Here is a 71,637-nt window from a genome sequence, read left to right on the forward strand (position 1 = left end):
CTGTCACGTAAGAAATTTGGTGTCTTGAAACATGGCCACTGGAGCTCATCATATGCCGTGGGAGAATGAGTGACAGGAGAATCCAGCTAGCAAACACCATTTTCAGTAAGTTTTCCTTGGTTGAAGTTTCTGGCTGGGGCAGTGAACCAAAGAGTATCTCCTCATTGGAAGCAATCAGGGCTCGAAGTAGAGATGATATCTTTTATTAGACCTAAAAGATTTTGGCACAAAAATAATTTTTTCATTTGCAAGCTTTCAGCATCAGGCACTGGAGAAAAGATTGTAAAAGATCTCCTGGGTAAAGCTTTGCCCCCAGGCGTTCCTATAAATAGGAATGATACTTCCCACTTGCTGTTGCTGACCCCGTCTGATCATTCCCTTTGCTCTCACATTGCCTCAGTCACCCACATAGACAGTAGGGCAGAGCAATTGGTTAAAACTCACTGGCCTTAAATATGTGAGGATAGGCAGACATTGGCTGAGGAGACAATGTGTGTCTTTGAATAAAATCTGCAAAGAATTGCGTACCCTGGCACTTTTTGGATTAATTTGAACTCTCTTTTTGGATTCATTTCAACTCTGAGACCAGAGAAGCTCCAGGACCCGCTGCAAAGTGTTTCTTGGACTCAGGAGGTGGGTGATGGGTTATTGCATTGTATTTGAGTCCTTTTGGTGAGGCTGAGACTTCGGCAGAAGCCTATTACATCCAAGAGGTGTCCAGCTGCAGTGATCTTATTATATAGGGAACCAGATTCCCTCCAGTGCAAACTCCTGTCCTTTCTTTCTCTCTCTCTCTCTCTCTCTCAGTCTGTTGATGAAACCCATCTATGGCATGTGAAGCTGTTGCAAAATCTTTCGAACAACTTAATGTTACAGCCGTAGCTCTAAATAAGAGAAGCAGCTCTGAAGTCCTGTCTTAGAGGGACCACCGCAAAGTACCTTTGGAGCACGACAGGGAGCAAGGGACTGCTGGCTCCCCTGCAGCTGGGGCAGGCGTGTATTGTGGGGGATGAAGCTGTGCTGCATTCCCTTGGCATTGACTTTGGTCCCTGAGGATTTCACCTTCTTTTTCCCTGAACAGAGCCAGGGAGGTGATGGTTGTGACTGGGAGGTGGGGTGCACTTTGGGGTTATAAGGCTGGTCCCTATTTCAGATTGGCAGTTGCCCAAAGATGAGACCAGACAGTGATTCCCTTCCAAGAGCCCAAGCTACCGACCAGAAGAATTCAGGCCTACACTAAACAGATGGAGAAGCAGCAGAAAAAAGAGATAGAAAACACAAGGCTAAAAAACAGCCAGGAGAGACTCACAGCAGCAAGAGATAGCAAGGAACACCAAGCATGAGATGGGAGAGCATGCACAGATGCACACACTGTCCTGCGGTGGAAAACTGCTCCAGGGGAGAGAGAACCAGTGTGCAAGACTTTCCAACCAGCATCAACAGAAATGAAGGAGAGCCCCTAGCAACCCATGGACTGGACCTGGGAAAACTAGCTGGCCAGATGAGTTTAACATCACTGTTTTAGAGCACAGGATCCTTGCAAGGACTTTGTTGACGAAAAACTTTCTTTTGTTTTGTTCCAGCCATAAAATCAAATGTAAAGGCAAAAAGAGGGAATCCAGCCACAGAAAACCTAGACATTCAAAGGAAAATCTCCAACACCCTGTTCTCAAGCGGTGTACAGGGAAAATCAGACGTGTTTTGATTCCTGATCCTGCGCAGGAGCTCAGGAAATGGGTTTTCAGGACAAAGCATCACTTTTCCGAAGTCATGGGGAAGGATTTAAATAAACTATTGATCAGATGGCAAGGCACAGTGTCTTTCAGGAAAATATTTTTTCTCCTTTTGCGGGGACAGGCATGGGAAAGATGGGAAGAGGAGGCACAGGAAACGGAGGAATATCCCTTCCCCCTGCCCTGCTGTCTTTTTTTTTTTACGCAGAAAGAAATAAAGATGCATGTGTACACTTGAAAAGAAAAATGGATATCCGAGGCAGCCTGGTTGGAAACCCCAGGTACAGGGCCTGACACAGGTTGCTTTACGTCACATGCTCCTTTATGTTACGTGCCATCTTGTCACCAGGGAGACTTGTGATGTGAGAGGGAAAAGGGCAGCCTTGAGTATTTCTTCCCATACCTCTGCTGGTATCCCCCGAGAGCGAGTGGTTAGTTTGACTAGGTTTCCCAGGTGTTGTTTATTGTTGTCCCTCTATTTCTAGGATTAGTGATTAGGATTTATATTGTTAGCAGCTTAGTTGGTAGGTTAATATTAGTTAGTTTATATAGTTTGTAGCTTAATATTATATAGTAAGTAGAGTTATCTTAGAATTCGTAGGAATTAGTTTTTGAGAAGTTATTAATATCCCCTAGTGATAAGATACCCCCTAGTTTATAAGGACTGATTTCGAGAAAAAAAACCAAGAATGGAGAGAAGACCAGGATCCCGCCCAATGTGTGTAAGTGGCTTGCTAGGGCTTCTCCTTCGTTTCTCTTGCTCTCGGTTGGGAAGTCTTGCACGCTGGATCTGTCTCTCACCTGCGGCTTTCCAATGCAGGACATTGTCTGGTTTCTCCCTTCTCATGTGCTCGGGGTTCCTTGCAACCTCTTACTATGCAATTTGTGAGTCCCTTCTGACTGTCTTCTGGAGTGTTGCTGTCTTCCTTTTTCCTGCTGCTTCTCCATGTGTTTAGTATAGACCCCTATGGTCCTGGTCTGTAGTTTGGGCTTTTGAAATGGAATCACATTTAAATCTCATGTTTGGGCTTCTGCCAACCTGCAGGAGTGACTGCCTGTCTTGCAGAGGCGTGATGAGAAATGTAGTGCCCTGAGCAAGGTGTTGTTGAGGGCTGGAGAGTGCAACACGTGCCCAAGGTTGGTGCCATCTGGCCGTCCTCTAGACATGCTAATGCTGGTTCATTCCTATCAGATCTGACCAAACAGTTTTGCACGGCTCCTTCACCCGGTCTTCTGCAAAACCATGTGGGATTTCTGAACAATAGGGACGCAAATAATTATATAAACGTTGCCTCCCGTGTCCTCATCCTCACCCTCACCTTTTCCCTTCAGTTCCTGCTGCTGAAGATTTCAGTAGCTTCAGGGCCTACAATATTACCTCTCAAAGCACCTGGCCACAGAACGAGCAGAGCTTTCCCGTGGGGAGCAGGGATGATAATAGTCTTTGGCAGGACCTAGGACTTCAGGACCATGGTGTTCCCCACTAAATAGGAAAAGTGCTCCTACATCTTTCCCATAAACTGCAAAAGAGTGGGTCATCCCCACCCGGGGATACTGGGCCCCAGAGTGCCTTCTGCCAATCCTCTCTTCCCTACCTCCAGCTCCCAGAGCTCCAGGTCGTGGGCAGCCAGCAAAAGAAGTTAATCCCACTAACCCCTCCTGAAAGCCTGAGGACCCCTCCTGCCAGGTCCAAGACCAGCTCCCCCCTGCAATGCCGGGCAAGGGCAATGGACAGACGTTTGGCACCCGGCAGCACCAACCAGGTGAGTGTGGCATGACCTGAGCATTTCCAGCCATGTGCCCATGGTCTGCTTGTGGAGATAGGGAAACCAAGGCACAGGCTGCATGAGAGTCTTTGGCAGAGCCATGGATGGTGCCTGAGAGCCCTGGCTGGCCTGTCTGTGGGGATGTGTCCTGTGGGGTCGCTTACTGCTGTCTGCATTGACTCCTCCTTTGTTCCCTCCTGCTTCCCATTGAGCCTCCAGTTCTGGTTTGAGAAGGAGCAGCAGGCGGAGCAGTATTTTCTGGACTGGGAGCAGGAGTGGGAGGAGGAGGAGGAGGAGCGGCCCCTACTGTTGGGGCCGAGGGTTGGGTAAGAGGAGGAGGAAGGTGAAGGGCTTGTTCATAATCCCATGTGGAAGTTCCTTGGACATTAATGCCTGCCTACATGGAGCCAGGAAGGGCGTCATTGGGGCTGGCTCTGACAGCAGGGAGCTGAACAGCTTTGTGCCTTGAGTCCTCTCCCTGCCAGGTACTCTCTCACACACACCTCCTCTATGGCCTCTGACACATCTTCCTTCAAACCAGTCATCCCTCTTACAGATCCCCTGGAGCCCCCCAGTACCCTCCACCCCAAGCAGCTTCCCCAGGGACGGTCTTGTCTGGGACTGAGGCTCCGCTTGGACCCGACAGGATGAGCTGTTTGGGTCCGTCAGGGTGCGGGTGACAAAGCTGTGCAGGACAGGGAGGTGGCTCTGTGCTATTGTGCTGGGAGACCACAGCCTTTCTGCACAGCTTAAAAATGCCTGAAACAGCTGTGGGATGTGGGAGCATCCCCAGCACTGGCAGGGACGGACAGCTGAAGTCAGGCAGCGTCCTGCTCAGCCCAGACCACCTCAGGTAGCAGCCAGCATGGGCACCACAGAGACCACAAATGAGATATTTGTGCCCAGACCCCAGGCAGCCTCAGCGTTTTCCTAACATTTTCCCTGTTCTTCCCTTTTTTTGCAGGGACAAGAGTTGGAGGGACCCACAGTCCCATGCCAGGCCTTCACTATTCCCCAGGCCGAAATTACCTCCCATATAGTTGGACCCCAAATTTTAATAAAGAATTTAAAAATTAGTTGGACTCAGGATGTCCTTGGTGACCTTGGTTGGTACAACATGGAAAGGAGGACACAGGGGTGCAAACGGGTACAACGGATATCAGGAGGGGTCGGGCGAAGGAGGACATGCTGCAGCCTCATGAGATCCCAACACACCCTTGAGAAAAGGTTGGGACAGATCTGTTTGTGTTCAGGGACAGAAACAATATGGTCCCAACACAGGAGCACCCAGTTGGGGCGGTGGACTCCCAGAGGAGACTGGAAGTGGACGATGCATCAGGAACTTGAATCACGTTCCTTCTCCTCCTCATTGTGTTAATGGCAAGGCTGGAGCCAAGATCCCCACCTGGGACAAAACCAGAGTTACCTTTGCTGGGTGCCGGAAGAGAAGGACTGTGTCAAGTGTCAGGAGTTAACAGCTCAACTGTAGAGGGAAGCTGGGGCTGTTCCTCCCTCTCCCCAGCAGCCCTGCACTGCCCAGAGCTGTCCTGGATTGCAGCAAGTTGCATAGGAGGGGTTGAAAGCAAGAGGAAAAAGGCCATAATCCTCAAAGTGAAGCTCTGGGTTCATGTCACTCCTTTCTTTGGCTAGGGAGGGGAAAGGATAATGTGGCAGTATGATAAAGCATGGTTGGGCAGTGCCACGACTATGCAACGCCAACGGGAAGCTCGGTGTGGAGAGCATGGGAGCATAGGAAATGCCATGCTCTGTGTCCTGGCCCTTCCCTGACTGCGACAGAGCAGATGGGCTTGGTGCCCATCCCTCCCTCCTCAAGCTCCTGTCTGTCTACAGCTGGAGGGATGAATAGCATCAATTGTTGCCCCATTACCCGACAAGAGCCTCCAGGAGCAGGTCATTCATCTCTGTGCTCTGAGGCCTGGACGTTTCTCATACAGTTGCTGATCTGCGAGCAGCAGGCGTATGCTCACCAGGGAATAGACTGAGACCCCATCTCCCCTCCCCAGGTCATTCTGTGTCCACTTCCAGGCATGCCTCGTGTGGAGGATGTTGCAGGTCACTTCTTGCCTTCACCAAACTAAGCAGGGGCCTAAGTGATATGCCCAGATCACTGCCCCAGAGCTCACCAGGCAGCCTCCCCCAGGGAGAGAACTTCTCTGCAACGTAACACAAGCTGAACATTTCTCTCATTACATGCGTAGCTCCAGAGTTTCAATGAAAAGGGCGACATCAGGGGGAACTAAGTCAAAGGTTTGAAATCAAACAACCCTGGGGCATGCAGGGTGCTCGGTTGCCCTACGGGATGCAGCTGGCACTCTGTCTGAGTCCTTCCCCAGCAACTGGAATAGGAGTGAGAACAAGAAGGAGCCACATCCTGGTACAAAATGCTTCTGATGTTGAACTGGGAAAAGAAGAAAACACCGGCCCCTTGGTGTATGACTTCTTTGCTTCAGTGTTACGGTGAGTGATGATAACTGTTGACTTTAATTCACTACCTCCATTGACAGCTTAATAAAGGCAGAGAAAAAGCTGCGGAGACTCATAATTGTCTCTGAGTGGAAATCTAGGTCCCCAGGGCAATCTAGATCCTCACCAGCCCTAACTGCAAGATCCATTGACCCACCAGGTGCTATTAAGATCGGGTGGGGGGGGGGGGAGGTCTACTAAGATCAGAGGCTGGAGACAGACATGGGATGCTGGAACCATGTACTTAGGCCTCAACCCGAGGCCACAGGTATGAGGCAGACTCCCCACAATATATTTTTTTAACAAGTAAGACATCAAGGTGTGGCAGAAGAGTGTGAGACAGTTGGGGCGGTGTATAGACACAGTTAGTGCCTCACAAATGGCCTGTGGGCTGCAGTTTGGGAACATCAGCATTAGCCAAGCGCAGTTTCTCCTCAGTGTATCTGGACATCTGCAGCTCCAGTGCCTCCAGCTGCAGCTGTGGATGCCTAACAGCTGTGGGGCCGGTCTGGCAGTTCTGCTCCAGAGCCAGAAAAGGAGAGAAGTGAAGTCACACAGCTAAATTAGGCCACCCTCCTAAATGACCCTTCTAAGGACTCTACCCTCGTCACAGGGAAGATTGTCCCAGGTGTTTGCTCCCTGGGACCTGTCACGTTGGCCCAGCACAGTCAGGTTTATCTCTGATTCTGGACAGGATTTCAATGAAAACCATGTCCCCAGAGTCTGCACACCAGTCTTCTCTGTGCTCAGAGGCCAGGACTTTCCCCATGTGGTTGCTGATCTTGAAGTAGCAGGCATATGTTCACCAGGGCCGATGCTGAGACCCCATGTCCCCATCTCCATTCCACGCTGGCCTCCAGGCATGCCCCATGTGCAAGACATTTCTGGTCACTGCTGGCTTTACCCAAACGGTAAGCCGGACTTGGAAGTGAAATGCCCAGATCACAGCCCCAGAGTCCACTAGACAGACAGCCCTCAGGGATACATCTTCCCTTGAGTGTACAACCAGCTCAGCATTTCTCTTGTCGTGGGTAATTCCAGAGTTTAAAAGAAAATGGTTACATCATGGGGAAGGTCAAAGGTTTAAAATCAAACATGCCTGGGCCATGCCGGGTGCGTGGTTGCCGGGGGGGGGGATGCAGCTGGGAACTGGTGTCCAAGCCCTGCTTTAACAAGGGAAATAGGAGTGGGAATGAGAAGGGGCCAAATCCTGGTGCAAAGTGCTTCCAATCTCATACCGGGGAGAGACAAGGAAGAAGTCCCATTCTGGGGAGGGAAAGCAAGGGCTGGAAGCAAGCTTGGCCAGGGTGGGCTCCCCTCTTGGATTTAAATCTCTGTTGGACTGGCTCCCCTTGGGATTGTGCTTGGTGAGGAGAGAGGGCCAAAGGTAGCACCACCATTTCCCACCTCCCACTTCCTCCTGCATCACACATCTTGCAAAGGGAAAATAGAGTGATGGATGGTGGCTACATTGTCTCTCTGGGCTCTGGAGCAGCGCAAAAGCAGTGACTCCGGCAAGAGTCTGCGCTGATCCTCTGATGAGTGCAGACAGCTCATTCCACGTATCAAGTAAAGCCAGAGGGTTGGCAATGCACCACTGCCCCCTCCGTCCTGTGCCGAGTAAAATGACTTTCATGCCATGCCCTGGCATGCATCCAAGGATTACTAAACTCTGGCGTAGGCCATCCTTGCCAAAATGAAGCTTTTTATGTGTCCTCTAGGTAGATCACCCCGCAAAAACGGGACTGCTTTTCTATTGTGACCACATTGTTTCTATCACTGAACACAAACAGGTCTGACGCAACCTTTCCTTAAGGGTCTATTGAGAGACCTGGACCCAGCGGGAGCAGTTTGATGGCTTCCAGGTGGTGTTAGTGCTATTGGCTGCTCTTCCTGTGGCCACGTGCCTGGAGCTGCGGGAATGGGAGGAAGAGAAGAGATGACTGAGAGAAGGCGCTCTGGGGCCCAGGCTCCCCAGGCAGAGATGACTTACTTCTTTGCAGTCTATGGGGAACCTGTCAGAGGATGGGGTCCCCAAGGATGGCCGTGATGAACCTAAGGCCCCCCAACTGTGCCAGTTCAGCTCGATGGGCACCCCTTTCTCATCCGCCACGTCTTGTTGGTACTAATTTTGAATAGGGAAGCTGCCCCAAAGTTTGTTTGGACATGGTCCTGATGGACCCCTCTGAATCCTGGGGTTCGCATACCCGTTTTGGGTCCCGTTTCAACATGGATGTCTCGGGACACCCTCAGCCTTATGGGCTAGATGCATGGCTCCAAACCATCACTTTACCATGCCCCAAGCCTCGCAGATCGTATTCCTACAGCGTCCCTCCGAGGCCTTGGTTTCACTTGGCCTCGGATTGTCACTGGGCTCTCCGCAGCCCTGTCTCTCTCTGCGCCCCTCGGCGCTGGGCTCTCCGCAGCCCTGTCTCTCTCTGCGCCCCTCGGCGCTGGGCTCTCCGCAGCCCTCTTTTCTCACTGCGCCCCTCGGCGCTGGGCTCTCCGCAGCCCTCTTTTCTCACTGCGCCCCTCGGCGCTGGGCTCTCCGCAGCCCTGTCTCCCCCTGCGCCCATCGGCGCTGGGCTCTCCGCAGCCCTGTCTCCCCCTGCGCCCATCGGCGCTGGGCTCTCCGCAGCCCTGTCTCTCTCTGCGCCCCTTAGCGCTGGGCTCTCCGCAGCCCTGTCTCTCCCTGCGCCCCTCGGCGCTGGGCTCTCCACAGCCCTGTCTCTCTCTGTGCTCCTCGGCGCTGGGCTCTCCTCAGCCCTGTCTCTCCCTGCGCCCCTCGGCGCTGGGCTGTCCGCAGCCCTCTTTTCTCACTGCGCCCACACTGGCACTGCAATCCCCACACTGTCGTGGGCCCCCAGCGAGGCCTCCTCCTTCCCCAATAGCCTCAGCCCAATCCACCGGCATTACGAACAGAAATAAAAAAGGCAAGCCCCTAGGCTACAACATAACTCGAGCAGCACAGGGATTGCTCTGTCCCTTCAAAAGCGCCCTCTTCCCCAGCACTACAGGCCTTGGAAGCCGGGGTACGTGGGGAGCTCCTAAAGTCCCTTAATGTCCCCAGAAGCGGAACGGGCAGTCAGGCCCCTTCTCTTAGCTCCCTCTAGGAGAGCTCCTTCCCCCTTGGCTGCTGGTAGACAACTGCCTCCCTGCTCCCAGCCCTGGGGTTTATATATGTCCCAGGCCCCGCCTCTTCTGGTCAGCTGACCGCCAGTGGGTGGGGGCTAACTCCCTCGTTCCTGCTGCCATGGCAACTTGCAGCGGGGGGCGGGTTGCTGCCTGGGTGCGAGGGCTCTCTCCCTAGCAGTTTCAGCCCGTAAAGAAGCAGACTCCTTAGTGCCCTGCGACACAACCAGCAGGGGAGCTTTCCCTATGTAGCTGCGAGCCCCAAGGTCCAGCACCCGTGGATCCTGTCAGGAACTGGCATAGTCCCTGCTCCTCAAGGCAAACCTCTGCTCATGCTATGGCTGGGTACGTGGAGACGGACTATAGAGGTGTGAAGCTACTGACACCTGAAATCAGCAGCAGGACCTGAAGTGAGAGGGAAAGGGTGAACACAAGGAGAGTTCACATGTATATAGTTACTTGGGCCTGTATCATTCAGCAATGCCATCTGGTATTGCAGAAATAGGGGGAGCCTCGTAAATGTATTTGGTGTGACCTGATAGGAATGAATCAGCAATAGCATAGCTACAGCAGGGCCAGAGGGTGAGAGGTCAGGAATTATTTCAGGGTTGCAAGTGCCCAAAAAATGAGATCAGACAGTGAATCCACTCCGAAAGGGCAAGCTACGGACTGGGAGGTCAGAGGTCTACACTAAACAGCTTGAGAAGCAGCAGGAAAAAGAAACAGACAACACGATAGTCCAAAGAGACTCACATATTAAACACCAAGAGGTTGCAAGAAACGCCATGTTCTCTCAAACATGCACAAACCCAGACAATCAGAAATCTGCTCCAGGTGAAAGAGAGCTCGTCTGAAAGCCTTTGCGACCAAGAGCAGCAGAAAGGAAGGAGAAGGCCGAGCAAGCCACTTCCATGCACTTGCTGGGATCCTTGTCATCACTCCATTCTTGCTCTATTCCTAACACTACCCGTATCAACTAGAGGATACTCTATCACTGGGGGACACTAAGAATTTTCTGAAAAACTAATTCCTATCAATCCTAAAGTCCTAACTAACATTAACAATATAAATCCTTACCACTAATACTACAGTAATAAAATCAAACTGGGAACTCTAGGAAACCTTATCACTTTTCACTCTCTGAGTCGATACCAACTGAGGTATCAGGAAAAAATACTTGACAATGCCTTTTTCTCTCCCACCAGTCTCCACAGCGATGTGATGGCACAACAGGGCATGGGGCACTAACCAGCCTGTGTCAGGCCCTGTACCGGGGACTTTCAACCAGACTGCCATGGCTTTCCTTTCTTTCTTCACACAGTTCACATGCATCTGAAATTCTTCCTATGTAGATTTAAAAAGAGGGTGGGGTGGGATTTTTCTTGGTTTCCTGCCCTGCCTCCTGCCTTCTTCCCTACCTCCCATCCCAAAAAAGGAAAAATAATTATCTCCCTGCAAAACATTTCTCCTTGGGTCTGAGCAACAATGTACTTAAACCCTTTCCCAGCTTGAGAGCTACCTAGAAGTTAGAAGCTGAAAGGGATCTCATGAGATCAAACAGGTCCATCCACCTGCTGTTAGGTGGGAAAGACTGCTGGACTGAGACAACCCCAGCAAGGTGTGCATCCAGTTGTCTTTTGAAGATGTTTATGTGCTGTCCTGGGGTTGGGGATTATGGGGTGCAGGCACCTATGGGGCAGAGCCCGGGCACAGTCAGCCAGCACCCTGGTCTTTGGCTGTTCCCCTGCAGGTGCGTACGCTGCGGTGAGTCCAGTGCGCGCTGGGTTTACCCAGGGGCTATGGTATCCAGTGCTCTCCCGAACAGCATCCAGTGGCTTCCCCTCCAGCAGCTGGTGCCCTGGGTCAGTAGGGCTAGTGTCTGGTCTTGGCACCACTGCTGACAGCTCTGGATCTGTCTGGGGCTGAGCAGTGGGCCTGGGACCAGTTTGGAGAGGGTCAGGTGGCGCAGGACCCAAGATACGGGCCAGACCAAGGGCTCCTGATTCCTGGAGGCAGCACAGGACATCCACCTAGGTGCATGGGGGCACCTGCTTCTAGGAGCAGGCAGTTGCCAGGGGGCAAGTGGGGCTAGGGTCAGGGTCTGGACACTGGGTAGCATGAGGGCCACCACTAGGGTCTGGACAGTATTTGGCACCCAGTGGTTGTCTGTGGCCTGCACTGCCCTGGGCAGGCCCACAGTTTGCTCCTGTAAGGCTTCCCGTCACTAGTACTCCAGAGCCAGGAGCTGCACCCAGACTGCCCAGTCTGCCCAATCCCACATGTCCTCACGCCAGTCCTGTGCACCCTTGGAGGCAACATCCTCCACCTGCCAGTTCTGTGCGTCTATAAGCCGGTTCTCCAATGCCATCACCAGCCAGTCCTGAAGGATGATACAGTCCTGGGTCTACCTTTGGTGGAGCCAGTGCATCCTCAGGGCCATGGCTCTCAACATCTGTGACCCTGAGGCCACACTCTGGCTGGCAAATGTGGCCTCTCCCATGCACAAGCAGCTGCAGGTCCTGCAGAGACATGAGTAGGAAGCTGTTTGTGAGACTTTGCAACATAGCTGAGATAAGGTACGAGGAGCTGTGCACGACCTGACCTCAGATCAGGGGTTAAGTGCACATGGATCCTCATGTAAATGTGGCTCTGTAGACTGTGGTTATGAGTTTTCCTTATCTTGTGAGAAGTTACAGTTTCAAATCCAAAACCAGCCCAAGCTTTGTATGGCTCATTGGTCTATGGCAGTGATTCCCAACCCTTTTTTTTCTGCACCCTGCTGCTGAGAGCAGAGCGTGGCAGTGGTGGTCATGACAGCTCAGGGGCACAGACAGGGGCGGGGAGGCTTGTGGCATGTGGCACAGCTCCTGTTTTGTGGACAGCACCACCAGCATTGCCCCTGCAACCTTCATTTGGGTGATGACCTGGGCTTGGGAAGCACTCATTTTGGGTATGATTCATGCTTTGGGTGTGAGAGGTCCTGGGTCCAAATCCTGGATGCATTTAACATTTTAGAATAAGAGAGTCTTGGCTGGATAGCGTGCATGACTAGAGTAGTATTACCGATGGCTACAAAGCCTCAAGAGAAGGCTGAGGGAGCCTGGTGACTGTCTATAAACTCACTAGGGGGGGCTAGAAGGGTTTGAGGGAGACCTTTTTTTCCCCTAGCGCCCCCCCAGGATAACAAGGAATAATGGCCACAAGTTGTTGGAGAGAAGGTTTAGTTTAGACATCCGTAAGAACTACTTCACAGTCAGGGCGGCCAGGATCTGGAACCAACTTCCAAGGGAAGTGGTGCTGGCTCCTACCCTGGGGGTCTTTAAGAAGAGGGTTGATGCCTACCTGGCTGGGGTCATTTGAACCCAGTTTTCTTCCTGCCCAGGCAGGGGGTCGGACTTGAAAATGTACAAGGTCCCTTCCGACCCAACTTCTATGAATCTATGAAACTCTTGAGGAAGGGCAGGCAGGGGAAGGAGGAGGGGGAGTTGCACTTTATGTAAAAGAGCCATATGATTGCTCAGCGCTCCAGGATGAAGCTGAGAGAAGCCGATTGAGAGTCTCTGGGTTAGCTTCAGAGGGGAAAGCAACACGTGTGATGTGATAGAGGGGTGCTACAGACCACCAGACCAGGAGGAAGTGGGGATGAGGCTTTTTCCAAACACCTAGCAGAAGTTTCCCCAACACAGGCCCTGGCTCTCATGGGGGACTTCAGTCATGCTGACATCTGTTGGGAGGGCAACACAGCCGTGCCCGGGAGATCCAGGAAGATTTTGGAAAGCATTGAGGACAACTTCCTGGTGCAAATGCTGGAGCAGCCAGCAAGAGGCCATGCTCTCCCTGCTGTACAGAAAAATGAGGAAGTATGGCAAAGGAATGGGTTTTTCTCCACCCCGCCCCCACCCAGAGACAGGCATTTTCACTCCTTCACAAAAACAAGAAGGCAGGCAGGCAGACAGGGTAACATGCCGTTTTATTGCACCTGAGTGATTGGTAAGACGCACACACACGAGTGTTAAGAAACTCTCCCTTTGGTAGAAACTCAGCCTGGATGGAGAGAGGACACCGTGCACCTGGAGTCCCCGAGACAAGACAGTGTCCGTGGGTGGGTCGGGGGTCCCCATGGAAACTGTACTATGCTCGGACAGCTGGGAGATGATGGGAACTGCAGTCCTGTCACACAGAGGAGGGCATCAGCATGCCGGTGCCTCTACCCATCATGAAAACCTCCAAGGATGGCACTTCCACCACCAATCTGAGTAACCTCTTCCAGTGTTTTCCTACCCTCCTCCTGAGAAAATTCTTCCTGATACCTGACCTGTATTTCCCTTACTGCAACGTGAGACCATTGCTCCTTGTTCTGTCATCTCCCACCACTGAGAACAGCCCAGCTACAGACTCTTTCCAACCCCCTTTCAGGTAGTTGAAGGCTGCTATTAAGTCCCTTTCAGTCTCCGTATCTGAAAACTAAATATGACCAAACCATGTAAACCTTTTTGCCTCCATTATTTTTAAAATAATAAAACAACAAAATGGCTCCAGTTAAGTTGGCATTCTTTTACTGTAAGACAACACGATTTCTATAATAACGTAAATCAGTTTAAAAAAAAAAACAAAACTTTCAGGCACGAATTCCCTGGGTGGAGTCTGATAGTGGTAAACATCATCCTGACCTGTTGCGGTTCATCTGAGTTCGTTGCAACTGAAAAATTGCTGTGTATTTTGTACATTATCCCAAAATGTAAAAGCTAAGTGAAAGCTAAGAGCTGGCACTTTCCGAGGTGTGCCTTGAGTCTAACGAGGGGGACCTTGAGTCTAAGACAGTTTGAGAGCCATGGATCTAGGGTAGAAGTTTGAAAAAGCAGAAATAAAAAGTAGGTGCCTTTCACTGAGGATTGAGTGCTTGGTTCCTCTTAGTGCTTTGAAAAATCTCTCTGTAAATGCTACCATTTCACACAGCACCTGGGGCAGCATTTAAACAAGGCCTCATCTACACAGAAGGAATAGTTAAGTCAGGCAAAAAAAATCTCCTAACCTCCCCCAAGTTACTCACGTAAATTTGTAGCAGGGACAAAGCCTGAGAGCCAAAGTAGAAAAATTCTCACTTTCAGGACAAGATATGGCAGAACAAATTCCCTAGATTAAAAACAAGTAAAAGCTTCTTCCTGAATCTTGCTCTGTTCTTTATGGTTCCTAAGAAGAAAGAAAAGTGGACACCACGTCACTCTGAGCTGTCTGTAATTACCAGATCCTTTGGTAATTTTCTGCAGGGAAAAAAATCTTAGAGACCCAGAAATGAAAGACTTTTAAAGGCATTCAACTGTGTTGGTAAAACTTTTCTCTGTGCCAAGACCCACGCACTACCCAAGGAGAGACCCCTCGTACCCAGGGGCAGGGCCAGTGTGGTGCAGAGGAGCATTTCTGCCTCCCCTTCCACAGTGACGTTCATGTGCCAGCAGCTCTATTTCCCTGCAGCCCCAGATGCCCGGTGAGAGCCGGCAGTGCTGAGGAAGTGAGGGAGACTGGACCGAAGGGAAGCAACTCTGTGGAGGGAGCTGCCGGGGGAGAGACCTGGAAGGGAACACCGACTGCCGCAAGCTGTTTCTTACAATGGAGTCACCTAGGAAATGTTCCCCAAAACCAGCCAGCACTTTTGTCAACTTTGACACCATCTACTACCAAGTCCTGTCAATTTTTCTGGAGGACTCTTCATTTCCCAACCAGCTGTCTTAGGGCTCCCAAGACATCCCTGTTCCTCAGGCTGTAGATGAGTGGATTCAGCACTGGGGTGACAATGGTACAAAATACAGAGGACATCTTGTCTTGTTCAGGTGAGCGAGAGGCGTTGGGTCTCATGTACATGACGATGGCAGCCCCATTAGACATGCCCACCACAGTCAGGTGCGAGGAGCAAGTGGCCAGAGCTTTCTGCTGTCCTTTGGTTGACTTCATCCTCAGTACGGTAGAGAGGATGTGAGTGTAGGACGCTAGTATGATGGAAGAAGGGATGAGGAGCAGCACACTGCTAGTCACATACAGCAGAGTCTCGTACTGGGAGGTGTCAGAGCAGGACAGTTTCAGCAGGGATTGGATTTTACAAGCGAATTGGTCGATATATTTGGAACCACAGTAGGGCAGGTGCACGGTGTGAACTGAATGGTTCAAGGCATCTGCAGCTGCCCCAATCCAGACCCCAGCTGCCAGCCCCAGGCAGACTCTCCTGCTCAGCAGGACGGGGTATTGCAAGGGTTTGCAAATAGCTACATACCTATCATAAGCCATGACTGCCAGAAGGAGAGCTGCTGCTCCACCCATCATCAGTGAGAGGAAAATCTGAGCCCCACAGCCAGCTGGAGAAATGGGGTTTCCTGGGGTCAGGAAGCCTGCTGACATTTTGGGGACTTCAATCAGGGTCTGACAGATGTCCATGAAGGCCAGTTGACTGAGGAAGAAGTACATGGGGGTGTGAAGGGAGGAATCCACCTGGATTAGTACTAGGAGGAGAGTATTCCCAGGCACGGCAGAAACCAAGGCAAGCAAAATGATGGCAAGGACGAAAGTGTGAGCTTTGGTGTGGTGCAGGAGTCCCAGAAGAACAAATTCTGTTGGTGAACTTGTATTGTGTGTCTCCATTGCCTCTTCTATGTGGCTGGGCCTGAAGCAGTGGGGAAGAACAAGGCTTTTTTGGATATTCACACACTTTCTACTGGGTAACGCTAATGGGACCTGCGGCAGTCTCTGGGTTGCCCCTCCCGTGAAAGAAATCCCAGACATGATGGCTGATAAAATAAACTGGCTCATTTCCTTGGAAAGAGGGGAGGAGTCTACCTGGATTAGAACGAGGAGGAGAGTATTCCCAGACACGGCGGTAACCAAGTCAAGCCAAATCAGGGCGAGGAATAAGGTGTGTATATTGCTGTGGTGCAGAAGTCCCAGCAGAATAAATTGCACTGGTGAGGTTGAATTTTGTGTCTCCATTTCCTCTTCACGTGGCTGGGCCTGAAGCGCTGGGGAAGAACAAGGCTTTGTGGAATATACACATACTTTCTACCAGGTAACTGTAATGGGAGGCAGTCATTGGGTTTTTTGTCTTGTGAAAGAAATGCCAGAAACGATGATTGATAATAAAAACTGCCTTAGGCTTGTCAATTGTGTTTATTTATTCAAGAGATTTTGTAAGTAACATGTAATTTTAATGATCCCACCCTTTTGCCTATCAAGCTGCAAGCCTTTCTATAGGTGGATTTGCAGTGGTTTAATCATTGGTATGTCTGTGTTACAGGTGTTGGATCAGCTTCAGAGTTGTGTGGAGATACTATAGCCAGGTTTTATTCATTTTACAGAGGTACTAGTTGCAGCCTTACTACGACAGCGTTGGACACAGAACATGCTGTGTAAATGGCCATGATTCAGGATGTATAATTGCTTGCTCTGCTTCAGCTGCTACTAGTAGCCAAACTCCCTGTTTGGAGTTAATCAGACATCAGTCTGATTAAATTGAATGGGAAAATAAACAATCTATAAACCCAAGGAATAGCCTTAAAGGCCAGATACTTCCAGAATGATTAAGAGGCCCAGGTTAATAATGTTCCTGTTTCAGAAAAGACAATAATGGCATTAATTGTTATCATAACTGTCACTAAAAGTAGGAGGTGTAAGTTGACAGGACATGAGATGCCAAATGCACCGTAGATAAGTTCTACTGCACATTAGTGCATCACAGCAATTAGTCATTTTAAAGCACTGTAGTATTAGTCTACTGTGCATTAGCATCACTAAAAAGGTGTGTATTGGTATAACAGTACAGTAATGCTGGATGCTGTGATCTGTTAGGGCTGTGCAAAACGGCACCATTCTGTTTCAATTTTCATGTCGAGATTTTGACAAAACAGTGTTTTGTTTAAATTTAATTTCTATTTGAAGTGCTGTTCTGTTTCATTTCGTCGAAACAGTGACACTGTTCATAGGGCTGGAGAGGGGAACTCAGCTCAGCTGGCCTGAGTTGTTTTCCCCAGCCCCATCATAGCCTGGCTGAGCCACACGGGGCTGCATAGCTGTTGGGAGCGCAGCCCCGGTTCTTCCCTGTCTTCCACCAGCTGGCTGTTGGCTGCCTTGAAACTCAAAACATTTCAACTAGCCATGATTCAGGATGTATAATTGCTTGCTCTGCTTCAGCTGCTACGAGTAGCCAAACTCCCTGTTTACACATCAGTCTGATTAAAGTGAATGGGAAAGGACACAATCTATAAACCCAAGGAATAGTCTTAAAGGCAAGATACTTCTAGAATGATTAAGAGGCCCAGTTTAATAATTTTCCTATTTCAGAAAAGACAATAATGGCATTAGTTGTTATCATAACTGTCACTAAAATTAGGAGGTGTAATTTGACAGGACATGAGATGCCAAACGCACCGTAGATAAGTTCTACTGCACGTTAGTGCATCACAGCACTTAGTCATTTTAAAGCACTGTAGTATTAGTCTACTGTGCATTAGCATCACTAAAAAGGTGTGTATTGGTATAACAGTACAGTAATGCTGGATGCTGTGATCTGTTAGGGCTGTGCAAAACAGCACCATTCTGTTTCAACTTGCGTGTCGGATTTTGACAAAACAGCGTTTTGTTTAAATTTCATTTGTATTTGAAGCGCTGTTCCGTTTCATTTCGTTGAAACAGTGACACTCTTCATAGTGCCGGGGAGGGAAACTCAGCTCAGCTGGGCTGAGGTGCATTCCCCAGCCCCATCATAGCCTGGCTGAGCCACACGGGGCTGCATAGCTGCTGGGAGTGCAGCCCCGGTTCTCCCCTGTCTTCCACCACCTGGCTGCTGGCTGCTTTGAAACTAGAAACGTTTCAAAACTTTCAAAACATTTCAACTAGCCTTGTTTTGTTTTGCGACTGTTTTGAAACCCTTTGTTTCATTTCATTTTGATTTCACTGTTTCAAGCTCGAAATGAGTTGAAACTGTTCAAATGAAACAGCCAGTGAAATTATGCACAGTTCTAGTATCTGTTATTGCAGGCACTAACATTAATGTGTCATAACTATGGCGCATCAATGCACGTGTGAATGCTCCCAGTCTGCTTCAAGCTAATGGAAAACTAGGCAGGCTATGATTTCATGAAATGCCCTTAAAGACCCAATATATCCACAATGATTAAGAGGCCCAGGTGAATCATTCTTCTATCTTAGCAGAGGCAACGATAGCATTAATTATTATCACCACTATCACTAGAAGGAGGAGGTGTAGCTTAAGAGGACAGCTCTAGCACTGCATGTGGGGATGTGAAGAAACTTCTATTTCCCCAGCACCTCACCATTTGTTAAATAAGTTGTAAGATCCCAATTGTGCTCCCACATCCTTTCTGCTGCTCAGCACTTCCAGTGGGACAACTGGCATTTTCAGGAACATACAGTGAAAACATCTGCACACTGAAGTCTACCAGTGTCCAGAGCCATGAGTGGAGAATTGAATTGAATTTTTTTTAAAGAACATTTGGTTCTATTTTAATCATTTAAATAATTTATAGTCACTTTACTTTTAAAATGAATATACATAAAATCATAGGAAACAGAGAATAATATCAAATATAAGGCTATAGACCGAGAAAGAAAAATAAAATATGTGACTGAAGCAGGTTAAAGATGCTAAGGTATTTTCATGAAATAAAATGTAAAATTTGGATATGTTTTTTGTGTTTTTTCATTTTGCTACATCTTTCTGAAAAATATCTTTATTGTATTAAAATGCTATTGAATCATTATTATTACAAAATAATAGTTCCATAACATTTTTTTTTAAATGTTAATTAAAATTTCAAGTAACGGGAATGACTTTTCATGGGGGGGAAACATATTTCATTGCCAGTTTCTTCACAATTTAATATGCAGAAAGTTTCTAGTAACTGACCACGTGACAGTGCAAAATACCCTGTGAAAGGTCTCATTGGAGTGCTACCAGCACAATGCCAACAGAAACTGTGTCCAGAGAAGGAGGAACGTAAAGTATTGGAAACACAGAGAAACTGCCTCTTCTCACTCCATAAAGAATCGTGCAATCACACTGGCTTCTCTGTAACCGCAGGAGGAGGGTGGCTGGCTCTGCTGCGTACAACCGCCTGCCAGCCAAGCAAACCACCTCTTCAGTGTCTGCTGTCCCTGAAAGAGCCCTGGGGGAGATATGGAGACATTGACCTCAATAGCCAAATGCAGAAATGAGGCTTGGGAAAGGGAATTAAGACTGGCAGGCAAAATGTTTGAACTGCTATTTACTCTCTGAAGCTAAATACCTCTGCAGCTGCATGGAGGCACAGAAAGTCAACAAAGATTTGGCTCATAAGCAGGAAAGGTAGAAAAGAGGTGAGGTCTTGGAAGAGTGGGACCCTCATTTCTCCATTGTTGGAGCAGGGATCCCAGGCTGGTTGTGGGACACGGTGTTGTGGGGGACGTTAAACAAACCACCCCTTCTTCTGGATAGGCTTCAAAGACATTAGGAATGAAAATGCATTCAGTGATAGTATGAATGGAAATATAGAAAAATTATAATGACAAAAGTTGCATTCATCTCAATCTGTCCAGGATGTCATATACGTCTGAATTCCTGGAGACACAGAGATGAACAGGGATTTTGTAACTGACTTACTAGAGCCAGGATTTTACCCTTTGAAAATAAGAATTTCCTCTTCAATTCATCTGAAATGCATCAATGTATGTAGACATGCTAACAGGAAGAATCTGCCCTCATTATCATTGCAAGGACACCATAATCAGTTATATTATCTGCCTCTTTTCCACATCATTATTATCATATAGTAACATGTGTTAGATTAAAAAAATCAAAGTGAAATAACATACCTTTTCTTAGTACTACTTGCAGGTGAAATTATAAGTAGTAATTAAATTTATGTTTAGCTGTAATTAAATATAGTAGCTGAAATGTATGTTGAGAAACATTTATGTGACTCATCCTCTCTGATTATTATATGCAGAACTTAAAGTACCAGAAAGGTTTCATGTGTAATTCAGAAACACCTATATTTCAATGCCTTAATGTGTGTAAAATAATTACTTACCTTTATTTGCTGTATCTCATTCTTCAGTCATTCTAAAAATGAGAGATGTTTGATGTCCAGCAAAAAAATATTCTCCTCTATTTATAAAGAACCTCTCAAAACAAAAACCTTGCAGGTATACTCTCCTGTATTCTGTTATCTTTGTTAAATGCTTTGTTTTTCCCATCCCACTGACTTACGGGCATCTACAGGAAATAAATAGTTATCAGCTCAAAAGAAGTTGCAATAGTATATGAATGAGCACCCCATATAACATCCTTTTTGGCCAACATTACTTAAAAAATAATACTTTATAAAGGAATTAAAAATTTTAAAATGACATTTTTTTAGTGAGAGGGCATGGTATTTTTGTAACACAGGACACTGTTTTAAAAGTCATTCAGGCATTAATTCCATTGAACTTCCAAAAGTAAAAGGATATAATGATGATTCATGACTTTAGTTTGAAAAAAACTAATGGTATTCGGTCATCGAAAAAAAAATGGCCTCGATAAGATTTTAGTACAAAACATCTGAAATCTGTATTTAACAAAAACTTTTCTGTTGACCAAGGGACAATATAGCTCTGACTGTCACACTTGGTTCTGGAGCTACTTGAATAAATTGCCTAGTAGAGAGGGAGGAGAACTTATTTAAAGAAATGCAGTCTTTAAAAAAGCCAGGTCAAAATTAGAGCCATTACATCACTCTACAGGAATAAATGTAAAATCTCAGGACAGAAACACTTCCCCAGGCTTTGGGGAATCTTGTCCCAAGTCCTTAATTAAGTTGCAATTTCTCTTCAGTTACTTGACAACTCTGCAATCTTCTCTTTGGGGGAATTTCTTGGCATCCTCTGCCTCAGGCAGGTGAGGGCACAGAAACAAAACATTTCAGAAATGACCAAAGAAAACACATTTTAGTTTTCCTTAATTGAAGTTTTAAACTTTTATTTTCATTTTCTGTGTTGGAAATGCCAAATTTTAATATTTTCAATCCGAAACAGAACGTGAAGCTTCTCACAATGTTTGATGGTCTTGTGCAGTAGGGCTCAACCTTTGTAGACTCAAGCCAGCCGTCACTGGACTCAAGGCCCCCTCCGTAACTGTTGTGAATTGAGTGGCAGTCAATTAACTAAAATAAAAATACCTTACAGTCCTGAGTTACTTGCAGAGAGGCCAGGCAGTGGGGTTGTGAGGCCATGGCTAAGCCTGCACTTATGTGCTTTTCTCTTCACACGTCACTTATCTCGTCCTACTTCGCAGAACCCTTCAAAGGATCTGCCATCACTCCAGGGTGGCACAACAGCATTCTGGTGGACGGGGATTTCTGGGTTCAGACATTTAGTACTTTTCTGGTCATTTAAGTGGTCAGTTTTTGGTTCAACTACATGGCATTTTGGGGTAGTTCAATGCCCAGGGGAATTCTCATCCTGGATACATAGCCTTGTGCACAGGAATAACTAAGCATGACTAGGGAGCAAGGGATCTTGGCTGTAGCCGTATTGGTCTAAGCACAAAGACATAATATCGCTTTGGGTGGAGGCAATATCTTTTATTAGATTAACTGAAGAGTTGCAAAAAAGTTGTTCTTTGCATGCTTTCTGACACACATGTCCTTCTGCAGAGAAAAAGAAATGAAAATGGTGAGAGAAATTCAAGATGGTCAGAAATCTCTCAGGTAGGAAAAAGCTGTCTTTGGAGAACTGTTCTGTGAGAATGCAAATGGGTACGAGTTGCAGGGATAAAAAGCAGGCTGGTTACCTGGACTTCTCGGATGGCAGACAGGCTGTGGGAGGCCTGAAACCTTGTGTTCATTAGTAGCCTGGGCTGCTGTATTTGACCTCCCACAGCCTGTCTGTCATCCGAAATGTAGTTTCCATTTCAAACAGCAACATTTCAAATGGCAAAATGGTTTCCCTATCGTTGTGCTTAGATCAATATGGCTACAGCCAAGATCCCTGAAACATGGAAGATATTGCATTTTGCTACTTGAAATGGAAACTTCACAGTGTGAAGAAGAAAGAAGCCACCCCTGACACAATGATCTGGAGAGATTTTAAATCACTATCACTTTTTAAAAGGTTTCTTTCTACAATGGGAAGACTACACTTGCTAGATGTCTGCAGCACCTGATACCATAGGCATATCCAATTTTTGGCAGACTCCCAATTGCTTCCATAGATTTCATAGACATTTGGGCTGGAAGGGACCCCGGAGGATCATCAAGTCCAGCGCCCTGGTCAGCAGGGATCATAGGATCACATTGGCCCTCCTCCAATATTTGGGCACCTCACCAGAGCACGAGGAGTTCTCGAAGATCCATGCCAGGGGCTGGGCTATGATGCTTGCCAGCTCCTTGAGTCCCCTGGGGTGTAAACCATCAGGGCTCACTGACTTGAAGGTGTCCAGCCTGTCAAGGTGTTCCTTCACGAGGTCAGTTTTGATGGAGGGAGAGGAATCTCCCTCACCCGGGCCTCCCTGCCCCGCAGTGGGCAGGGGCATCCCATGGGGTGGTGAAAAACTGACCCAAAGTACCCATTCAGCAAGTTCGCTGTTTCCTGGGCATCAGTTGTCAGTTGTCCCATCTGGTTTAGCAGGGGACCAATGTTGCCCTTGCTTTTCCTCCGGCTCCCCACATACCTAAAAAAGGACTTTTTGTTGTCCTTAATATTTACAGCTACCTGGAGTTCTGTCCCAGCCTTGGCTTTCCTGGTTTGCTCTCTGGGTGTCTCTTGCCAAGTTTTTCCCTTTAAACCCAAAGTGAGTGTCTCTTAAACTTGGCATTTTTTCTTGGCCATTCCCCTGGTGTTTGTCCATTCTCATGGTTTAATCAGTCCTGCACGGGTCAGAAGGATTTGAGACAGATGCACCAGAGCTGACCATTGACCCAAAAGCTGGCCGCTTTCCATCTTGAGCTCTCTTCTGGTTGCCTAGGCCATTGCACACCCAGATAGTCAGGCATCATTTGTATAACTAGGTCTGCAAACTACAAATCATGTTCCTCTAACCTAACAGGATGAAAAAAGTTGTCAGGAAAGACTTTTAAAGGCTGTGAGATGCTGTGTTGGTGAAGCTCATCTCTGTGCCGTGGCCAATGGAATAGCCGAGATGACGACACTCACCCTTATGGGCGCCAGTGGGCGATATTGTGATGCAGTGCTGGCCAGGATGTAGGCGTTCATGTCACCCATTAAAAACACCAGCCTGGAGGTCTAATGTACAAATATGTGACTGGTCATTTCAATTCATATTCTCATTCGCAGGATAAAATGGTGGAATGAGTTTCTTATATTAAGAACACCTAAAATGGATTCTTGCCTGGATTATGTTGTTGTTGATGGTGATTTCTAGTCATCCTTATGATTAGGTCCTTTACCAAGGGCCAAAGTCCACAGATAAAGGAATTCAAAATAATTCTGCAGCACATAGTTAACTTGTGTTACTTGTTACCATAAGAGGCTATAGAAGAAACTAGGATAGCCAAGTTGAAAAGGGGATAAAAAGATTTCATGGAGGAACGCTTCATTAACAGAAGTGAAACAGGACATTCAGGCATGTATTGTAAGGACCAGGTTTTAGGTGGTCCGGACTGCAGGTAGGGCTACAGACAGGACCTGGGGACCAAGAGCCACATGGTGAGGCAGGAGCTATGGGCCAAATTGTCAAATCTGAGGGGAAAATCCAGAGGCAGAGACCAGGGCACAGGTAGTATCAGGTCTTTGGAGATAAAGAACAAGTCACCAAAGTTGAGCCAAGTTTCCAAAGGCCAGACTCCAGTGACAAAGCCAAGCAGTGTTAGGAGACCTTCAGGCAGAACTAGTGCCACTGTCAGAGACAAGATACTAGGTTAGGGCCATGGTCTGATGCAGTATGGTACTGCCTACACTTTTTATGAATTTACTGAATTGACTGCATTATATTGAGATGCTATTGGGAAGATGAAGAGCAACCCAACGCTTCACAAAGCTTTTATATTTACTCACTTAGAAACTGGGTCAAAATATTAGACTGATAGGCAAATTACAAATGTGACAGGTTGGTAGTGCCCAGAGCCTAATCCAGAGGTGCTGGGATTGGCAATTTGACAGTGAGGAAGCAGTAGCATTGTAATTGCCACCACTTTCAAGCCACCAAATTTCTGGAACTATGGGGAGCCCGATGACACGTATGATGCGTAAAAATGGATCTGATCTGCAGGCTGGAGATTAAGCACAGCTGTGATAAGTGAATAGAAGAATTATATCAACATATCAATTCACCTTTAAGATTTTTTATTTATCCTTAAGGAACAATTCTTTTATTTCTTTCAGAATCTATGTTTAGTAACTCCTGTCTCCTACCACACTCCATTTCTCCTATCGAGAAAGAAAGGCAACAATAAGTACCATCTCCTGGTCTCTTTTTCCTCTGCAAAGTCTCATTGTAGATGGAGAGCTGACAAGTTTTGCCCTGTTGCCCGTTTCCATGATGGCATGCATAAGTCAAATTAATTTAGGTTACATGTGGTTTAGAGACATACTTGGTTATCGACCATTTCCCATTCTACATGATTCTGGCTGCTATAAAGAGGAGAAAAGCACAAACTGAGCTCATTCCTTGTGCTAGGAAACACAAGGGCTCCACTGATGAACTCAGTGATGTTTACTTGATTTAAAATCAATGCAAATGACAGGAGAATCATGCCCAAACGTAATGCCCTACTATGACAAGTGGCTGCTTGAAACGTCTGCAGGTAAACACTTGGCCTATTTCCTGCAGGACAATTTCAGGCATTTACAAAGGGCAGGACAAGGGCCTTGAAGATCTTCAAGGTCCTTGGAGGCCTTTGGTCCATGCAACAGACTGGAGAAAGCTCCTATGATAGAGGTGTGGGGCTGACGACCTCCAACTATTTCCTAAGGAATTACATGAGAGAGGAATGCAAATGATTGTGATCCTTAGGGGAAACTGGCAGCTAAGGCAGTCAGATACTGTTAAAATAATATGGCTTCTTTCTTTCTAAATTTTCCAGTAAGCCTAGGCTTTGGCTTTGATCAGACTTAGTATAAATAACATTAAACTACAGCTTTTGTCAATTCTGCTGGACAACTCTGCCTTTCCCAAACAGTTTTCTTAGGGCTGCTAAGACATCCTTGTTTCTCAGGCTGTAGATGAGTGGATTCAGCACTGGGGTGACAACAGTGTAAAACAGAGACACAATTTTGTCTTGCTCTAGGGAGTGGTAGGAGCTGGGTCTCATGCACATGAAGATGGCTGCCCCGTAGAACATGCCCACCACAGTCAGCTGGGAGGAGCAGGTGGCCAGAGCTTTCTGCTGCCCTTTGGTTGACTTCATCCTTAGGACTGCAGCAAGGATGTGAGCGTAGAAGTCTAGGATGGTGGAAGAGGGGATAAGTAGCAGGACAGTGCCACATAGAAACAGCAGAGACTCATATTGGGATGTTTCAGAGCAGGACAATTTGAGCAGGACTGGGACCCCATAAAAGAAGTGGTTAATCTCTTTAGAGCCACAGTAGGGGAGGTGCATTGTGCAAGTTGTAAGAATCAAGGCATCTGCAGATGCCCTGAACCAGACCGCACTTGTCAGGTCCAGGCAGACTCTCCTGCTCAGAAGAATAGGGTATTGCAAGGGATTGCAAATAGCTACGAACCTGTCATAAGCCATGACTTCCAGGAGGAGATACTCTGCTCCACCCATTGTCAGCACAACGAAAACCTGAGCCCCACAGCCAGCTGGAGAAATGGGGTTTCCTGGGGTCAGGAAGTCTGCTGCCATTTTGGGGACAAGAATCATCCTTTGACGCATATCCATGAAGGCCAGTTGACTTGAGGAAAAAGTACATGGGGGTGTGAAGGGAAAAATCCTCTTGGATTAGAGGTATGAGAAGAGCATTCCCAGACAAGACAGTGATGAAGACAAATAAGATCGTGGCCAGGGAGATCTTGTGTACATTGGTCCAGCGCAGGAGTCCCAGCACAATGAAGTCTGCTGAAGAAGTTTCATTCCCACTCTTCATTTCCTCTTCATACAGCTGTGCCTGAAGCCCTGGACAAAAACAAATGTCTGGAGAAATGTGTATATACTTCCTAGTGGGTAACACTAATGGCAACTGAGGCAGCCAGCAGGTTTTCATCTCCTGTGAAGAAATGCCAGACATTATGCTTGATGAGACAATAACTGCACTTCCCTGGGAACTGTGTTTATTTAGGCTAAAGATTTTCTAAAGTTAGCATTTTAATGTCTGGCGGCAGGACCCACCTACATGTAGAGTTACGATGCTTTAACACATGTTATGTCCATGCCACAGCAGGGATCGGCAACCTTCAGCCTGCAGAACCTTAAAATCTGGCCCGGGGAGCCAACCCCACCTGCACACCCTGGATAAGTCGTGGCTCCATCCTGCGGCCACACCCCCCGGCTTGGTGTCATTTGCCCCTGCCCCCATGTCCCACTCCCTCCCTCACTCTGATGACTGTTGATCTGCAACCCCCCTTCCCTTCCCCCTCCTCTTCCACCACACCTGACTTGCCATCTGCATCTCTCCAAGGCCCCAGGCTGTGCTCTTCACTGCCTACATGCTGCACTGCGGTGGTGCGAATGCGTGGGCGTTTGTTGACCAAATTATTGGCTGCATCAGGTCGATCTCAGATACAACCAATTTTCTTTATCACGGGTTGGGGGTATGTCACCCTGGATCTGTGAGGGGTAGGGGGAGAAGGGTGGTGCGGGCTGCAGCTGCAGGCTGGGTCTGGGGCTGCACCAGGCTCTTCTTGGTCGGGGCTGGGCTCTGGGCAGGTGGCAGCAGCACTGGGAGGGTGCTATGGGTGGGGGGGCTGCAGCCACCCCAAATTTCACCATGGCCCCCACCATAGCCTCCCCTCCCAGTGCCACCACCGCTACCCAGCACAGCTCTGGCACAACCCCTGCCTCCACCTAAGTGATGGGAAGAGCTGGGGCTACACTGGGCTGGCAGTGGAAGTGCTGGGAGGGGGAGCTTGGGGGGGTTACACCAAAATTTGGGGTGGCTGCAGTCCCCACTCGGGTAGCCCCCTCCCAGCACCACCACTGCCTGCCCCAAGCCCAGCCCAGCCCAACCCTCACCAAGAAGAGCCCGGCACAGCCCCAGCTCCAGCCTGCAGCTGCAGCCTACCTGCCCAAGCCTGTGCAGATTCGGAGGGCACACTCCCCGCTCTGCGCCCTTCCAGATGAGCTGCAGCTCTGTCCTGCACCCCTCCTGTCTTGGTTGGGCAGTGTCTGCCCCTGCCCTTCTGCCCCACTCCCTCCCTCTCCACAGGGGGGCCTTGATCTGTCCTCCCCATGCCCCTTCTCTCACCACTCCCCTTCCACCACACCAGACATACCAGCTGCATGCAGCTCTCCATACTACATTGGAAATCGGCTCAGTTTAAGCTGATATGCCTCCTTAAAAATCGGCTATCGTATCAGCCCTAAAATCTCTATCGGTGCATCCCTATTGTGAATGTTATCTATAGGATGAGAAGGAGCACTTGGCAAGGCAAGGATGCACATAGGGGTATGTGGAAGAATTCTCTGTCCCCAACACTTCAGCATTTAACAAATACATTCTGAAAATAGCCAATACCTACTCCCAAGAAGGTCTCTATAGGAAACCTGAAAGCCAATTTGCCACTTAACAAGAATGATTTAAATAAAAAAAAATTCGAGTCAACTGGATTTCTGTTGTCCAGTTTTCATACCCCTTAAAGCATCTGAATTTCAGAGGATAGATACTCAGTTGTTTCTGGATATTGAAATATGGTAACTTGGGAGCCAAAATTGATATAGACTAGATGAACAATAACACCTAGTGCAACCGGCTGTAGGCTGTTAAGAAAAAGAAAGTAAAAGAAGAAAAGTATATAGCAAAAGCTGCTTAAATATAACAACAATACTTTTCATGAAGATAAGTGAAACAAATTTATTCTTATTTTGCTAGATCTCTGTGCCATATCAGTTCAATTCTACCAAACCATTAATAAAATATAATTAAAAAAAATATGAGTTCTATAATGCTTTTGATAAAAAAACGTCCATCAGTATTTCAGTGAATGTGAATGGATTTTATTTAGTGGTAAAGGATATTTCACTTTTTTCAGGGGCGTCCCACCCATATTCAAATATTAATTCAGAACGCTTGTAGTATCTGCCTGCGGACACACGCTTCAAAATACACAGTGAAGGGCCTGACTAGGAGTGGTACAGGTACAACGCCTGAAGACTAGTTTCGATAACGTTAGGAACAGAATCTCTCTGAACCAAAGAGCAGCTGCCTCTTTGTACTAGATAAAAGGCCACAATCTCACTGGCTTCTTCATTTCTGCAGAGGTGGTGGTTGCTCTCCTGGACCAACTGGTGTTCAACTTGCGGAAGATATGGTGGCCTTGCTATGCTCCGAGTTCACAGGCCAATGTACTCCATCACAGATAATCTCTAGGTATACATGCATTGAGCCAGCCAGCCTTGCCACTTTAAACTGGGGGGATGTGGTTTTGTCAGACAGCCAGCTTTATACTGTCAACTACAAGAAGCCGATGCCCTGGGAAACTGATACGATAAACCTGATTACCCATGGATTAGTTGTACATTATTGATGAATTGGCACGATAAGCATTTTTTTTACATCTGATAGACTAATATGTGGTATTTTTATCTCGTAAGCTTTTTAAGCTCTCTGAAACTGGTGATAAAGATCCCAGCTCTGCCTCACAAACTCTCTTTTCAGGCAGGGACCCTGATCCATACTGTGTTACCCCTCTGAAGCTGAACCAAGATCAGCGCCTCTTTGAGACCGAGTCTCTGGAAAATCAGTAAAATGTTTTTTGCCTGGTTAACTGGCCGTCTGTTGGAGAGCTATATAACGCCTGGTAACTTAAAGATTTCTTTCTATACTAATAATTCTGTAACTCTCTTCTTTTAATGGATATTTCTTTGAAATCAGCAGCTTGCTATGCTTTATCTGTACTGTCTTACCAATTGCTTATGTTTTGTATTCTAATATTGGAAGTGCTGTTAAGATTTCTTTGACTCTCTTGTTGGAGTTAGTGATTTTCCTGGGGCCGGCTTCTCAAACCATGCTTGATCTCCAGAATCTCCCTGGGGCTCTGCAGTCCTCGGCCTCGGCGCCTGTTTTCCTTCTGGCAGAGTGAACTAGAAACCCTAGAGCTCGATAACCACCAAACGTTGTACATACCATGTAGGTACAGAAAGATAGCTAGGATTTCGCCCCTCACATGCAAAGCTAGGGACAAGGGAAAGTCTTGAAAGAGCGAACCCTGGTTACCTCTTTGAGAGACCGCAGACCCCAAAGTAACTGTGAGATAGATACAGGGCTGTGAAGCACCTCTCAAAACTATCCTTCTTACAGTGTGGGTTTCAAAGGCTTTAAAACTGGAAATATATGATATTAGACATATATGTTATAATATACAACATAAAGCATATGTGATATGCTATGTTAAACTAAATCTCTCTGTATATTATGTTTTAATAGCCCTAAATGTGGACTGGGTAAAATCCTACACCTGCTATGGTGAAAGGGGTACGATATCTGGAACTGACTCCAAGAGAGCCAGAATTTTACCCCTTCTTTGCAAGCATTTCCTCCTCCTCAGGTTCCTAATTCTTAATTGTATCCTCTGATTTTTTTCCACATAAAAAATGAAGCACATTGAGGCCCATTTGGAGTTAAAAAATGAAATGAAATAAACTAGTAGAAGTAATAATTAAAAGTAAAATGTATATGATTTCATTTAAAAGTAATGCTGGATAATACACACTGTGAGAAACATTTGCATGCCACTACCTCTGTCATTATCATCTGGGGGGATCTCTCAGGAGAAAAATGGTGCTTTTGCAATAAAGATATGTCTGTTTTTCAGAGTCTGTACTTGTATAAAGTAGGACCATAAGAAAACAGTAATCACTTGCCTTGAACTGCTGTATCTCTTTGTGTGACCACTTCAGTAAAACGTTTAATTTCTTCCAAAAATGCTGTCCTTTATATAAAATGAAGCTCCCCTCCCAGCAAATCTTTAAAGATCTAGTCTCCCATATTCTATTATATTCCTAGAATATGTTCTTTTTCCCATCCTGTGGTACCTGTTCATTAACAAGAAATAAAGAGTTATTAACTCAAATGCAAGTATGCAAGCAACCCATGTAAATCTCTTCTTTTGCTGTCTTTACTTTAAAATGAAAGAAGTGACTGTTCTGCAAGGCATGGCACTCCTTTAGTATGGGGCAGCAATAGCTTTCTAAGGAAGTAAATTATCTTATAATCTCTTAGGCATGAACTCCATTTAAGTTTCAAAATTTTAAAAATATATTAATAATAATTTATGCCCAGAGCCTGAAAAAATATTCAATGGGTTGAAAAAATGCAACATGGCCAATATATAAAACCAGTCTGAAATCAATCTGAAACAAAGACCCACACATTGAATAAAGGGGCCTTGTAACTCTTTCGATCCTGTGTCTGCAGCTCACAGAGTAAATTAGGTAGCAGAGAGAGGGGAGGAGGCATGCAATAAAAGTCCGGTCTTTAAAAAAGCCAAATCCAGTTTGTGGCCATTACATTACTCATCAGCAATTGCTCATAAATTGAAGGGGAGAAAAATACACAAACTTTGCAACACTTTAGGGACTTTTGTCCCAAGTCTTTAATTGAAGTTGCACTCTGCTCAAGCTGGTGCTCGGGCAGCTCTTCCTCCATTCAGGTGTTTGAAAACTGTGCAAACTTCTGCTCAGGGCGATTCCTTGGCACCCTCTGTGTTGAGGTGGAAGAGAACAAAGCATGTCAGGATGGAAAGAAGACACTATGTTTCAGTCTTTCTTAAAATAAATTCTAGGGGTAGGGTTTGTCTTTTTTTTAAGTGGGAAATGTTATATTTGATTTTTTTCATTCTAATACAAAATCCCAAATCTCTCACTGGTTGATTTTCTAGTGGAATGAGACATCTGGGTTGTGACTCACTCGACATGATGTTTCTCCATTGGACACGGTTTTGTTTTTATTTACTGCTCTGCATTCTTGCCACCACTGTAAACCTTGAAAGCTTCCTGTTTCTCCCTGTTGCCCTTTTCCATGATATCTGGAATATATCAAATCAATGTATTTTACAAAAGGCTTACTTAGATTCTTGGGTAACCGTCTTTTTTCATGAATAAAGCTACTAACTAGAACAAGTTAATCTAAAATTTCTGCTAAATAGAACAGGTTAATCAGGGAGGCTGTTAGGAAGGCCAAGGCAGAGATGGAGCTAGGGCTAGTGATCATTTAAAGATAATAAAATGTCCTTTTCCAAATACATAGGAAGTAAGAAGGCGGCACTGAGTAACGTGAGGAACATACAGGATAGGCTTAGCAATCTGGTGATTGCGGCAAACGAAAAAACATGCTGTCCAAATTCACTGACGACACCAAGTTGTGGGGCAAGGTGGTCACGCTGGAGGGGAGGGACAGAATCCAGGTAGATCTAGACAGGTTACAGAGGTGGGTGCACAAGGGTAGGATGCATTTCAACACAGACAAGGGCAAGGTGCTGCATCTAGGGAGAAGGAACCAGCAACACACCTATAGGCTGGGAACTCCCTTCTTGTCAACATGGTGGCAGAAAGGGATCTTGGAGTCATTGTTGACTGCAGGATGAACATGAGTCCCCAGTGTGAGGAAGAGGTCAGCAAGGCTAATCACACATTGTCGTGCATCTAAAGACGCATCACAAGCAGGTCCAGGGAGGTGATCGTTCCCCTCTATGCAACACTGGTCAGGCTGCAGTTGGAGTCCTGCATCCAGTTCTGGGCACCACACTTTAGGAGGGATGTGGCCAGCATGGAGAGGGTCCAAAGGAGAGCCACTCACATGGTCAAGGGGCAGCAGGGCAGGCCCAATGAGGAGACACTAAAGGGCCTGAACCTGTTCAGTCTCCACAAGAGAAGGCTGAGAGGGGATCTGGTGGCCATTTACAAACTTACCAGCGGGGACCAGCGAGAATTGGGGGAGGCTCTGTTCCCCCAGGCACCACCTGAGGTGACTAGAAATAACAGCCACAAAATGTTAGAGAGAAGGTTCAGGCTGGACTTCAGAGACATTACTTTACAGTTAGGGCTGCCAGGCTCTGCAATGGGCTGAGCCGCATGCAAGTCTCCCTCTCCCCCTCCCCCGGCTCTGCTACAACTTCTGTCAATCTTGCTGTAAATCTCTGCATTTCGCAATCCACTTTCTGAGGGCTCCTAAGACATCCCTGTTTCTCAGGCTGTAGATGAGTGGATTGAGTACTGGGGGGACAATGGTGTTTGTGCCCAAAAGCTTGCAATGAAAGGGGTTTTTTTGCAAAAATCTTGTTAGTCTAATCAAAGACATCGCATCAGTCCATGAGACCTGACTGATATTATTAAATACTACACAAATAGTTTATGACATGCTATCTTAGACTAAATCTCTCTTTACCTGACATTTTTAATAGCCGTAAGAGTGGCCTGGGTTAAATCCTGGACCTGCGAAGGTGAAAGAGGAATTTGGAATTGACACCAGGAGAGACGGACTTTTACCCCTTCTTTGCAAACATTTCCTCCTCCTTTGAAGTTCATCGTCATACATAGAGGCCCTGACAGAAATAATCTGTTTTCATTAATAATTAATAATTTCCATCTCCCAATTCTTAATTGTATCATTTCAGTCTTTATCACATGGAAAGAAGCACATTACAGCATATTTGTAGTTATGAAATTAAGTAAAATATATTTTATTAGTAGGACTATTAGTAGAAACAATAAGTAGTAAAATATACATGACTTTATAGAAATGTAATACCTGAGATATATTTTCAGAAACATTTATATGCCATTTCTTCTGTCATTATCACATGGGGATCTTTAAGAAGAGAAATGGTGCTGTTTGTAATAAAGATAAATCGGGTTTTAAGACTCTTCAGCTGTATAAAATAGGACTAGAAGGAAACAGTAATCACTTACCTTGGTCTCCTTTATCTTTTTCTCTGATGACTTCAGTAACAAACTTAATCTTTTCTACTGTATTCCTGCAATGTTTTCTTTTTCCAGCCTATTGCTACATGTACATATACAAGAAATAGAGTTACAAGCTCAAAAGCAAGTACACAAGAAATCCACATACATCTCCTTTCTTGCATGGCATTCCTTTCGTATGGGGCAGCATTAGCTTTCTAAGGAAGCAAATTACCTAAAACTTCCTCAGCTATGAACTCCATTTCAGTTTCAACATAAAAATTATATAATACCAATTCTTGCCCAGAGCCTGAAAACATATCTTTATAAGTTGAAAAAATGCAACATGGGCAATAGATAAAAAGGATCTAAAATTAGTCTTAAAGACACTCTACACTGAGTAGAGAGACAGCAGACCTCTTTCAGTCCTGCTTCTGCCGCTATCTAAGTAAATCAGGTAGTGGAGAGAGGGGAGCACGTCAGTCATAAAAACACAGGTTTCACAAAAGGCAAGTCAAGCTTGTGACCATTATGTGGCCAAGTTTGTGGCCATCAACAATAGCTTTGAAATCTAATGGGACCAAAATACACAAACTTTCCCACACTCTGGGGGTCTTCTCCCAAGTCTCTAATTAAGTTGTACTTTCAGCTCCAATGGGTGCTCTGGCAGACTTCCCTCCATTCAGGTATTTGAAAACTTTGCAAAATTATGCTCAGGCAAGTTTCTTGGCAACCTCTGTCTGGAGGTGGGAGAGAACAAAGCATTTCAGGAAGGACGATACATTTCAGTCTTTCTTAAAATAAATTATAGGCGGAGGGTTTGTTTGTTTTTTAAAGTGGGAAATGTCATATTTGAATGTTTTCATTCTAATACAAAATCCTAAATCTCTCACTGCTTGATTTTCTAGTGGGATGAGACCTCTGGGTTGTGACTCACTCGACATGATGTTTCTCCATCAAGAGCATCAGTTCTCCAAACATTCAATCACAAGACAATCCTCTCATCTGGAGAGTTTGAAACAGAGGAAGAGCAAAGGAGCATAGTCTGCTCAGATATGCATAAGAGTCTCCCACCCCTGGCCTCACAGTCATGGACTGGGGCCTGGGAGCTCCCTGCTGCCGGGGCAGGGGGACAATGTCCCTGCGTGGCCTCTGGTGGCAGCCCCTGCCCCAGCAGCAGGCAGCTCGCAGGGACAGCAAGCAATGTCCCAGCTGCACCAGAAGATAGCCGTCTCCTGGCCCCGTGCTCCCTGCCAGCTCCTGGGCTAGTACCAAAAGGGAGCTTTGAGCTACCCCCGGCTGCTGCAAGAGCCCAGGGAAGGGCCACTGGAAGCAGGAGCAGTCTGCTATTAGGGGCAGCAAATCTTCTCCTTCATCGCTGCACGTGTAGATGTATGCCTGTGAGAGTTTACTTTAGCATACCTCACTCTAGAGTAAAGTGCTCCTGGATTATTTGCATGTGCAACTGAGCCCAGTCACTCACTGTCTTTCAAAGTCTCTCCAGAAATCTTATTTTTCATTTCTTAACTTCTAGGGCTGTACAATATTTTTTTTCCCAGGAAATCCCACCTGAGAAGCCAGATATTACAGACAGCTTGTAATGATTCTGAGTGGTATCTTCTCTATTCTTAGGACCACTTAAAAATGAATTATAAATTGGGTCATAATCGAGGAACTTTAATAGTGCTGGAGTGACTAGGTGGGACAGTCCAAGAAATACGTGAGAGGAGAGTATTTTTATGGGTAATAAATTTTTTGGACTGACTACATGTTTGGGATGCGCTTTGACAAGCTTCCAAATGTAGTGCATTCTTCTTCAGGTCAGAGGGAGTTTTCACTTCCTAATACTAGAAATTTGTTCCAAGGTGGGTGCATCTACATGAGATGCTTTACTGTGAAGCAGTGTATTTTGCTGTGCAGTTAACATATACGTCTACACATGCGCATGGTTACTGCACAGTAACCCTTCCTAATACTAAGCTTGCTACCTGCAAATGCAAGTAGAAAATTTACTTGTAGTTCCTAACTGTGCAGTAGCACTTGTCTAGACACCTGACTGGGAGCAAATCTGCTCCTGGTCAGTCATCCCCCAAGGGGTGGGAGATTGCTCCCTGCCCCATGGAGCTGGCTGCTGCCGGGGAGGGCTCTTCCACTGGAGCCCAGGTGGGGACTATGTCCCCCTCCCCAACCAGCAGGGAGCTCCAAGACCCCTGCTCCAAGGTCATGATTGTGGAGCAGAGGCTAAGAGATCCTTATCTCCCACCCCCTGTTTCACCATCACAATTCGGGAGGAGGGGGTTGGGTGATCCTTATCTCCCAGTGCCAGCTCCACGGTTACAGAGCTTGCATAGGGACTGGTCCCACTGTCACGGAATTGTTGCTGAGAGATAAGGTTCAGGGCCACGGCCTCGCTACCAGCTGCCCCATTGGTGGCCTGGACAGGGGGATGGGTCCTGCCCCACCCCTGCAGCTCTTTCCAAGCCACATACCTTAATCACCCGATCAGGGCACGGGCCTGGGGCATGCCCCTGACCAGGACAGCTCCCAGTGATTGTGGGGTGGGGACTGGAGAGCCTGTTCCTCGCCCACCTCTGCGATCTAGGAGCTGGGTGGGGAACAAGCTCTCCAGTCTGTCCCCACCCAGCTCCGTGATCATGATGCTGAGCAGGGAACAGGTTCTCCAGCCCCTGCCCTGTGAACTGTCCTGATCAGGAACCATGTGTTCCACCATTGGCCTTAGTGAAGCGAAGCTGGTGGAAAAACAGTGTAAGTGAGACAGGAATCAGAGCTCAAGTACAGTCCCCCACTCTTCAAAAAAAAATATTCGGAAGATCTGCATCTAAGCATTTATGAACATAGGATCCTATGATCATAGGAAAGTAGGGCTCATGAGGACCTCACAAGACCTCAGAAGGTCACATTTAGCCCAGCCTCAATGGAGTGAAACCAGTAGGAAAAAGAGTCATGTCCCCAGTAGGCACAGAGAAAAGCCCATCTCAAGGTCAAGGTCTTATTTATTTTTGATGAAAAATTCCTTTATTTGATTAATGTCCTTCATTCATTTTGTTCTGTCTGCTGATCAGCTCCATCTGTGCCAGGCACAAAGAAAGGGACGTTCAACACGGCTTTGTTCTCATTTAATGCTCGGCATTCTTGCCATGGATGGAAACCTAGAAAGCTTCCTGTTTCTCCCTGCTGCCCTTGTCCATGATATCTTGAATAAATCAAATATTTTTATTTTACACAAGGCTTAGAGAGATTCTTAGGTAACAGTCTTTTTTTTTTTTTTTACAAAAATAAGGCTGCTAAATAGAACAGGTTAATCTCAAATAGAGGTTTTTTTCTCTTCTGTAAAAACTATGGCTACCTAGACAGGTGCTCTTTGCAGTTCTCACTACAACACGTTGGAGCAAATCCTATTAATCGCGGCTGCCCTGGATTGCTGCAGTGTCATGTGTATTAAACCCTGGAATGGTTTAAAATGGCCATTGGGGTGCTTTACCTAAAACTTGTCGAACAAACTCTAGATAAAGCATCCTGCGGTCATTTTTAAATACATGATAAATCATTATATGCAATGCTACGAGGTTTTTAATAAAGTGACTGTCCAGATGTCACTCTAACTAAAACACCCACTCACACCATGTGTTCCACCTTTGACCTCAGTGGAGTAAATCTGGTGGAAAAACAACATGAAGTAAGAGAGGAATCAGACATAATGTACAGTGTCTTGCACTTAAAAATAGTGCTTGGGAAGATCTGCTTCTAAGCACTTAGGATCATAGGCTGAAAGAAACCTCACCAGGTCCTGTGGCCCATGTCCCTGCTCCAGCCACGTTCGTCCCTGACTAAACCACCACAGCCAAGTGTCTGTCTTACCTTCTTTTGGACATTTCCAAGCATGGAGAATCCACTGCTTCTCTCAGTAGCCTCATCCCTTTGCAACCACTCCCAATGGCAGCTTGTTCCCACTAATCTCCACCTTCAATTTCCCCTGCTCTGGCTTGCGGCCCTTGCTCCTAGTCCTGTCCCTTAGAGCCACAAAGAAAAGCCCATCTCCATTCTCTCTATAATCACTCTTCTTGTATTTCAGAAACTATCATACACCCCTGCCCCCCAAGTGTATTCTTATCCATCCTAAATAACCCTCGTTCTTTCATACCTTCCTCATAAACTTTTGTCCCAAGGTGCATTTTGGTTGCCCTTCCATTTGTCATATTTCCTGCAAGGGGGCTTGGGCCTTGTGCAGTGGCAGCATCAGGGAAATACAAAGTTTCAATCCCCCATGAAGTCTTCAGTGTTTGCAATAATTTGGTTAAATTTCCTGAAGCAGGGAAACAGTAATGAACAAGGAGATGGGTAGGATTTCCTCAAACCTTTCTCTAAGTGTTTAAGTGATAAAGTCCAAAATCCCATGACTCTCACTAGGGCACAGGCTGTTACGTGACTGACAAATGTTAGCTTCCTTCTAAAGGATCTAGAAAACCCTGCCGACTTAGCCCATGGTAAAGTACAGCTTCTGTCAATTTTGCTGGAAGTCTCTGCATTTCCCAATCAGCTTTTTTAGGGCTCGTAAGACATCCCTGTTTCTCAGGCTGTAGATGAGTGGATTGAGTACTGGGGTGACAATGGTGTAAAAGAGAGCCACAATCTTGTCTTGCTCTGGGGAGTGGTAGGAGCTGGGTCTCATGTACATGAAGATGCCTGCCCCGTAAAACATAACCACCACAGTCAGATGGGAGGAGCAGGTGGCCAGAGCTTTCTGCTGTCTGGTTGACTTCATCCTCAGGACCCTGGAGAGGATACAAGCGTAAGAGGCTAGTATAATGGAAGAAGGGATGAGGACTAGGACAACGCTACTCACGAACACAAGAGCCTCATATTGAGAGGTGTCAGAGCAGGACAATTTGAGCAGGGCTGGGACCTCACAGAAGAAGTGGTCAATCTCTTTTGAGCCACAGTAGGGGAGAGCCAGTGTAAACACTGTGTGAATCAAAGCATTTACTGATGCTCCCATCCAGACTCCAGCTGATAAAAGAAAGCAGATGTTCCTGGTCATGAGGATGGGGTACTGCAAGGGGTTGCAGATCGCTATGTACCTGTCATAAGACATGACCGCGAGGAGGATGCACTCTGATACACCCATGGTCAGCATGAGGAAAATCTGAGCCCCACAGCCAGCTGGAGAAATGGGGTTGCCTGGGGTCAGGAAGTCTGCTAACATTTTGGGGACAATTATCAGTGTCTGACAGATGTCCATGAAGGCCAGTTGGCAGAGGAAAAAATACATTGGGGTGTGAAGGGAGGAATCTACTTGGATTACAAGTATGAGTAGAGCATTCCCAGACAAGGCAGCGATGAAGACTAATAAGATCGTGGCCATGGGGAACATGTGTACATTGGTCCGGCTCAAAAGTCCCAGCAAAATGAAGTCTGCTGAAGAAGTTTTGTTCCCACTCTTCATTTCCTCTTTGTGTGGCTGTGTCTGAAGTCCTTGACAAGAACAAGATGCCTTGGACAATGTGTCCACACTTCCTACTGGATAATACTAACAGCACCTGAGTCACCTGGCAGGTTTTCTTTTCCTGTGGAAGAAATGCCAGACATTATGGTTGATGAGACAATAACCTCACTTCCAGGGGAACAGAGTTTACTTAGGCTAAAGATTTTCTACACTTTGCCCAGCATTTCTATGTTCAGCTGCAGGCCCCACCTGCATGTGGAATCGCAGTGGTGTACCTTGTGTTATACCTACGCTGTGGAATTGAGCACAGCAGAAATTTTTAACCGATGGCCTGCATAACCACTGAATCAGTCCCGGGGGTTTTGGTGGCATTTGGTGGTGAGGGGCACTTTGTGCAGGTGCTCTCCCCAGGATGCTATGGCAAGTAATGCCAGCTGTGGGCATCCTAGTTGTGCCATGGGTGGAGACTACTTCCAGGTCCTAGAACCCACCACCTCCAACCTGGGTTAGGCTATTCCAGTTTGCATCTGAAAACGGTTGCCAACCCCTGAATTACCCATGGCCTGCAGAAGTTTTGAATCTGCCCTGACCATTTTGGGGCATTGGTGGCATTTGGAGGTGGGGGCACCTTCTACAGGGGCTGTCCCCAGGCTGTCCCGAAGACAAGTACCATCTGTGGGCTTTCTACTTGTGCCACAAATGGAGATTAGTGGCAGTGGTGGCAGGGTGCTAGGGTGTCCGCCTCCAGCCTCTAGTAGGTTATTCCAGTTTGCAGCTGGAAACGGTTGCCTACTCTTCAACTACTATGCTCTATGGAGACATCATAGCCCCATTTACAAGAGTTAACTGGTGTCCTAGTTGCAAGCTTGCCACAGCAGTGAGGAAGTCAATGCATAGTACTTTCCCTACCCAGATACAGGGCAAATAAGGAGTTCCTACGCTCCATGCTGGTAATATTACCCAAATAGGAGCTGCACTCCTAATACTACCTTGTTATCTGTGAGTCTGAATGAGATCAATGGGAAATAATCTCACAGAATCACCTCAGTGAAATATTCCACAATGATGAGTGTGGCTCAGTTGTTCTGGCCGTTCTCACTTTTCATTACCACCAAGAAAGACATTTATCACTATAAATGCTATTCATAGTAATAGGAGGAGGAGCACTTGACCAGGCAGGAACTGGATGTCGGGGTAGGGGAAGGCATTGTCTGTTCCAAACAGCTCACTATTTAGCAAGCAAAACTAAAAAAAAAAGCCCAGTACCGAAAAGTTTCAAGGCCAATGTACTGTTCAAAAAGAATGGTTTTAAAATAAATGTTTCTATCTGCTCTTCATTTTTAGTGTCCATTGTTTCAAGAGCTCAGACTGATTCTCCTTTATAACATCTGAATTTCAGAGGAGAGATTTTCTTTCTGAATGTCAGAATACAGTAACTCGGGCAACCAAACTAAAATAGACTAAATGAAAGCTACCTACTAATGAGTTCAGTTGTAGGTTGTTCAGAAAACAAAAAGAAAGAAATAGTAGAATAAACACAACATAAGCCGCTTAAAAACAAAAAACTCTTTGAGAAGATCATCAAGGAGCACATCTGTGATGGGCCAGCAGCAGGGATGATGCTCAAAGGCAACCATCACCATTTCATTAGGGGCAGGTCATGTCAGACCAACCTGATTGCCTTCTACAATCAGGTCACAAAAGCATTGGACTCAGGTGTCGCAGTGGATGTAGTCTTTCTGGACTTCAGCAAGGCCTTTGACACTGTCTCCCACCCCATTGTCATTAAAAAACTAGGTGACTGTGTCATTGATGCCTACACAGTCAGATGGATTGAAAATTGGCTGAAGGGTTGTACTCAGAGAGTAGTGGTGGATGGGTCTTTTTCGACCTGGAGGGAAGTGGGCAGTGGGATCCCACAGGGCTCGGTCCTCGGGACCGCACTGTTCAATTTCTTTATTAGTGTTTTGGACAATGAGGTAAAAAGCAGCCTGTTTAAATTTGCTAATGATACCAAGATTTGGGGTGAGGTGGGCACGCTAGTAGGGAAAAACAGATTACAGCAGGACCTGGACAGGTTACAGGGGTGAGCTAATTAAAATAGGATGGGTTTCAATACTGACAAGTGCAGGGTGCTGCACTTGGGCAGTGGGAACCAGCAGCACACTTATAAGCTAGGAAACTCCCTTCTCAAGAGCACGGTGGCAGAAAGGGATCTTGGAGTCATTGTTGACTCCAAGATGAACATGGACCGACAATGTGAGGTCATGGTCATTAGGGCTAACCGTACCTTGTCCTGCATCCACAGATGCATCTCAAGCAGGGCCAAGGAGGTGATCCTCCCCCTGTATGCAACACTGGTCAGGCCGCAGCTGGAGTACTGTGTCCAGTTCTGGGCACCGCACTTTAGGAGAGATGTGGCCAGCATTGAGAGGGTCCAGAGGAGGGCCACCCGCATGATCTGGGGACAGCAGAGCAGGCCCTACAAGGAGAGGCTACGGGACCTGAACCTGTTCAGCCTCCACAAGAGAAGGCTGAGGGGAGACGTGGTGGCCATCTATAAACTCACTAGGCGGGACAAGCAGGGTTTGGGAGGGACCCTGTTCCCCCAAGCGCCCCCCGGGGTAACAAGGAATAATGGCCACAAGTTGTTGGAGAGTTGGTTTAGATTAGACATCCAAAGGCACTGCTTCACTGTCAGGGTGGCTAGGATCTGGAACCAACTTCCAAGGGAAGCGGTGCTGGCTCCTGCCCTGGGGGTCTTTAAGAGGAGGCTTGACGTCTACCTGGCTGGGGTCATTTGAGCCTCGTTTTTCTCTCTTGCCCAGGGCAGGGGGTCGCACTTGATGATCTACAAGGTCCCTTCTGACACAACTTCTATAAACTTATGAATCTATGAAAAAATAATTGTCATGAGAATAAGTCAAATGAAGTTATTCGCATGTTGGTGGAGCTCTGTGCCATATCATTCAATTTCTATCAAACCATTAATGAAATATAATTAAAAGAAATATCAGCTCTGGAGTGCTTTTGATAAAAACTGTCAATCAGTAATTCAATTACTGTGTGTGGATATTTTTTATTGGAAAAAAAGTAATTTCATTCTTTTAAGTGACATTTTCCTTCAAAATTTAAATATTAATTCAGAACATTTCTAGCAACCGGCTGAATGACATAGAGTGCAAAATATGCTGTGAAGGGCCTGACTAGAAGCGGTCCAGGTGCAAGACCTGAAGCATAGCTTCCATGAAATTAGGAACAGAAACTCCCTGAGCCAGAGAGAAGTTGCCTCTGCTTATTTGATAAAAGGCCACAATCTCACTGGCTTCTCTGTTTCTGCAGGGCGGTGATGGATCTACTGGATTAACTAGAGAGATAACGCACATGGAGTTCAAGTGGGAGGGAGATATGGTGACCTTGCTCTGCCCTTCCTCTGACTTCACAGGCCAATGCACTCCATCACAGGTGATCTCTGGCTATACGTGACTACCCAGCATCCGGCCAGCTGACCTTGTCACTTTAAAGTGGTCAGATCTGCTTTTGGCAGCTAGCTTTCTACTGTCCACTACAATAAGTCTATGCCCTGGGAAACTGGTAAGGTACACCTGATAACCATATTAGATGGATTAATTGTATATTATTTTAAAATCGGCATGATAAGACTTCTTTTTTTTCATCTTACAGCCTCAATTGTTGTAATTTTATCTAGTAAGTTATTTAAGCTCAGCTAAAACTGGTGATCAAGAGCCCTGGTTGGCCTGAGAAACTTTTCTTTCAGGCAGGAACCCTGATCCTTGCTGTGTTGTCCCTCTGCAGGTGACCCAAAATCAGCGCCTCTTTGAAACCTTGTTTCTGAAACCTTGGGAAGAAGTTATTTTGCCTGGAAGGCTGTCCTCCTATCGGAGACCCATAAGAATGGGTGACTTGAAGATTTTTTGTGTACTAACGATTCTGCAACTCTCTTAGATTAATGGATATTTCTTTTAAATCAGCAGCTCACTATCCCTTATCTGTATTGTCTTCATAATTGCCTATGGTTTGTATTCCAATATTAGACGTGCTATTAAGATGTCTGTGACACTGTTTTTTGGAATGGGTGGTTTTACTGGTCCTGGCTTCTCAAACCATCCTTGATCTGCAAACTCTCCCTGGGGCTCTGCAGTCCTCTGCCTCGGTGCCTGTCTTCCTTCTGGCAGAGTGAACTAGAAACCCAAGAGCCCTATGGCTTCCAAACACTGTACATACCATGCAGGCACAGAAAGATAATTAGGAATTAACCCCCTTACATGCAAAGGTGGGGGCACAGAAAAGTCTTGAAAGAGAGAACCTGTAGTTTCCTCTGTGAGAGAGCACAGACCCCAACCTAACTGTGAGGTACAGGGTTGTGAAGCACCCAAAACAAACCATCCTTCTTACAGTGTGAAGGATAAGTGATATTAAAAATAGAAATATATGATATGATATTATGTATCTCTGTTATGATGTACAGCACAGATCATATATGATATGCTATTTTAAGCTAAATCTCTCTTTAGCTGACATTTTTAGGAGCCCTAAATGAGACCTGTCTGAAATCCTGGACCTGTTAAGGTGAAACGGGAATTTGGAATTGACTCCAGAGGAGCCAGATTTTACCCCTTCTTTGCAAACATTTCCCCCTCCTCGGGTTCCTCTGAAGTTCATCAACATACATAGCTACCCTGACAGGAATAATCTGTTTTTATTCATTATTTCCATCTTCCAGTTCTTAATTATACCATCTGCTTCTTTTCCACATCAAAAAAGAAGCACATTGCAGCACATTTGGAGTTATTACAAGAAAATAAAACCAAACACACATTATTAATATTAGTAAGAGAAGTAATAATAAAAAGTAAAATGTCTGTGACTTTATTCAAATGTAATACATGAGATATATTTTGAGAAACATTTACATGCCACTTCTTTTGTCCATACTGCATTAGGATCTTGAAGGACAAAAATGGTAATGGCTGTTTGTAATGAAGAAATAGGTTTTTAAGAATCTTCACCTGTATAAAATAGGACTGGAAGAAAACAGTAGCCACTTACCTGGATCTGCTTTGTCTCGTTCTGTGATGACTTCAGTAAGAAGCTTAATCTTTTCTACTACAGTCCTTGAATGTTTTCTTTTTCCATCCTAATGGTACATGCACATTTCCAAGAAATAAAGAGTGATAAGCTCAAAAGCAAATACACAAGCAACCCATGTAAATCTCTTCTTTTGCTATCGTTACTTTAAAATGAAAGAAGTGGCTGTTCTAGGCATGGCATTCCTTTAGTATGGGCCAGCAGTAGTTTTCTAAGGAAGTAAATTAGTTTAAAGTTTCTCGTGCATGAACTCCATTTAAGTTTCAAAATTAAATAATATTCTAGTAGCTGATGCACAGAGGGTGAAAAAAATATTTTATGGGTTGAGAAAATGGAACGTGGGCCATATATAAAAACAAACTAAAATCAATCTGAAACAAAGACCCCCCACATTAAAAAAAAACCGGCATTGTAACTCTTTGAGTCCTGTGTCTGCAACTCACTGTGTAAATCAGGTAGCAGAGAGAGGGGAACAGACATATCATAAAAATACAGTTTTAAAAAGCCAATACAAGATTGTGGGCATGATGTCACTCCTCAGCAACAATTTTGAAATCTAAAGGGAGAAAAATACACAAACCTTCCCACACGTTGGGGACTCTTGTCCCAAGACTTTAATTAAGCTCTACTTTCAGCCCCAACGGGTGCTCCGGCAGACCGTTCTCCAGTCAGGTGTTTGAAAACTCTGCAAACTTCTGCTCAGAGAAATGTCTTAGTAACCTGTGTCTTCAGGTGGGAGAGAACAAAGCATGTCAGGAAGGACAAGAGACAGTATACTTCAGTGTTTGTTAAACGAAATTCTAGAAGTAGTGTTTTTGGGTTTCTTTAAGGAGAAAACGTCATATTTGAATGTTTTTGTTCTAACACAAAATGCCAAATCTCTTACTGTGTGATTTTCTAGTGAAATAAGACTTCCAGATTCTGACTCAATCTACATGATGTTTCTCCACCAAGAGCATTAGTTCCTGAAATATTTGTGTGCAAGACATCCCTCTCGTATGCACTGTTTGGAACAGAGAATAAGCAAAGGAGCACAGTCTGGTCAGATAGGCATCTCCTAATTTGTTGGATGCAAATAGTAGTAGAAGAACAGGTCCAGAGGCCTCAGATTTGAACAGATTGCGTACAAATGAGTGGAATCTATTCCTTGATTATAAACCACAGAATCAGGTGCTTTATCGGAGACTGCCTGTACATTCGTCTAATATGTATGACATTTATCTTTCGCTTTCCTTAGTTCTTTAAAAAATCTCTTTAAAATCTGCCAGTCAACACAGAGTCTAGGCTGGTAGTTTTAATAGACCCTCACCTACAGAAAACAATTCATAGATTCATAGATTGTAGAGTCGGAAGGGACCGCAAAGGATCATCGTGTCCGACCCCCTGCCCCTGGCAGCAAAGAGGACCGAGGTCAGATGACCCCAGGCAGGTGACTATCAAGCCTCCTCTTGAAGACTTCCAAGTTAGGTGATATCACTACCTCTCTTGGAAGCCCATTCCAGATTCTGGCCACCCTTGCTGTAAAAAATTTCTTCCTAATGTCTAACCTGAATCTACTCTCCACTAGTTTCCACCCATTATTCCCAGTTACTCCTAGGGGCGCTCTGGTAAATAGTGCATCTCCAATTCCCTGTTGTCCTCCCTTGACAAACTTTGGGTGGTTACATGGTCTCCCCTCAGCCGTCTCTAGTGAAGGCTGAAGAGATCCAGATCTCTCAACCTCCCCACGTAGGATCTTTCACAAAGGCCACTAATCATGCTAGTGGCCCAACTCTGAACCCTCTCCATATTCTCCATGTCCCTGTTGAAGTGCGGTGCCCAAAACTGGACACAGTACTCCAATTGCGGCCTAACCAATGCTGCATAGAGGGGGAGCATCACCTCCCTCGATCTGTTGGTCATGCATCTGCTAGTGCATGACAAGGGGTGATTGGTCTTGTTGATGGCCTCGTTACACTGCCTGCTCATGTTCATCTTGGAGTCAACTATGACTTCCCAGAAGCAGCTCAGGGAGGACACAGACACCAGAGGTGTTTATTCTTTCCTGATTTTCTCTGTGACTACAGTTATTTGTCTACATCTCATTCTGGACACTTGTGTGCCAGAAGGAAATCTATTTTTGTACCTGTAGGCAACTATGTACATACAGAGACCAGGCACAGGCATTGGCAACAGAATGAGAGGTTGAAAGAAAGACAAGCTTCTTACCTTTTAACTCAATAACCAGGTGACCATGGCACCCACCTAGGAGGAGAAGGACAGGGGTTACAGTACCTATTCACCTGAATTTTTAAATGCAGGTATCTAAAGATGACTTTTTCTAATTTCTAGCATAGCTAGCTAACAACTGAGGCCAGTCATTATCCAGGCCCTTTTCCAATGATCCTTTAGAAGATATGCCACTAGTATAGTCACTGAGCAAATGGATGGAGGATTGTGCCAGAGGGGAGGTGTCTGCCCTGCTAGGAGCAAAGGCCCAGGCTATCCAGGGCTCTCTCTGCTAGGGGAGCAGCTTCCTCAGATCATCTGACTTGCTCCCATCCTCCTGGTTCCACATGTCTCCCACATACGTTCCTTTTAAGAGCTGCCCAGAATTGGTGTTTACAAACAAGATCCAAAGGCAGCCCTGAGTAATGCCTGATCTGGGGCCTGGTGGTTAGTAGGCATTCCTGGGAAGCCCAGTTGATCCAGGCTCAAATCATGTGGTGAGGAATGAATGTTTCCAGCTTCTTCCTTGGATGCCCTGGTCCTTCAGAAGCAAAGATGAGAAATCTTTCTCCCTTCGCCTTCCTGGGTGCAACTCTTGGCAAGTTTGGGCTATCACTGGAACTTTTTTCAGTCATCTAACCCTGCTACACATATACAAGGTCTGCAGGTATGTTCCCTGGCTCTTACTGCCCCAGCTATGTGGGCAGGCTTGTGGATTCAGGAATGGAAATCCTTCCTGCATGTCAGTGCCAAAAACGACATGTAGACAACCAAAACACAGCCTCATTGACATCCAGGGAAGAGTAGTGTGTTCACCCCAGAAGTTAGGAACAGGGAATAAGAACAGAAAAAAAGTTCCAGTTAGATTTTGAGATGAGGGTTATCACCAGGCTTACTAAGACATTTAGGGCTGATTCCTATTTCACCATCAGGTTCCAAAGTGGTACATTTAGAGTAACAAACTGGCAGCTTTCAGTACCTGCATACAACATAATCCTTCTGCTGCTTCTGTACAGAGAGTAGAATTTTTCCCCAAGACATACATCTAACCTTTTATGCAATCCATTCTGTTTGCAGCATAGTTTCATAGTTGGTAGGGTTGGAAGGAACCTGGGCAGATCATTGAATCTGACCCCCTGCCATGGGCAGGAAAGAATGCTGGGGTCAAACAACCCCAGCAAGGTGTCTATCTAGCTTCCTTTTGAAGACCCCCAGGGTAGGAGTGAGCATCACTTCCCTTGCAAGTTGGTTCCAGATCCTAGCCACCCTGAGTATGAAGTAATGCCTCCTGATGTCTAGACTGTTACCCTGAGGGGTCAGGCCAACTCTCAGGATCTTAGTATTGCACTGTTTGACAGGAGGGTATGACACAATTGCACATATACAAACACACACAAATCAATTAGGTGCATACATACACATACTACCAGCTCAGGCACATACACATCCAAACCAGCCTAGGCACATGCATACTTATCAACAATTCAAGCACATACACTATACACCCCAAAAGTTAGGCACAGATCACTAATCCATATATCATGCACACAATGCCATATAACACACACACTCACACTAGCAACTCAGATACACACGTGTTCAAAATAACCAGTCTAGGTTCATGTACACCTATCATCAGTTTAAGCCCATATACACTACACACACCAAATTTAGACAGAATTAGTTACCAGTTACCAACACCTGCACATCCAATACACATACGTGGATTACTAATTCATATACCACACACACACAATGATATCTACATATGGATATATATGTGTATTCACTAATTCACACACATACCACCCACCTACACTTATACACAGGGTGAGTTCCTAAGTTGGGTGTTGTGATGTGTATGTGCTTGGTGTACTTGGGATGCCTGGGGAAAGGTTAAGGTAAGAAAGTAGAAGTGTAGGCAGTTAAAGTTACCAGGACTGGGCTTAGAACCGGTAGACTACAGGGGTCTGTGCTGAAGAAATGAGGCTTGGGGGTAACTTTAGGTTAATTGATCTTAACTGGTTAAAAGACAATGTCCAAAACCTGCAGAACAGGGAAGCATGCTGGCACAGAGCCTGGGACTGGAGCCAGAACTATGGGGGAGCTGAAAATGTAGGTAGGGAGAGGGAAAAATGGGACCAAGGGAAAGTGTGTCTGTTAAAAGTGGGGCTCTGGGTATGGGGAGCCAGAAGATGGCTCCGGGGCAGCTAGAGAAGTTGCAGGGAGCGGCAGTAGGTGCTGGAACCTGAAGCAAGGCTCCAGTTGCTGCAGAGAACTACAGGACACCTAATAGGAGCTGGGAAGCTGCAGCTGGGGGGGCAGGGTGATTACAGAAGGTGCAAGGGAAGCCTGAAAACAGAGAGATGGACAGCAGAAAATCACAGGAAAAGCAGCAGGGCAGCAGGAAAGCAGAGAAACGCAGCACAAAATCACAGGGAAAAGGCAGTAGCAGCAGGGGAGGCTGAGAGGTGGCAGAAAAGGGGAGAAGGAATTGGGAGGAGATCGGGAAATTAGCAGAGAGGGTGGGGACTGGAGTTCAGAGAGAGAGAGAAAGAGAGAGAATGAGGCTAGAATTTAGGATAGGGAAGGGACTGTTCAGTAAAACATGACCCAACCCGGGGTTGCAAATGACAGTGGTTTTATTGAACAGGGCAGATGGTGACACAATGCCAAATTGGTTCCCTTGCACCCACCCACCCACCCACCTACCCACACAATGGCAGCAGGGGTTAGAGAGGCTTGGTGCAGGGGCTGAAGTCCACTGAAGTCCAGGAGGAGAGAGAGAGACTCCAAATTTTAGGAGGAGGTGTGCAGGTAATATCTACCTATCCAGGCTGGGAGGGGTCCTTGTCCAGTAGGTGTTGTCCACAGGGGGTTCGCCGGCAGGCCCTATGGGTGGATAGGTGGTGTGGCATGGTCCAGATGGAGAGGGCATCCCACTGGGTCTGTCTTTACTGCCCCTTTTTATAGGGACAGACCTTGTGTGATGCTAGTGACAGGAGGCATGCCCAGGCAAGGGTCAGCCCCTGGTGTACTGAGCATGTATGCTCCATGCAGGGATGTGCAGTTTCTGGTGTCTGTAATGGTGAGAGTTGCTGGTTTTTCAGGGTCTTTTGTCTTTCAAATGCTGGTCTTGTCTCTGTTCCTGGGTGAGGTCTGTGGTTGCTGGGTGAATCAATGTGAGGCGATGGCCCAGTTATTACAGGCCATTCAGTAGAGGCCTGCTACCATTGTATTTCAATCATTCCCAATCGTTCTCATTCATCAGGGAAACAATTTATATGGGAGGGGTACATGACTCATACAGTTGCAACATGGGTTGCCCAGGCAGAGGACACAAGATAGAGACTTGACATATAAAATGGAAACTTGACATGACTTTGGTTCACTAACAAACACAGGCCTAAACCATACAATATCCTGTGTCACCCTCTCCCCTGTTCAATAAATGATAATAATACAATATACAACAGTAAAAATCAATACAAACCTAATAAAATACAATATAAAACAGTAGATATCCAAAACCAAAAACTTGCTACCAAAATAAAAATGATTAAAGCTTATCCTAAATCTGAGCTCACTTATACTTATCTATAGGGAATAGAGAGGGAGAGAAAAAGTCAGAATGGTTGGGGAAGGGGAGGGAATGTATTTTAAAATAAATACAAAGAAAAAAAGAAAAAACTGGGGGTTTTGCTACAAGACAACCACCACATCCCTTCTCAGCCTTCTCTTGTGGATGCTGAACAGGTTCAGGTACTGTAGCCTCTCCTTGTAGTGCCTGCCCTGCTACCCCCGATCATGCGGGTGGCCCTCCTCTGGACCCTCTCCATGCTGGCCACATCCCTCCTGAAGTGCGGCGCCCAGGACTGGATGCAGTACTTCAACTGCGGCCTGACCAATGTCACACAGAGAGGGAGGATCACCTCCTTGGACCTGCTCATGATGCGTCTGTGGATGCATGACAAGGTGTGGTTAGCCTTACTGATTGCATTTCCACATTGGCAGCCCATGTTTATCTTGGAATCAATAGTGACTCCCCAGACTGTAGTTATTGTGCTGGTTCTTTCTCCCCAGGTGCAGTACCATGCACTTGTCAGTATTGAAACCCCTCCTATTCTCATCCTCCCACCCCTGTAATCTGTCCAGATCTAGTTGTAGCCTGTCCCTCTCTTCTAGCACACCCACTTCTACCCACATCTTAATGTCATCGAAGAATTTGAATAAGATGCTTTTCACCCCCTTATCCAAGTCACTGATGAAGATGTTGAACAGTGCAGGCCCAAGGACTGAGCCCTGGGGAACCCCACTGCCCACATCCCTCCAGGTCAAAAATGACCCATCCACCACCACTCTCTGGGTGAAGCCCTTCAGCCAATTTGTGACCCATGTGACTGTATAGGCATCGACACCACAGTCGCCTAATTTTTTAATGAGAGTGGGGTGAGAGACAGTGTCGAAGGCCTTCCTAAAGTCCAGGAAGACTACGTCCTCCACGACACCTACGTACAAGGATTTTGTGACCTGGTCATAGAAGGCAAACAGGTTAGTCTGGCAGGACCTGCCTCTAATGAACCCATGGTGATTGCCTCTAAGCATAATCTCCCCTTCTGTTCCCTTGCAGATATGCTCCTGGATAATTTTCTCAAAAAGCTTTCCCAGGACCAAGTTAAGGCTAACAGGCCTATAGTTTCCTCGGTCCTCCTTCCTCCCTCTCATTTTTGAAAACGGGGACCACAATGACCCTTTACCAATCCTGTGGCACCTCACCAGAGCACCATGAGTGCTCGTAAAGCTGTGCCAGGGGTCCCACAGTGACCTCTGCCAATTCCCTCAGCACTCTGGGGTGGATATTGTCAGGACCTGCTAATTTGAACATGTCCAGTCCCACCACAAGTTCCCTGACGAGGTCCTCACTGACCCTGTGCCTGGCTGCACCTCCTCTGGGTCCGTCCAGGACCCCAGTGGAAGGGATGTCCCATCCCTGCTCAGAAAAATGGAGGCAAAGAATTTGTTAAAGAGGTTAGCTTTGTCATCTTGTGCGACCACCAGATTTCCAAGTGTGTCCTGCAGAGGCCCCACATTATCCGGTACCTTCTTTTTACTCCCTATGTATTTAAAAAAAGGACTTCTTGTTATCTTTGACCTGGGTCACTAGTCCCAGATACATCTCTGCCTTAGCCTTCCTAACAGCCCGACTACAATCTTGGGCAATGGAGATATAATCCTCTTTGGCAATGGCCCCTCCCTTCCGTTGGGTATATGACTCCTTTTTAGCTTTGAGATGTTCCTGAATGCCTTTGGTGAGCCATGGGGCCTTTTGAGCACTCTTGTCCCCTTTGATCCTCATTGGGACTGTCACCCTTTGGGCTTGCAGGATCGTCTCCTTAAGGAACAACCACTCTTATTGGACTTCCGACTCCCCTCCCCTGTGGGACCTCAGTGCCTCCCCGACGAGTCTCCTTACCTCATTGAAATCCACCCTCTTGAAGTCCAGGGCTGCTGCCTTGCTGCAGGCCCTTGACACCCTGTGCTGGATGCTGAATTCCAGTAGGCGATGATCGCTATCACCCAGGTGGTCGAGAACCTGCAGTCCCCTCACCAGGTCATCACCTGTGGCCAGGCCCAGTTCCAGTAAGGCATTCCCCCTGGTGGGACTGTGCACCTCCTGGGTTAGATGGAGGTCCTGTAACTCAGCTAGGAACCTATGTGAGAAGTCAGACCTGGCTGACTGCTCTTCCCAGCAGATGTCTGGGTAGTTTAGGTCACTCATGATAACCACATCCTTTGACTTAACTGTCTCTGTGAGCTTACCTGAGAATTCCTGGTCCAGCTCATCCCCCTGGTTGGGTGGTCTGTAGTAGACCCCCACCGTTAAGTCCCTTTCCTCCCTGAATCCCTTGTATTCTGACCCAGAGCACTTCAGTCTTCCCCTCCTCTGACCCAGTGCTGTCTGTTGAGGACGTGTATTGCTCTTTGGCATAAAGCGCCAAACCCCTGCCTTTCCTTCCCATTCTATCCCTCCTGAGCAGTCTGTAGCCCTTGAAGTTTACCACTGAGTCATGCAGTGGATCCCACCAAGTTTCAGTGACCCCACTATGTCTGGGTTTGTGTTAGGTAGCAGGAAGGCAAATTCCTTCTGCTTGTTCCCCATACTACGAGCATTAATGTAGAGTCATTTAAGGCCTCCTAAGGGTGTATACACTGCCCCACTAATCCCAGGACCATCCGGACCCCTGTCTCTTACATGGATACTTCTTGTGCTCACCGCCTGTCTTGGCTGGGCTGTTCTTGTTGGTGTCTCTTGGTTCGGTATCCCATGGACCAAACAACAGTGTCAGGACAATCCAGTACCAAAGAGTTCAGAGCAAAAAATCGTTAAATTAGGTCGGACCATAAACTAGAGATGGAATAGCCAAGTGAGTTTCTTAGGACTCCTAAAATTGCGCAGTTTCTCAGACAGTATCACAGAGGAATCAGGATTTTGCTGACAATTGTGAATATGGAGACCCAATCTTATTTTATTACACCTGTCCAATGGCAATTGTTGAGTTTCATGCACATGAAGATGGTTGCCTATAAGGACTATGGCACAGGTGTTCTGGCCTAATGGGTAGGCTTCTGGGAGAGTGTGGAAGCTATGGGTGGACTTCATATCGCGGTGCGAGTTATGGATCAGGAATCAAAGACTTAGGCATGAGGTCTTTGCTGAGACAAAGCTGAGACAGTGTCCCGGTCAAGGTTCAGGGATGAGGAAGTCAATAAGAAAAGCAAAGAGGAGATTCCAAGAGCCAAAGCCCAGACACACAGGTGAGCAGGTTGAGAAACTGGAAAAGCAGTGAGTGCAGGATCCACAGAGCTTAACCACAGCAGATCTTCAGACAGAAGTGTTGGCTGTCCTGCAGCCACAGCTGGACTTTATTGCAGAGACTGCTATTACCAGCAGCCAGGCAGAAGGCCCTAACATTGGCCAGTTGTTCAATAACAAAGATGGGCCACAGGTTAGAGCCTGTTTTGTTTAGGCTGGGCTGCCTCTTAGGGCCCCTGACACTGCCCCAGCAGAACAGCCCTAGCACTGTCACATGTGGCAAGTGCCCTCTGTTTGTCTGACATTGTCCTCACGACTAGGGATCTACCGAATTCACAGTGGACATGGGCTGTGCAGCAATTCCCTTCATCTTGCAGGTTCCCTGGAACGTGTCCGATTGGCAGACAGGGAAAAGCCGTGGTTTTAAATATGGTGCTGTTTTTGCCTTCAGGCTGGTCAGCCACACACAGCAGGGCTACCAGGGCCCCTCAGCCTGTCAGCAACTGGGGGTGGGAGTGGGGGTGAGGATTTGTGGGAGGTTGCAGAGGGGAACCTCCAAGATTAAAGGAGCTTCTTCCTAGGCAGCTTCCAGCATGAATTTGGTAGGTCCCTACTCATGACCAGAGACAGGATACAAGCAAAAGCAGATAGGATTCCTGAAAGTTCAGAATTGCCAGATCCCTAATAAGAGGTCATGTCTACTTTATTCCTTTCTGTTCTGTGACTCACCATTGAACTGAGCCATAAGGAAAGTCCTGCGTGTGATCCCAGGCAAACAGACCTACTTTTCCAAGGGGACATTGCCATCATTTTCTAGCCATGCAAACCAAAACATTTGGATCCCTCCCCTGCATCCCACTTCAGCTCCATGAAAACAAAAGGGTCCATACATGAAGCCTGCATACTCCCAATAGGTTGTAAGTGCATTATCCAAAATCTTCTCATGCACAGTCCCTTGCATTGGCCCAAGCCACTCACTCCAGGCCTATGGCCACCATGCTGTACATGTGTACAGGAGGCAGACGGGTGACTCAGGGGCTCCAGCACTGTGCAAAGCTCTGGATGTCTTCTCCTCTGAAACCTTTTTCACACACTTAACTCCCAGTGTCTGAAGCACAGGGGTTGGCCCAGGGCTGTATGGTCCTCAGTGGCCTACTTTGGCCAACCTGGCCTAGATTATTACAGGAAGTATCCTTTCTCCCATTTCTGTCTTGCTATTCAGTTTGGGGTCGCAGTTTCCCTCAAGCCACATTTGAGTTCAACTACTTTCCTGTTCTGGGAACCATGTCTTGGCTAGTCTCAGAGCCAGCTCCACTATCAACAAGCTCATCCATCAGTGTGCCTGAGCACCACAGACACCATGGCTTCTTATTCCTCTTATTACTATAAGTGCCCCCGCTGTATGCCATTTTGCTTTCATTTTCTCCTATGCCGTTTCACCATGGATGTAAAGCTAGGAAGCTTCTTCTTTCTCCCTGTTGCCCTTTGCTGAGGTATCTTACATAAATCAAATCAATTTCTCTTCCATAAGGTTTAGACAGATATTTGGTAACATTTTTTTATGAATACAATAATAAGAATAATAACAACAACAACAACAATAATCTTTTCCACTAAAGAGAAAAGATTATACTACAATGGAGTTTTTCTTCTCTTTTGTAAAAAAACGTGTTCCACCATTGGCCTCAGCGGAGTGAAAATGCTGTAAAAACAATATAGGTGAGATAAGAATCCGGTCTAAAGTCCCTTGCTCTTTAAAATAGTTGTTGGGAACATGTGCATCTCAGCACTTAGGATCATAGGATCCTATGTTTGTTGGAATGTGGGGCTGGAAAGGATTTCACAAGGTCACATCTTGTTCAGCTCCTGCTCAAAGCAGGATCATGCCTGTCTAAGTATCCCCAGGCAAGTGCCTGTCTCACCTGCTCTTGAGTGTTTTCAAGCATGGAGACTCCTCAGCTTCCCTAGGCAGCCTGATCCAATGCCCAACGGCTCCCAGAGTTAGCTAGTTTGCCCTAATCTCCAACCTAAATTTCCCCTGCTGCAGTGTGAGACCATTGCTCCTAGTCCTGTTCCCAATAGACACAGATAATCACACATTTCTATCCTTTCTATAATCACCCTGCAGATATTTCAAGACAGTTATCAAATGCTATTTGCAGTCTTCTCTTCTCCAAGGTAAATAACTGTAGCTTTTTCAACCTTCTTTCATAAGTCTTGTCTCCCAGGCCCCGGATCCTTTTTGTTGCTTCACAGAATTATTCAATTACTTCTTTGAGAACTAGCACCATAATACCAGTCTGATGGGAAACCTGGCAGATGTGATAGGTGAAAGAAATATTATACCTATTAACCAATTCATTTTTCAACGTTTTATTTATTTTTAATGAAAAATGCCATTATTTGATTAATGCCCTGCATTCATTTGGTCCTGTCTACTGATCGGCTCCATTTTGTCCAGTCACAAAGACAGGAACATCGAACATCATTCTGTTTTCGTTTACTGCTCTGCATTCTTGCCATGGATGTCAACCTAGCAAGCTTCCTGTTTCCCCCTGTTGCCCTTTTCCATGATATCTTGGTTAAATCAGATCAATTTATTTTATACAAGGCTTAGATTGATTCTTGGGCAACAGCCTTTTTTCATAAATAAGGATGCTAAATAGAACAGGTTAACCTAAAATAGAGCTTTTCTTGTCTTCTGTAAAAACTATGGCTGCCTAGACGGGAGCTCTTTGGAGTTCTCATTAGAACGCGCTGGAGCAGATCCTATTAATCGCCTCTTATTAGAGTGCTTCAGTGTTGCTGCAGTGTCATGTGTATTAAGCCTCTGCACAATTTAAAATGGCCATGGGGTGCTTTACCTAAACTTCATAGAACAAGCTTTAAATAAGGCATCCTGTGGCCCTTTTTAAATGCACGGGGGATTAATGTATGTGGCATTGTGGTCTTTTAAGTAGAGCGTCTATGTGGGAGCTATGCTAATTAAAATGCCCCCCTCCCACAATGAAGCACGTGCATAGACACACCATGTGTCCCACCATTGGCCTCAGTAGAGTGAAACTGGATAGAAAAACAATGTAAGGGAGACAGGAATCACACCTAAAGTACACTGCCTTGCTCGTAAAAAGTTGTTTGGAAGATCTTTATCTAAGTCACTGGCGAGTGAAGTGTGACCCACAGGCCGGATCTGGCCAGCAGAGGACTCCATTTCCCAGCAGCCCCTTCCTGTGTGGCTGGGGCTGGTTTCCATGGAAACCCCAGCAGCACCCCCGTTGTGATAGTGTGGGGACGGGGTTCCTGTGGAGACTGGCCCCAGCCGTGCTGGCAGGCAGCAGTGGTGCCAGCTTCCTCCTGCTGGGGAGGCTGAGGGGGAGCAGAGAGGGGGCTGTGCTGGAGCCAGGAGTGGGGTGGACTCAGCTACCACCACCTGTGTGGGGCAGGCAGTGGCAGTAGTGGTGGTGCCACTGGAAACGGTGGCTACAGGGGGTTACAGGGAATTTTGGGGTGGCTATAGCCCCTGAAACCACCCAGCATTGCCCCTACTGGCAGGGAAGGGGCTGCCCTGGCACCAGGTTGGGATCACGCGGTGGTGATAGCATGGTCCAGAGCCAGGGTAGAGCTTGGATCTGTAGCCTGCATGCCCTGATGCTGCTAATGGGGTCTCCATGGAAACTGGCCCCAACTATGTGGGCAGGGGCTACTGGGAAATGGAGTCTGGCCACTGGCTGGATCTGCCATTTTGCCCACCCCTGATATAAGCACACATTATCGTAGGAAATTTTCACTGCAAAGGACTCCACTAGTTAATCCACTGCAACCATTTATCTGTGTCTGTAGGTCGCCTGATCCAATGCCTGACCGCTCCAAAGTCAGCTAGTTCCCCCTAATCTCCATCTTCAATTTCCCAGCTGTGGCTTGAGGCAGTTGCTCCTAGCCCTGTACCTGATAGCCACAGAGAAAAGCTCATCTCCATTCTCTCTATAATATCATTCAGCTTTTTGAAGACTATTCTCAAATCCCCCCTCAGTATTTTCTTCTCCAGGCTAAATTATAGGGGTGTGCAAAATGGGCCCTATTCGATTCAGATTTGGCCCAAATCAGGGACAGTGATTTGATATGTTGATTCGGATCACTGTCCCTGATTCAATTTGACTGAATCCAAATCTGAAGATTCAATGCTGATTTGGAGAATCAACGATTCGGATATAGAGACAGTTTTAATTTTTTTTTACATACCTCAAGGTACCAGCATGGCTTGTGAACGCTGAAATGCTGGGACACATGGAGCATCCCACAGGAGTTTGGGGGGCCCTCCACATGCTCAGTGGCAAACCCAGAAGTACTTCCGGTCCACTTCTAGGTCCCCTGGGGAGCGCACCAGGGACTCCACCCCATACTCCCCCAGATCAGTGATTGGCTGCAGGGGGACTCTGGCTGCCCCCCCAGGACCAGGAGGCACCAGTTGCCAAGCCAGGGGAGCATGGGAGCCCTCCCCCCACACTCCCCCACAGACACGGGGCTGCTTCTGGTCCACTTCTGGGTCTGCTCCTGTGGGACGCTTCATGTGCCCCAGAATTGAAGCACTCATGAGATACGTAGAAAAAACATTTAAAGCTGCCTCTATCGCTGAATCGCTGAATCTTTCCTAATGTCTCCAAATCAATTCCAAGGGCTCTGATTTGATTCAGAAAGATTAAAGTGTCCTCTGATTCGATTCAGATTACGAGATTCGGCCACCAAATCGGGCCGAATCTCCACTGAATGGAATCAGGAACCAAAGCTTGGCATAGCACTACTAAATGCCCCTTGTTCTTTCAACTTTTCCTCATAAGTCTTGTCTTCTTGGGCCCCAAATCATATCTGTTGCCCTGCCACTTTACCTATTAGCTTGACTTTTCATCTGGGTTTGGGCCTCCAGCATAAGGGAAATACAAAGTCTCAAACACCCATTAAATCTTCACGTATGCAATAATTTAGTTAAATTTCCTCCAACAGGAGAACTCGAGTGAACATGGAAAAGGGAGTAGACTTCCTCAAACCTTTTTCTAAACATTTAACTGATATAGCCCATGATTCACAGTAGGTCACTGGCTGTTAAATGACTGAGAAAATTTAATCTCCTAAATGTTCCAGAAAACCTTGCTGGTGTCCATATCAGTTGAATGAGATTTAGCTCACAGTAAACGACAGCATTTGTCAATTTTGCTGGAAGACTCTGCATTTCCCAACCAGCTTTCTTAGGGCTCCTAAGACATCCCTGTTTCTCAGGCTGTAGATGAATGGATTCAGTACTGGGGGAACAATGGTGTAAAACAGAGACAAAATCTTGTCTTTTTCTGGGGAGTGGTAGGGGCTGGGTCTCATGTACATGAAGATGGCTGTCCCATAGAACATGCCCACCACAGTCAGATGGGAGGAGCAGGTGGCCAGAGCTTTCTGCTGTCTGGTTGAATTCATCCTTAGGACTAAAGCAAGAATGCGAGCATAAGAGGCTAGGATGGTGGAAGAAGGGATAAGGGACATAACGATGCTACACACACACAGCAGAGTCTCATAGTGGGACGTGTCAGAGCTAGACAATTTGAGCAGGGCTGGGACCTCACAGAAAAAGTGGTTAATTTGTTTAGAGCCGCAGTAGGGCAAGTGCATTGTAGAAGCTGTAAGAATCAAGGCATCTACACATGTCCCGATCCAGACCCCACCTGTCAGACCCAGGCAGACTCTCTTGCTCAGGAGGAGAGGGTATTGCAAGGGGTTGCAGATCGCTAAGTACCTGTCATAAGCCATGACTGCCAAAAGGAGGCACTCTGCCCCACCCATTGTCAAGGAGAGGAAAATCTGAACCCCACAGCCAGCTGCAGAAATGGGGTTGCCTGGGGTCAGGAAGTCTGCTGCCATTTTGGGGACAACAATCAGAGTCTGACAGATGTCCATGAAGGCCAATTGACTTAGGAAAAAGTACATGGGGGTGTGAAGGGAGGAATCCACTTTGATTAGAAGTATGAGGAGACCATTTCCAGACACAGCAGCGATGAAGGCTAATAAGATCATGGCCATGGAGAACATGTGTACATTGGTCTGGCTCAGGAGTCCCAGCAGAATGAAGTCTGTTGAAGAAGTTTCATTTCCACTCTTCATTTCCTCTATATGTGGCTGTGCCTGAAGTCCTGGACAAGAACGACACTCCTTAGCGAATGTGTACAGACTTCCTACTGGATAATACTATTAGCAACGGAGGCACCCAGCAGGTTTTCTTCTCCTGTGGAAGAAATGATGGACATTATGGTTGATGAAACAATAACCTCGCTTCCCTGGGAACAGTGTTTATTTAGGCTAAATATTTTCTATGATTAGGCTTGCATTTCTACGTCCAGCTTCAGGCCCCACCTACATGTTGAGTTGCAGTGGTTTAACTCATTTTGTGGCTGTGCTATAGACACATAATTGACTACAGCAGGTATTTCTTTTAAATCGGCAGCTCCCTGTCCTTTATCTGCACTGTCTTAGCAAGTGCCTCTGGTTTGTATTCCAATATTAGACGTGCTAATAAGATTTCTTTGACTGTTTTTTGTAATGTGTGGTTTTCCTGGAGCTGGCTTCTCAAACAATCTTTGATCTCCAGAATCTCCCTGGGGCTCTGCAGTCCCCTGCCTCGGTGCCTGTTTTCCTTCTGGCAGAGTCAACTAGAAACCCTAGAGCCCTACAGCTACCAAACTCTGTACATACCATTTAGGCACAGAAAGATAACTTGGAAAAGAGAAAGTGCTGAAAGAGTGGCACTGTAGTTTCTTCTTTGAGAAAGCAAAAACCCCAAAGTAACTGTGAGATACAGGGCTGTGAAGCGCCTCTCAGAAACAATCCTTCTTACAGTGTGGGTTTCAAAAGCGTTAAATGAAAATATATTATATGATAATACACATATATGTTATGATTGCCCTTTTCTGTTATGTCTTGCATAAATCTGATCAGTTTATTTTACAAAAGCCTTAGAGACATACTTGGGTAACAGCTTTTTTTCATTAGTAAGGTTGCTAAAGAGAAAAGGTTAGATTAAAACATAGCTTTTCTTTTCTCCTGTAAAAACCACGTGTTGCACCTTTGGCCTCAATGGAGTGAAAGTGGTGAACAAACAGCTGAGACAAGAATCAATCCTGAAGTACAGCGCTTCGCTCTTAAAAGTAGTTGTTGCAAAGACCTGCATCTAAGCACTTACACTCATAGGATCATAGGCAAGTAGGCTTGGAAGGGACCTCACAAGGTTATATCTAGTACAGATCCCTGCTCAAAGCAGGATCATCCCTAAACAAGTGTCCCCAGTCAAGTGTCCATCTCACCTGCTCTTGAACATTTCCAAGCATGGAGACTCCTCAGCTTTTTTAGGTCATCTGTTCCATGCCCAGCCAGTCCCAAAAGCAGCTAGTTCCCCCTAATCTCCAACCTAAAGTACCCTTGCTGCAGCTTGAGGCCATTTTTCCTAGTCTGGTCCCCAACAGACACAGAGAAAAGCCCATTTCTATCATTTCTAGATAACCCTTCAGGTATCCGAAGACTGTTATCAAAACCTTCTGGCAGTCTTTTCTTCTTCAGGCTAAATATCCCCAGTAATTTAAACCTTTCCATGGAAGTATTGGTTCCAAGGCCCCGGATCATTTTTGTTGCCATGCCACTAGATGTATTTCCTGCAGGAGAGTTTGGGCCTTCTGCAGAGGGTCAGTATAAGGGAACCACAAAGTATCAATCCCCCATAAAGTCTTCATGTATGCAATAATTTGGTTAAATTTCCTGTAACAGGAGAACACTAGAGAGCTGGGAGAGTGGGGTGGACTTCATGAAACCTTTTTTCCAAGTATTTAGGAGTCCAAACACCCATGATTCTCAGAAGTAAATGAACTGTTAAGTGATTAAAATAATTTAACTTCCTTCTAAATGTTCCAGTTTTCTCTCTTTAGTGAGTCACAGCTCATAATAATCTATAGTTTCTGTCAATTTTCCTGGAAGTCTCTGCATTTCCAAATCAGATTTCTTAGGGCTCGTAGGACATCTCTGTTTCTCAGGCAGTAGAGGAGTGGATTCAGTACTGGGGGGACAATGGTGTAAAAGAGAGCCACAATCTTGTCTTGTGCTGGTGAGTGGTAGTGTAAGGTTTGACCTAGAAACTACTATGCAAAGCCTAAGCAAAAGTGAATGTTGTGTGTCAAATGCCCATCTGCAATGATAAGGGGCAGACAGTCTTAGATAGAGGAAGCTGGAAAACAAAAAACAGAATCAGAGGTACTGGAGCAAAGAGCTCATTAAAATACTAAAAATCACACCCCGAGGCGGGGAAGATATATGCTAATGGAACATATATGTACGTTAATGAGATACATAGCTAAAACACAGGTATAGAGACATGCTCAGTAAAGAACTCCTTGCGTCACTCCTTTATAACCAATTAGCAAACAAGGATGCTTATGAAGATTCAACCTCTGGTATATAAGGGGCTCAGTATTGAATGTGCTTGTGCTTGTCTTGGGAGATGATTCCGCTTGCACCTTTTATTGCTAGCAATAAATCATTCTTATACTTTCACCCCTGGTATCTTTATTGGCCTTTGCATACCGGGCACGAACCCAAACTTGAGCTGGGGCCCAACAGTAGGAGCTGGGTCTCATGTCCATGAAGATGGCTGCCCCATAAAACATGCAAACCACAGCCAGGTGGAAGGAGCAGGTGGCCAGAGCTTTGTGCTGTCCTCTGGTTGAGTTCATCCTCAGGCCCCTAAAGAAGATAAAGGCACAAGAGGCTAGTGTAATGGAAGAAGGGTTGAGGAGCAGGACAATGCCACACAAACACCAGTCTCATACTGAGAGGTGTCAGAGCAGGACAATTTTAGCAGAGCTGGGACCTCACAGAAGAAGTGGTCAGTCTCTTCTGAGCCACAATAAGGGAGTCTCAGGGTAAACACTGATTAAATCAAGGCATTTACAGATGCTCCCATCTATACCCCAGCAGCTAAAAAAAGCTGATATTCCTGCTCATGAGGGGTATGGCAGGGGGATGCCAACAGCTAGGTATCTGTCATAATCCATGACTGCCAGACGGAGGCACTCTGATACACCTATTGTCAGTGTGAGAAAAATCTACGTCCCACATCCAACTGGAGAAATGGGGGTGCCTGGGTCAGGAAGTCTGCTAACATCTCGGGGACCACAATTAGCATCTGACAGATGTCCATGAAGGCCAACTGGTTGAGGAAAAAGTATGTGGCTAATAAAATCATGGCCAGGGAGAACATGTACACATTGATCTGGCTCAGGAGTCCCAGCACAATGAAGTCTGCTGAAGAAATTTCATTCCCAAACTTCATTTCCTCTTCCTGTGGCTGTGCCTGAAGTCCTGGACAAGAACATCATTCCTCACTTCCTACTGGAGAATACCAATAGCAGCTGAGGCACCCAGCAGGGTTTCTTCTCCTGTGGAACAAATGACAGACAGTATGGTTGATGAAACAATAACCTCACTTCCCTGGGAACAGTGTTTATTTAGGCTGAAGATTTTCTAAAATTAGTCCCACATTTTGTACGTCCAGCTGTAGTCCATCCCCTGCCTGTTCTGGGGCAAAACTCATGAAAACTGGAGGCAAAGTGTGTCTCTTATATGAGATCTCATCATGTCTGGTGGACTCCAGATAGAGGTGAGAATCTGACTTCCCCGGTAAGATGCTAGATTGTGTCCATGTGCCTTGCTGTCACGTAAGAAAGTTGGTGTCTTGAAACATGGCAGCTAGAGCTCATCATACACCGTGGGAGAATAAGTGACAGGAGAAGCCAGTTAGCAAACACCATTTTCAGTAAGCTTTCCTTGGTTGAAGTTTCTGGCTGGGGCAGTGAACGAAAGAGTATCTCCACATTGGAAGCAATCAGGGCTCGATGTAGAGATGATATCTTTTATTAGACCTAAAAGTTTTTGGCACAAAAAATAATTTTTTCAATTGCAAACTTTCAGCATCAGGCACTGGAGAAAAGATTGTAAGAGATCTCCTGGGTAGAGCTTTGCCCCCGGGCGTTCCTATAAATAGGAATGATACTTCCCACCTGCTATTGCTGACCCCGTATGATCATTCCTTTGTTCTCACATTGCCTCAGTCAACCATATAAACAGTGGGGCAGAGCAATCGGTTAAAACTCACTGGCCTTAAAAATGTGAGGCTAGGCAGACATTGGCTGAGGAGACAATGTGTGTCTTTGAATAAACTCTGCAAAGAATTGCCTATCCTGGCACTTTTTGGATTCATTTGAAATCTCTTTTTGGATTCATTTCAAATCTGAGACCAGAGAAGCTCCAGGACCCGCTGCAAAGTATTTCTTGGACTCAGGAGGTGAGTGACAGGTTATTCCATTGTATTTCATCCCTTTTGGTGAGGATGAGACTTCAGCAGAAGCCTGTCACATCCAAGATGTGTTCGGCTGCAGTGATCTTATTATATAGGGAACCAGATTCCCTAGAGTGCAAACTTCTGTCCTTTCTCTCTCTCTGTCTCTCAGTCTGTTGATGAAACCCATCTATGGCATGAGAAGCCATTACAAATCTTTCAAACAACTTAATGTTACAGCAGTAGCTTTGAATAAGAGAAGCAGCTCTGAAGTCCTGTCTTAGAGGGACCACCGCAAAGTACCTTTGGAGCACGACAGGGAGCAAGGGACTGCTGGCTCCCCTGCAGCTGGGGCAGGCGTGTATTGTGGGGGACGAAGCTGTGCTGCATTCCCATGGCATTGACTTTGGTCCTTGAGGATTTCACCTTCTCTTTCCCTGAACAGAGCCAGGGAGGTGATGGTTGTCACTGGGAGGTGGGGTGTACTTTGGGGTTATAAGGCTGGTCCTTATTTCAGGTTGGCAGTTGCCCAAAGATGAGACCAGACAGTGATTCCCTTCCAAGAGCCCAAGCTACCGACCAGAAGAATTGAGGTCTACACTAAACAGATGGAGAAGCAGGAGGGAAAAGAAACAGAAAACACAAGCCTAGAAGAAAGCCAGAAGAGATTCACAGCAGCAAGAGTTTGCAAGGAACACGAAGCATGAGATGGGAGAACACGTTGCTCCAGGGGAGAGAGAACCAGGTTGCAAGACTTCAACCAAGATCTACAGAAATGAAGGAGAACCCCTAGCAAGTCATGGACTGGACCCGGGAAAACTGCCAGATGAATTTAACACCACTGTTTTAGAGCACGGGATCCTTACAAGGACCTATTTGTCAGCTAAGTTTTTGTTTTGTTATAGCCATGTAATTAAATGTAAAGGCAAAAAGAGGGAATCCAGCCACAGAAAACCTAGACATTCAAAGGAAAATCTCCGACACCCTGTTCTCAAGGGCTGCGCAGGGAAAATCAGACATGTTTTGCTACCTGATCCTACGCAGGAGCTTAGGAAAATGGGATTTCATGAAAAAGCATCACTTTTCTCAAGTCATTGGGAAGGATTTAAATAAACTATTGATCAGATGGCAAGCCAAAATGTCTTTCAGGAAAATATTTTTTTCTCCTTTTGGTGGGACAGGCATGGGGAAAATGGGAAGAGGAGGCACAGGAAACGGAGGACTATCCCTTCCCCTTGCCCCGCTGTCCTTTTTTTATTTACACAGAAATTCAAATGCATGTGTACACTTGAAAGAAAAATGCATATCCGAGGCAGCCTGGTTGGAAACCCCAGGTACAGGGCCTGACACAGGTTGCTTTATGACAAATGCTCCTTTATGACATGTGCCATCACGTCACCATAGAGACTTGTGATGTGAGAGGGGAAAAAGGCAGTGTCAAGTATTTCTTCTCATACCTCTGCTGGTATCCCCCGAGAAAGAGTGTTTAGTCTGACTAGGTTTCCCAGGTGTTGCTTTATACTTGTTGTAGTCTTTATTTCTAGTATTAGTGATTAGGATTTATATTGTTAGTAGCTTAGTTAGTAGGTTAATATTAGTTGATATAGTTTGTAGCTTAATAGATTGTAACCCCAGGTGGCAGCCCAGTAGTTGCCACCCCTGCCCAATATCGGGGATGGTGTGGTGAGAGTGGGGCAGGACTTCCAGCCGGCACCAATTTACTTTCCAGCCGGCCCCTGCTCCCCACAGAGCAGCCCGTGGTCCCAAGAAGGTCTAACACTTAACTGATTGAACTATTTACACTTTATTTACAAAACAAGAATAACAGGAAAGGTTATTTACAAGTGAACTTAAATGGCACAACCAGAACCACAAAACAAACCAAAATGCATTAGTCAACCCTTGACTCAAGACCCACAGGTCGGGTAACTTGCAGCTGGCAGCCACTGCTGAGACGCTACCACAAGGAAGCAAGGTGCTCACTCCCAGCCCCTCCCACAGACTTCCCAGTAAGTGACAGACTGCAACAGGTTAAGCTCTTCTGGTCTGCAGCAATCAAATTGTATCAAACCCGAACCCTGCAAAGAGGCTGAAGGGCAACCCTAGGTGGCAACCGAAAAGGCAAGCAACAAGCAGCAGAGTAGGCTCCTGCAGCAATCAGCATGACCCAAGAACAAAGCTCAGGGACTCCATCCCATGACAATCAACAACAGAATAAGGGACAGGACTGAGTCCCCTCTGGGGCAGTCAGTGGCAGAGGGTCAGCAGCACAGGCAGCTCCCCAGGGTCGTTGCTCTAAACCCCTGCTCCAGATGGCTGGCCGGGCACCCCACACGCCTCGCGGCTCACCAATCCCCCTCCGAGCGGCGGCCTGCGCCCCGAGCTGCCAGGGACCCTCGTCCAGGTGCTCTGCTGCTACTCAGGATCCCAGTGTCTTGCCTGCTCCTGTCCCGCTTCCCCAGGAAAGGTGAGGGGTTTCCTCAACTCACCGGCCCAGCTCCCTGCTCCGGATAAGGATGCCGCCTGCACTCCAGGCTGCTGCCTCTTCTCCGCGGTGGAGTAGGGGGCCGACTGCTGCCCCCCGCCTCCAGGACACCCGGCACGTCCAGCACACTGTGATGGGGCCTTGGAGCACCAGCTCTCTGGCCCAAGCCCTGGCCGCGGCTCCCTCTCTGCTGCAGGGCTGCAGGCACGGCTGACTGCTGCTGCCTTCTTCTCCCAGGGCCGTCGAGCCTCTTCAGAGGGGTCTCTCTGCTCCCTCCGCTGGGTCAGCTCACCCAGCTCTTCTTGGGCCTCCTGCATTGTTCCCTGGAGTCACTGTCAGCAGCCCCCACGCCAGTTCGGCTGCTGCTTTTATCCCCTCCGGCAGTCCCTCCCTGGCTTGCAAGCCGGCCAAACAGGGCTCAGGGTGGCGGGCCCCCAACCCTGGCCATCCCCCTTCCCTGAGAATGAGGCGATTGAAAACCCCTTCTTTCGACTGGCTTCCCCTTCTCCACAGGGCCAGGCTCCCTTGTTCAACCCCTGGGGTCGCTCGGACTTCACCAGCACTGTTTCTAGCCCAGGGTAAGTATCTCGAGCCGATCTGGCGAGCCCGCGCTGGCAGTCTGTTACAATTATATAGTCAGTAGATTTATCTTAGAAGTAGTAGGAATTATTTTTTGAGAAATTATTAATATCCCCTAGTGATAAGATACCCCACAGTTTATAACAGCCTTGTCCAACATACGGCCCGTGGGCTGCCATGCAGCCACCAAGCCATTTTTATCTGGCCCGCGGCACCTGCTCCGTGGCCGGGGGAGCTGCAGCATGGCCTGTGCCCTGCCCACGTGCATGGTGTTACGCCTCAGCTCTGTATTCTTGGGCAACCCTGGCACAGGATGCAGTCTGTCTGACTCACAAAGGACTCCCCCCCCCCCCACATAAACGAAACTGATTAAGATGCAGTGAGAGACGCACCTAAAACTCTCCAGATAAGGGTGATAAGAGTGAACAACTGCCCTCGGTCTCATCTGCATCTGAGATGGAACCAGATGACCATTCATTTACATGAGAGATGGAAAACAGAAAGCCTGAAGCACAGACTGCAGTGAATTCTGGGACCAGAGAAGCAGGAGAGCGCTGCATGATGGGGAATCTGTGCTTCCAATGTTAATTAACCCATGTTCACACACACCCAGCTCAGCATTTATCAGACCAGTTCTAATCTGGATTTGCTAAGGACTTTTCTCCCCCCAGACACACACACACAGCTCTAAGTTTAATAGGCATCTCGGGCCGTACATTCCCCGGTCCCACTATGGGAGGCCTATTTAAACTTGATTGACTAAAACTCGGTTGCCGGGTTAGGGAATGCTGAGGTAAGAGACCGAGTCTGAGGGGGTACGGGCAACATTTGAACAATGGTTAAGGGTTCATCACAGCATCCAGCCTGCTGGAGCCCTAATCCCAGGTGTTGTCGTATCTTTCCCGAGACGACTGGTGGGAGTCCTCTCCACAAAAGGTTATGAGCACCCCAATAATTGCTTTAAGTCTGTTAAAAGACTATAGTAAAATCTGGAAAAGTCATGCTAAGCTGAGGCTTGTGCACAACAAGTAAATATCCAAAATCCTGATACTGCAAGCTATCTATTGTTCCTGAAGAAACCATGAGATATCCCATCAGTATATCTGCCATCCATAGGAATCTCAAGCTGGCTCCCAAGTATTTGGGTTACACCCTAATCTTAAGTGTTTCCTGATTATCAATCAGTTTCCTGAGATGGTCCAAACCAGATAACCCCTTGTCAATAGAAAAGACAATGATTTACACTACTGAGGGTGCTTCAAAGCAGCTGAACTGAGGGTATAAAAATCTGTAAGTGTGTGTGCTTAAAAAAAGAAGAAAGAGAAAGAAAAAGAAGAAGCAGGAGAAAGAAAAGGGAGAAAGAAAGAAGAAGAAGAAAACTCCTGTGCTGACACCATCTCCTTTCGTTCTTGGGACGCTGGAAGAACAGATCTTCTCTCTCTTCAAGGATTGTGCTACGGACTGTGCCTGTCAGCTTTGCAGCCTGGGTACCGTGGACTCGGTGAGATTCCCAGCGTTCTCTCTTTTTTCTAGGCATAAACTTCTGAACCTGACCTGTATCAGTTAAGCTTGAGCTAAGTTTCCCCAAATACTTAGTGAAACCAGGGTAGTATTGTCATTGTTTGTGTTTGTTTTTCTTTTGCATGTCTATTACTACTAGTACTATTATATATTTCATATGCTTAGCAATAAATAACTTTTATAGGCAAACTGGAAGTAATTGGGTATATTTTTCCTTCTCTGCTTCTTTTTCCTCCTGTGCTCTGCAGCAACGCTTCTTTTACCTATGCTAAAGATCCCTGTGAAGCCTAAATTATTGTGGGGTTTGCTCATCAAGAGGCCAAAGATTGGGACGTGCTGAGTTTGAAACACATAAGGGGATCAGCTTGTACGTAAGGCTAAAAAACAGCCAGAAGAGACTCAGCAGCAAGAGATAGCAAGGAACACCAAGATGGGAGTAAATGCACAGACACACACACTGTCCTGCTGTGGAAAACCGCTCCAGGGGAGAGAGGAGCAGTGTGCAAGACTTCCCAACCAACATCAACAGAAATGAAGGAGAGCCCCTAGCAAGCCATGGACTGGACCTGGGAAAATTAGCTGGCCAGATGAGTTTAACATTAGTGTTTTAGAGCAAGGGATCTTTACAAGGACCTTGTTGACCACTAACTTTTGTTTTGTTTTGTTACGGCCATGAAATCAAACATAAAGGCAAAAAGAGGGAATTCAGCCACAGAAAACCTAGACATTCAAAGGAAAATCTAAGACACCTTGTTCTCTAGGGGTACACAGGGAAAATCAGACATGTTTTGATTCCTGATCCTGCGCAGGAGCTTAGGAAATGGGACTTCATGAAAAAGCATCACTTTTCTCAAGTTATTGGGAAGGATTTAAATAAACTATTGATCAGATGGCAAGGCACAGTGTCTTTCAGGAAAATATTTTTTCTCTTTTTGTGGGGACGGGCATGGGGAAGATGGGAAGAAGAGGCACAGGAAATGGAGGAATATCCCTCCCACTGTCCTTTGTTTATTTACGCAGAAAGAAATAAAGATGCATGTGTACACTTGAAAGAAAAATGGATATCCGAGGCAGCCTGGTTGGAAACCCCAGGTACAGGGCCTGACACAGGTTGCGTTACGTCACATGCTCCTTTATGACACGGGCCATCTTGTCACCAGGGAGACTTGTGATGTGAGAGGGAAAAAGGCAGCCTCGAGTATTTCTTCCCATACCTCTGCTGGTATCCCCCGAGAGCGAGTGGTTAGTTTGACTAGGCTTCCCAGGTGTTGTTTATTGTTGTCACTCTATTTCTAGGATTAGTGATTAGGATTTATATTGTTAGCAGCTTCGTTCTTAGGTTAATATTAGTTAGTTTATACAGTTTGTAGCTTAATATTGTATAGTAAGTAGAGTTATCTTAGAATTAGTAGGAATTAGTTTTTGAGAAATTATTAATATCCCCTAGTGATAAGATACCCCATAGTTTATAAGGACAGTTTGAAGAAAAAAACAAGAATGGAGAGAAGACCAGGATCCCTCCCAGTGCGTGTAAGTGGCTTGCTAGGGCTTCTCCTTCATTTCTCTTGCTCTCAGTTGGGAAATCTTGCACGCTGGATCTGTCTCTCACCTGCAACTTTCCAATGCAGGACATTGTCTGGTTTTTCCTTTCTCATGTGCTTGGGGTTCCTTGCAACCTCTTACTATACAATTTGTGAGCCTCTTCTGACTGTCTTCTGGAGTGTTGCTGTCTTCCTTTTTCCTGCTGCTTCTCCATGTGTTTAGTGTGGTCCCCTATGTTCCTGGTCTGTAGTTTGGGCTCTTGAAATGGAATCACATTTAAATCTCATGTTTGGGCTTCTGCCAACCTGCAGGAGTGACTGCCTGTCTTGCAGAGGCGTGATGAGAAATGTAGTGCCCTGAGCAAGGTGTTGTTGAGGGCTGGAGAGTGCAACACTTGCCCAAGGTTGGTGCCATCTGACCGTCCTCTTGACATGCTAATGGTGGTTCATTCCTATCAGATCTGGCCAAACAGCTTTGCAAGGCTCCTTCACCCGGTCTTCTGCAGAACCGTGTGCAATTTCTGAACAATACGGACTCAAATAATTATATAAATGTTGCCTCCCAGGTCCTCATCCTCACCCTCACCTTTTCCCTTCAGTTCCTGCTGCTAAAGATTTCAGTAGCTTCAGGACCTACAATATTACCTCTCAAAGGACCTGGCCACAGGAAAAGCAGAACTTTCCCATAGGGAGCAGGGACTATACTAGTCTTTGGCAGGACCTAGGACTTCAAGACCATGGTGTTCCCCACTAAATAGGGAAAGTGCCCCTACTGCTTTCCCATAAACTGAAAAAGAGTAGGTCATCCCCACCCGGGGAGACTGGGCCCCAGAGTGCCTTCTGCCAATCCTCTCTTCCCTTCCTCCAGCTCCCGGATCTCCAGGTCCCGGGCAGCCAGCAAAAAAAGCTAATCCGGCTAACCTCTCCTGAAAGCATGAGGACCCCTCCTGCCAGGTCCAAGACCAGCTCCCTGCTGCAAGGCCAGACAAGGGCAATGGACAGATGTCTGGCACCCGGCAGCACCAACCAGGTGAGTCCTGGAGGACTGGAAAAGGGCCAATGCGGTCCGAATTTTCAAGAAGGGGAGGAAGGAGGACCCGGGCAACTATAGGCTTGTCAGTCTCACCTCCATCCTTGGCAAAGTCTTTGAAAAAATTATCAAGGCTCACATTTGCGAGAGCCCAGCAGGACAAATTATGCTGAGGGGAAACCAGCACAGGTTCGTATCAGGCAGATCATGCCTGACTAATCTAGTCTCTTTTTATGGCCAGGTCACAAAATGCCTGGACACAGGAGGAAGGGTGGATGTCAAGTACTTAGACTTCAGGAAGGACTTCGATACAGTATCCCACCCCATACTGGTGAACAAGTTAAGAGGCTGTGACTTGGATGATTACACAGTCCGGTGGGTGGCCAATTGGCTAGAGGGTCGCACCCAGAGAGTCGTGGTGGATGGCTCGGTTTCGACCTGGAAGGGTGTGGGCAGTGGGGTCCTGCAGGGCTCGGTCCTTGGACCGATACTCTTTAATGTCTTCATTAGCGACTTGGATGAGGGAGTGAAGTGTACTCTGTCCACTTTGTGTTGACTGCAGATGACACAAAGCTGTGGGGAGAAGTGGACATGCCGGAGGGCAGGGAAAAGCTGCAAGCAGACCTGGACAGGTTGGACAAGTGGGCAGAAAACAACAGAATACAGTTCAACAAGGAGAAATGCAAAGTGCTGCACCTAGGGAGGAAAAATGTCCAGCACACCTACAGCCTAGGGAATGACCTGCTGGGTGGCACGGAGGTGGAAAGGGATCTTGGAGTCCTAGTGGACTCCAAGATGAACATGAGTCGGCAGTGTGACGAAGCCATCAGAAAAGCTAATGGCACTTTATCGTGCATCAGCAGATGCATGACGAATAGGTCCAAGGAGGTGATACTTCCCCTCTATCGGGCGCTGGTCAGACCGCAGTTGGAGTACTGCGTGCAGTTCTGGGCGCTGCACTTCAAGAGGGATGCGGATAACCTGGAGAGGGTCCAGAGAAGGGCCACTCGTATGGTTAAGGGCCTGCAGACCAAGCCCTACGAGGAGAGGCTAGAGAAACTGGACCTTTTCAGCCTCCACAAGAGAAGGTTGAGAGGCGATCTTGTGGCTGCCTATAAGTTCATCACGGGGGCACAGAAGGGAATTGGTGAGTATTTATTCACCAAGGCGCCCCCGGGGGTTACAAGAAATAATGGCCACAAGCTAGCAGAGAGCAGATTTAGATTGGACATTAGGAAGAACTTCGTCACAGTTAGAGTGGCCAGGGTCTGGAACGGGCTCCCAAGGGAGGTGGTGCTCTCCCCTATCCTGGGGGTCTGCAAGAGGAGGTTAGATATGCATCTAGCTGGGGTCATCTAGACCCAGCACTCTTTCCTGCC

General features: G+C 46.6%; 3 protein-coding genes and 1 pseudogene across 3 annotated transcripts; all 4 read right to left on the minus strand.

Moving 5' to 3' along the window:
- Nucleotides 1–14,821: 14,821 nt before the first annotated feature.
- LOC102577100 (olfactory receptor 2AG2-like) lies at nt 14,822–15,571 on the minus strand. The gene has a single exon (XM_014604164.2). It carries the CDS (start codon nt 15,569–15,571, stop codon nt 14,822–14,824), a length of 750 nt encoding a protein of 249 aa, XP_014459650.2.
- Nucleotides 15,572–25,236: 9,665 nt separating this feature from the next.
- On the minus strand, nt 25,237–26,182 carry LOC132244060 (olfactory receptor 2T5-like; annotated as a pseudogene).
- Nucleotides 26,183–37,672: 11,490 nt separating this feature from the next.
- Nucleotides 37,673–38,614, minus strand: LOC132243879 (olfactory receptor 2T27-like). Its single transcript, XM_059714393.1, has one exon. The coding sequence runs from the start codon at nt 38,612–38,614 to the stop codon at nt 37,673–37,675; it is 942 nt and encodes a 313-aa protein (XP_059570376.1).
- Nucleotides 38,615–57,944: 19,330 nt separating this feature from the next.
- On the minus strand, nt 57,945–58,886 carry LOC132243880 (olfactory receptor 2V1-like). Its single transcript, XM_059714394.1, has one exon. The coding sequence runs from the start codon at nt 58,884–58,886 to the stop codon at nt 57,945–57,947; it is 942 nt and encodes a 313-aa protein (XP_059570377.1).
- Between the last annotated feature and the right edge of the window lie 12,751 nt (nt 58,887–71,637).

The sequence above is a fragment of the Alligator mississippiensis genome, chromosome 11, assembly GCF_030867095.1.
Source record: "Alligator mississippiensis isolate rAllMis1 chromosome 11, rAllMis1, whole genome shotgun sequence".
In the NCBI taxonomy this organism is placed as follows: domain Eukaryota; kingdom Metazoa; phylum Chordata; order Crocodylia; family Alligatoridae; genus Alligator; species Alligator mississippiensis.

What these genes read in the sequence shown, in the direction of transcription:
- LOC132243879 (XM_059714393.1), bottom strand. Translation starts at nt 38,614, where the DNA reads ATGAAGAGTGGGAACAAAACTTCTTCAGCAGACTTCATTTTGCTGGGA.
- LOC132243880 (XM_059714394.1), bottom strand. Translation starts at nt 58,886, where the DNA reads ATGAAGAGTGGAAATGAAACTTCTTCAACAGACTTCATTCTGCTGGGA.
- LOC102577100 (XM_014604164.2), bottom strand. Translation starts at nt 15,571, where the DNA reads ATGTACTTCTTCCTCAGTCAACTGGCCTTCATGGACATCTGTCAGACC.